This window comes from Castanea sativa, chromosome 1 (genome assembly GCF_040712315.1).
Source record: "Castanea sativa cultivar Marrone di Chiusa Pesio chromosome 1, ASM4071231v1".
In the NCBI taxonomy this organism is placed as follows: Eukaryota; Viridiplantae; Streptophyta; class Magnoliopsida; order Fagales; family Fagaceae; genus Castanea; species Castanea sativa.
This window is the reverse complement of record NC_134013.1, coordinates 3,358,997-3,431,085: the sequence shown is the minus strand read 5'-3', so window position 1 is coordinate 3,431,085 and position 72,089 is coordinate 3,358,997. Positions and strand designations below refer to the sequence as shown.

The window sequence follows — 72,089 nt, the reverse complement described above, 5'->3', positions numbered from 1 at the left end:
GAACCATATCATCCACTGGGTTTGCCTGCCTCATGTTCTCCCTCATGTCCTTCATGGCTTTTCTCATCTGGTCCATCTCTCTTTCCAAGTGTGGCATTCTTCTTGAAGCGGTACCCCTTGTCTGATTTTCAGACTCGACATTTTCTCCTCCACCTTCCTGACTCTAGGCTAGTCCCTCCATGTGCCCATCCTGGCGCTGCCTCCTAAGGTTGATCTCCCTATTCAACTCCTGATTCTGATGGGTCAGTTCTGCTATAGCGGCAGCCATGGATTGTATATGTTGAATAGAAGGCGGTTGCATGACAAGCGCCGACCTACGATCACGAAGGGATTGCTAGATGCATCCCTACTCTCCTGATGGCCTGGGCTGGTAGCCCTTGATTTTGTCCGAACCATTCAGCCTTTTGTCTGGGAAAGGCTGATCCTCAACAAAAGATATAGTCAAATGAAGAGAATAGTGAATAGTGCTTTTCCCACAGACAGCGCCAACTGATGATGCAAGGAAGATTAGTAGGCTGGATGCTCCGGATTTCAAAGGACCACTTGCTCTCTTATTGGCCTGAAAAACAAATGAAAACGATCAAAGGGAACCGGGATCGCCGGTCAAGAACCCTCCGATGGTAAAGTCAGTTTTCTCTCTATATCTTTGGAGTTCCAATTTCTTAGGAAATGCACAACGTACCTTTCATTGGTCTGAACAGGTGTTTATATAGTGTCCCAGGAGCAATTATTGGGATTATAAGCTCTCATGGATTTGAGGAAGCCGAGGGTTCGTGGATAACTCCCACAACCGTTTAGGAGTTATATTCTCTCATATAACGATCGCCTGAAGTTAGGCGTGAACTACGGAGTGGTAAAATGTACTTAGTAATTCTAAGTGTAAAATCCTCGTCCATGAGTCTTTATATGGACGAGTCCTCTCGGGACGGGCTGTGTGCATCCTTTGGACGAGGGATGTAGGTTCGCCATCATCCAAGGACGGCCTTGCGCATTGGCCTCATCTTGATGCTAACCCCTGGACGGCTGTCGATGTGATGACCGTCCAGGGACGGTCTGAGTGTCTTATTGTCCGGGGACAGTCTGAGTGATTTCATCCCTCATCATAATCTATGATCCTTTCCTTCAAGAATTAAAACCTAATAAAATGTTTGTGATTTGTGAATCAACTGTTTTAACAATCTGTGCTTGTGGAGTGTTTGTGTTTTTACTGATGATGAGACTGAGAGTGATGAACTGATTACTGATGTTAGTGATTGCGAATTGAATCTGTGCTGCGGCCTGTGGTTTTTTTTTGTTGGGCTTTTTGGCTTTGTGACTCTTTGTAACTCTGTGTTTGTGACTCTCTTTCTCTCTGTCTCATGTATTATATAGATAAGAGAGATAGAGAGAGAGAGAGTAGAGTTTGTAGAGAATAGAGATAACTCAAATAAGGATTAGAGAATATTTGTTTCATTGTTTGACTGTTTGTTTGTTTGTGGCACAACTATCAGTCAAGAAAGCACAAACTTTGTGCTTTCATATTGAAGTTACAAACTTACATTTACTTCAAGTGTGACTGCTGAGTTGTGGGCTGTTAGAAATGGAATTAGTCTTTGCATTACTTAATTTGCTGGCAGAGGAAATTGAGCTACATGCTAAGATTACTGTTGGTCGTCTTAAAGACCCTGATCTTGCTAACAATTCTAATGCTATTATTGTGGTTGATTACAGGGAAAGTCTTAAGGAAAATTCCTCAAGTTTGGATCTTCCACTACTATAGGAAGGCTAACAAGTGTGTTGGTGCACTTGCTTAGCAGGATGTCCACTAAGCTCAGGATTTTGTTTTGCTTTATGAGTCTCCTTTTGATGACTGATGTGTATTTGTTACTTAGTTTGAACCATGTTGGTATAATGTATGAATGTTGGGTTCCTTTTTAACGAGGGCTAGCTGCACTCCTTAATAATATTATCCTTTCTACCCAAAATAATGAAAAAAATTTACATAACTAAGTAATACTATTTAGGCACTTGTTAGTCTTCAAAATTTAACATATTAGTGAATCTAGACCCTAAAGTTTATTAGCATATATTATTGCCTAGCCCAACGGGCTTAGGCTCAATGTCTTATTACTTGTACTATAGATTACTTGCCTACAACTCTTTTACTTGTGCTACACATATATGCTTTTATAAAAAGGTAGTTTCTTGCACAATTCTTGACACAAAAATATTATTCTCTCTCTCTACTTTATTTTACTAACAAAGTTTAAAATGATTGCATTTAATCCCTAATATGACATAGTCAAATTAAAAGTTGACACATTATCATTCCACAATACAACAAGCAATTACTTAGAATGTGTTAAAGACCAAGATTGACCTTTTAAAATTTTTTAAGGACTAAAAGTGACTACTTTAAGTTTGTTATGGATTAAAAGTGACCACTTTAATTTTTAAGGACTAAAACTGCCTATATAATAAAATTTAGAGATCAACAGTATATTTTAACCAAAATTTTTATCTTATTATTGAAAATTTAATTTAAGGGTGCGTTTAGATACCGCATATGTTGCTGAAAACTGAAAACACTGTAGCAAAATAATTTTTAAATGTGTGAATAATATCGTGTGACCCATTTTTAATGAAAAAGTTATTGAAAAAAGAGGTTTGTGGGTCCCGTGAACATTGCACGAGACCCACTTAATAGTGCAATTTCAGTGGAAATTTTGTTGTCAAAGAGGTAGTGTGTCCCGTGCACAGTGCACGGGACCCACTAACAGACAACATCCACTTGATGGAGCGCTTCTCAATAAAAAAAAGGACGAAAACGCAAATGCACAACCTCCAGCCGCAATCCAAACGCATACTAAGAGAATTAAATCATAGATTTTATTGAATCACGTTGTTGCAGGTACATTAGTTTAAAGGGAAGATGCAAGCTAATGAAAAGGTCATATGAGTTAAAAAAACACACACACACACTTGTTTCACATGAAAGTGCATGCTCAACGCCAGCCCAATGTATTGGACTATAGGAGAGAACGGGTTTGCAACTATGATTGCTTTATGAATGAAATTCGGTAGTCACTTGACATATCATATTTAGTAGGCCATGAGACTACACTCGTCAAATATAACATCACTGATTTTTTCGTAGCGTAAGAGCATCTCTACTACTCGGCGCATGGAAGATCTTTCATCTTTGTCTTCTTCTATGCATTGTAGAGCAACCTGAACCAAAGCTTCCATCGCAAATATGTCATATTTACCAACCAACATTGGATCAATGATTTCTTCAAGTAAGGAAGTGTTTGCAACCGCTTTCTTCATTTTTTCCCTTACCCATGTAACCAGCCTTTTGTGCTCTGCCTCCCCACCATCATCTATTGCATGGACATTCCTTGATGGACCTTTCCCTGTCACCATTTCCAGCACAACAATCCCATATCTATAAACATCCACCTTGGAGGTGATAGGTAGATTGAAAACCCACTCTAAAGCCATATAACCTCGTGTTCCTCTTATCTTTGAGAAGCTTGAATTCTAAAGGACACCTCTATTTTTGTAGTTTTGATAGGCCAAAATCTGTCTCCTTTGGTTGATAAGTTGAGTCCAAAAGTATATTTTGAGGTTTTACATTGCAATGTAAAATCCAGTCCAAGCAATCCTCATGCAAATAAGCTAGGCCCTTTGCAATGCCCATGATAATTTTGAACCTTTTTTCCCAATCAAGTACATTGGCTGAGAGGTTATTTGCTAAAGAACCATGCTCCATGTACTCATACACCAAAATCCTATGCTTTCCCTCTGCGCAATACCCCCACATCTCTATTAAGTTCATGTGGTTAATCCTTCCAATGATGGTTACTTCAGCTAGAAATTCACCTTCTCCTTGGTTGGCTTTATTGAGATGTTTGATTGCGCCAACTTGATTGTTAGACAACACCCCTTTGTAGATAATTCCTCCCGCACCTCTTCCAATCTCCTCACTAAAACTCTTTGTGGCCTTTTTTAGTTCTGTATATGTAAATCTTCTGAACCCAATGGCAGCACGATCATAGGCTTGCTTGTCAACACCTAAACTTTTGTATGTTTTAATGAGAAGAAACCATGCCAGAAAGAAAGAGATGATTTCAAGTCCACCCACTCCACAAGCAAACCAGAGCATGAATTTCTCTGTGCTATTTTTACCGCTTTGTAGTGTACCATCACTTGAGCAATTTAAATTGAATTCTTCTAGAGGATTGGGGTGGGACAAGATTTTGCTTTCAGTAGTTTCAAATAGACGTCTCCATTTAAATCTAGTGAACGATACCCATTTAGCAATCGTGTCTTAGGATAACATTTTGAATAACCGTAATACTCGTTAAAGTTGTATTTGAACGCTTTGCAATCACAAGTTGCTAAACATAGATCCCTACATTGATCAAAGGTGTAATTGAAGAAGTTCCCAAAATCATTCCTGTAAAATGAGTAAAAGTAACTTGGGATAACTGCAGAAACCTCGGCTCATTTGCCTTGCAAGAGAGATCAACTTCGAGTTCACAATCGTCAGCCCAATCACTATGATTTTTCATCTTGTATCCTGGTGGGCGGGAACATTTCTTGCCGGAACCAATGACATAACTGCACAAACCGTTGGCCCCACAAGCACCAGGAATCTCGCAAGGTTTCTGAATGGCTTGCCATGAAACAACCCAACTCTGCTCCTCCTCTTTCCAACTATACAATCGAATGTTACCATCATTATAAAGTGTCAATCTTCTATGAAGTACTGCTCCATAGTCAGCTGACACAAAAGCTAAATCATCAGATGAAATAAATTTCCCCAAGGCATTAAGGACAACAGTTTTGCTATTGTTGTGTGAGATTTTTCCAGCCTCTGAGTTTGCAAGCCATGGGTTAGGCCAATAATGAGTACTGGAAATCTCAGAATAATTATAAAAAAGGAGGAGAATGTTTTGGTTGTCGAAGAAAAACTCAAAGAAACCAATGGAATTATTGCTCTGGCTTCTTGAGGAGACAAGCTTGGTGTTTCTAGTGAGTAGTTGTTGAGGAAGAAGGGTATCTGTACGGAAATCAAAGCTTTGCCACAAAATAACACTGTCCACATTGCATAGAACAAGGTTACCGGTGTTGTGGAGAAATAGTTGGACAAAGGAGAGCGAGACAGTGTTTGTTGTCCAAACATTTAATTTATTGGCATCAGTTAAGATCAGATTGCCATTTTTGAGGAGAGAGAGCTTTAAGTGCCTACCATGAACTGGCTGGTCACGGTTTGCCATCCAAACTACGGTGCGTGTGTTGCTAAACCATATGGTAAAGCAAAAGTCATGATCACCCACAGAATATAAGCTAGCAGAGAAGTCGCCATTTGGTGATATCAGAATATATGGTTTCTCTACTGATATGGACGTGCCTTTACTAATAGCGATTAATACTGAAGATGACAGTGGGAAAGAAAATGCCAAAGAGAGTAGAAGGAAGAAGATTGGCGAACCCATGAGAAGTATTGGGCAAGGCAAGGTAAGACCATAATTACCTACCGACAAAATTTATTCAAGATTTATGATGCAGGGCCAGGGGTAGACTTGTAGCACAAGGAAAAATCATTGTTGCTCTTTTGGTTAATGAGATGTTTCAATTTTTGATCTAAATTCGTGATGAAAATGGCCAAATACCACAATTTTCAAAAATTTGTAACAATTAAGCATTGTTTCGGAACTAAATGGAAATGTACCACTTTTTATGTACTCGAGCTCACTAAACTCGAGTTCTAAACAGTACTCGAGTTTAGTAAACTTGAGTTCCTAGTTTCATTCCACCGTGGCATTGTTGACTTGGAATTTGTGCAATTAAAAAAAATAATATGGTATTCGAGCTTGGTAAACTCGAGTTCCATGCAACACAATACTCGAGCATACCAGGCTCGAGTTTGTAAATAAACATAAACATTTTTTTCTACTGTACTCGAGCTCACCAAGCTCGAGTTCCTTGTAATATGGCACTCGAGCTTGGTAAACTTGAGTTCCTTATATTTTTCTTTTTTGGGATAATCGACAAAACAACATAAACATAAAAATAAGTAGTTTTTATGTTTTTATTTATTTAAATAGAAGCATTGTAAAATATAGAGATTTTAATTTCAAAATATGAATTTTTAGGCCACTCATACCCCTTGTTCATTCATTTTTAAAACACTTATCAATTTCTTACTTCTCGGAAGCGTTATGGTCAAATTGGTTAAAATATTAGGGTTACAATGAGAAATTAGAACAACATGTAAAAGAAAAATCTCACTCCATTTTTAGCCATGGAGTGGCTAAAAATGATGATAAGTATTGCAGAAAGAGTAGACCACTTGGATATAAAGAAGAACTTAAGCTTTACCACATCTAGATATGTAAGTTCTTGACTTGCAGTGTTTCTAAGGGGAATGTGAAACATTTTTTTTTATGTATATCTAAATGTTTCGCTGATGATGTGAAAGTCACTTTGGCAACTTTTTTTTCTTGGCGAGTTGTAGCACTTCATGTTTAGATATGTTCATTGTTTTCTCATAAAACAGCTCTTGAAATTGTGTTCTCTAAATTTAAAAGTCAAATTTGTATGCTTTTTCATGTTTAAATTTTACAATAATCTAATCTGTTTTTCTGCATTGATAAAATTTGTTTCTACATTAATAAAATTTGCTCTCTGCACATCATGTTTACTGTATATTCAAATATGCTTACTGCATTCATAAAATTTGTTTTCTACATTAATAAAATTTGCTCTCTGCACATCATGTTTACTGTATATTCAAATATGCTTACTGCATTCATAAAATTTGTTTTCTACATTAATTAAAATTGTTCATTGTTCTCCCAAAAATTTTTTTTTACTGTTTTTTGCATAAACTATTTCTAGCATTCTGCATAAATTTTTTTTTGTTCAGTATTATTTAAAAAATTGTTCACTCTCTTTTCTGCATAAATAATTCATTGTTCACTGCTCTAAATTTAAAAGCCAAATCTGTATGCTTTTTCATGTTTAAATTTCACAATAATTGAATATGTTTTTCTACATTGATAAAATCTGTTTCTACATTAATAAAATTTGCTCTCTGCACATCATGTATACTGTATATTCAAATATGCTTACTGCATTCATAAAATTTGTTTTCTACATTAATTAAAATTGTTCATTTTTCTCTCATAAAAATTGTTCACTGTTTTCTGCATAAACTATTTCTAGCAATCTGCATAAAATTATTTTCTGTTTAGCATTATTTAAAAAATTGTTCACTCTCTTTTTTGCATAAATTATTCACTGTTCACTGCATAAATTGTTCATTGTTTGCTCATAAAACTCCTAGTGAAATCGTGTTTTCTAAATTTAAAAGTCAAATTTGTATGATTTTTTATATTTAAATTTTACAATAATCGAATCTGTTTTTCTACATTAATAAAATCTGTTTCTACATTAATAAAATTTGCTCTCTGCGCATCATGTTTACTGTATATTCAAATCTACTTACTGCATTCATAAAATTTGTTTTCTACATTAATTAAAATTGTTCATTTTTCTCTCATAAAAATTGTTCACTGTTTTCTGCATAAACTATTTCTAGCAATCTGCATAAAATTATTTTCTGTTTAGCATTATTTAAAAAATTGTTCACTCACTTTTTTGCATAAATTATTTTCTGTTTATTATTTAAAAAATTGTTCACTGTTTTCTCATAAAACACCTCTTGAAATTGTGTTCTCTAAATTTAAAAGCCAAATTTGTATGCTTTTTCATGTTTAAATTTCACAATAATTGAATCTATTTTTCTGCATTGATAAAATCTGTTTCTACATTAATAAAATTTGCTCTCTGCACATCAAGTTTCCTGTATATACAAATCTGCTTACTACATTCATAAAATTTGTTTTCTACATTAATTAAAACTATTCACTGTTTTCTCATAAAAATTGTTTACTATTTTCTACATAAACTGTTTTTAGCATTGGTATGGTTATTGCACTTTAATGGTTTTTTTTGTTTTTTGTTTTTAAATATGTAACCATATGAATAATGGACAAACTACCTAAAAGAACAATGAATGATTCGTATAATTCACCCAATGGTAAATGCCTTGAATAATTCGAATTTGTAAAAAAGTTCGAATTAGTTGAATGTAGAAATTCGGGAAAAATCGATGGAAAATCAATGAACGTACCAAATCGTGAAGGTGTACATAAGATGTACAGATAGTCTAGACTTGTTGAGAAATTTGACTTCATTGAAAGTACAAAATAATGAAATTCAATGGAAAAGTATGTACGTTAGATGTATAGATCATATGAATTTGTTTAAAAATTTGAATTCGTTGAATGTACAAAATCGTGAAAACTCAAGGAAAAATTGTGTACATTAGATGTACAGATAGTATGAATTCGTTGAAAAATTTGAATTTCTTGAGTGTGTAAAATCGTGAACAAAAATGAAAATTGAAGAACATACCGAATTGAGTAAACTCAATGGAAAATTAATTACATTAGATGTACAGATCGTCCAAATTTGTTTCCAAGTTTGTAGTCATCAAATGTACAAAATCATGAAAATTCAATTTAAAACTATGTACTAATGTACTAATCATCCTGATTTGATGAAAATTTTGAAATTGTTGAACGTACAAAATCGTGAAATCTTAATGGAAAATTGAAATTGTTGAATGTACCAAATCGTGAAAATTCAATGGAAAGTTGTGTACATTAGATGTACAAATATTCCAGACTTGTTGAGAAATTTGATTTCGTTGAAAGTACAAAATCGTGAAAATTCAAGAGAAAATTGTGTACGTTAGATGTACAGATCGTTCGAATTTGTAAAAAAAAAAAAAAATATTATTCGTTGCATGAGTAAAATCTTAGGAAGTACAAAATAAAATTGTGTAAATTAGATGTACAGATAGTCTGAATTTGTTAAAAAGTTTGAATTCGTTAAATGTACAAAATCGTGAAAATTAAATGGAAAGCTGTGTGCTAAAAATAGTTTATGCAGAAAACAGTGAACAATTTTAATTAATGCAAAAAAAAGATTTTATGAATGCAGTAAGAAGATTTGAATATACAGTAACACATGATGTGCAGAGAGCAAATTTTATTAATATAGAAACGTATTTTATCAATGCAGAAAAACAGATTTGATTATTGTGAAATTTGAACATGAAAAAGTATATAAATTTGGCTTTTAAATTTAGAGAATGCAATTTTAGGAGGTGTTTTATGAGAAAATAGTGAACAATATCTAAACATGGGGTGCTACAACTCGCCAAGAAAAAAAGTTGCCAACGTGACTTTCAAATCATCAACCTAACATTTAGATATACATAAAAAAATGTCTCACATTCCTCTTAGAAACACTGCAAGTCAAGAACGTACATATCTAGATGTGGTAAAGCTTAAGTTCTTCTTTATATCTGAGTGGTCCACTATTTCTGCAATACTTATCAATCATTTTTAGCCACTCCATGGCTAAAAATGGAGTGAGATTTTTCTTTTTCATGTTATTTTAATTTCTCATTGTAGCCCTAATATTTTAACCAATTTGACCATAATGCTTCAGAGAAGTAGGAAATTGATGAGTGTGTTAAAAATAAATGAACATGGGGTATGAGTGGCCTAAAAATTCATATTTTGAAATTAAAATCTCTATATTTTACAATGCTTCTATTTAAATAAATAAAAACATAAAAAACTACTTATTTTTATGTTTATATTTATTTGTTGATTATCCCAAAAAAAAAAGTTATCAGGAACTCGAGTTTACCAAGCTTGAGTTCCATATTACAAGGAACTTGAGCTTGGTGACTTTGAGTACCGTAGGAAAAAAATGTTTATGTTTATTTGCAAAGAACTCGAGTCTGGTATGCTCGAGTATTGTGTTGCATGGAACTCGAGTTTACCAAGCTCGAGTACCATATTATTTTTTTTAATTGCACAAATTCTAGGTTAGTAGCGCCATGGTGGAATGAAACTAGGAACTCGAGTTTAGTGAGCTTGAGTACATAAAAAGTGGTACATTCCCATTTAGTTCCGAAACCGTGCTTAATTGCTACAAATTTTTGAAAATGGTGGTATTTGGCCGTTTTCACCCTAAATTCATAGTCAGCAGAATTAGAACACGTTTTACAAGAAAGAGCAGTCTCTCACATTGTCTTGTCTATATTAGCTAGGCTAGCTAATCACTCTCTCAAACATGACTCTCTATTTTAAATTCTATTTTATTTTAAATTTTAAATATAAAAAATGCTAAAAATATTAAGAATATGATATGTGGGGAAAATTATCGTGTACTCCCAGAGTATTATAAATGCGTATTTTTCCTTTCATATGAATAGTAGGTCTTGTTAATTAAATTCATGATGGAACTCACCATTCATGTGAGAAGGAGAAGTACATATTTATGGTACTTTGGTAGTACATAATAATTTTTCAATACATGGTTTTTTTTTTCTTCATAATGGTGCACTGCAGAAATAAAAATTCTCCTAATGCAATTAAATGTAGACTAGAGTCAACTTGTCTTGATCTGGTAGTTGAGAGATGCCTCCCAAGATTCAAGGGTGGAAAATATACGATCAAAGATAATATCTTCTTTTTAAATTTTAAATTTAATCATTTCTGCTGAAAGTTCTCAACTATTGCTACTGTGACTTCGCACTGTCATTCAACCAAGAGTACTGCACGTGTTGAAGAAAATTCTACTACTAAGTACTAAAGTAGTTGTTGTTGTTGTTGTTTTTTTTTTTTTTTTTAATCTTTAAAGTTGAGGATTGTTATCATTTCAAAAAAAAAAAAAAAAACTGAGGATCTTATCATCGGTTAAAAACAAGCCTTATTTGGATTGCCATATTTGAATTTCATAATCATTTTTTGTTCTTATAAATTATAAAATTATTTATTTTATATAAATACCTCTTGATGAGAATAATTTTTGATTGATTGACACAGGGTGCCAAACCTCCCTCGTTTGATCATTGACCCTACACCTATATTGTTTCTAAAGGGATGACTGACCCCATGGGCGTTTGGATTAGCTTGATGATCTAACCCCCAGTCTCAACAACCCATCCCCTTAGGGTTTCCCATGGAACTTGCATGGGGTCCACTCATATGTCTTTACATGGAAATTACTTGCACATTACGACCAAAGATTCTACCACACAATTAGATCTCCTATGTATGGAAAGGTGTTTTGTTGACACCCCATTTTGCAACCCATATTGAACCTCACATGGAGGTTAAAAGGGTAATTTCACCTTGGAAATATGCATCTTGATTCTGGTCATTAGATCCTTAATCTCATTTTACCAAAATGATCTTGATGTTGTAACGAACAAATCGACTGGTTATAAGCCCTATTCGGACTATCAGATTGAAAGTTATCATCAAATCATATTTTAATGGCTAAGATGCACTATCACAAATTGAGTCCGACTATATGTAATTATGAACAATTGATTTCAATTAGTTATAATTACAATCAATTTAAGATTAATGACATGTCATAATTTGATTGGCTAGGACTACATTTTATGGTAATGTTGCATACACTTAATTAATTAGATAGTTAAACATTAATTATTCAATGAGTAATTTGTGAAATTATCTTTTAATTAGGGTAATTTTAAACTAATTAAGTCTGAAATAGGAGTAATTAGAGCCTATTAATGTTAATTGGAAACTAATTTGGGACCTATTAATGTTAATTGTGCTGAAATTGTTTTCTAACAAATGACATCTACTCACCATTTCATTGATATCTTTCAGAATATTTTGAATCTGTAAATGAGGTTAATTTTCCCAGAAACTAGACATCCGAGACTTCAATTTGAGTACAAGAATAAGAAAATTCTGACCAAAATTGTGTAAGATATGATTTTTTGAATTTGGCTTTACAAGCTGTTAAAGTAGATACGGAAAAATCGAATTTTGCTTGCTCCTCACTCCCGCCAATCTCTACATTTAATGCACCCGATTTCCCCAAAGGCTAAAATAAGGTCTAGGTTCATGATTCCTTGTCAATCCTCATTAAATGACTTTCCATTCATATTTTTTCCACCACTACTATATAAACCCCCCTCTCCACCATTCCAAAAAACACAACACAAAAAACCCCCTTTCCTCTCATCTTTTGAGTTCTAGTGAAGCTGAGTAATCTTGTCATATCTTGGTCTTCTTGAGATTCATGGTATTAAGTGAGACTCACTCTCCCTCTCCTAACTCTTCTTTTCCTCCACCCTTAGGACCTCTACTAAGAGTCTTTTCCTCCACTGTGTGGATCTTGCATAAAAGTATAATCCCTTTCCCTAACTAGTTTTTTATGTTACCATAATGAGAAATTGAAATTAAAGCATGATATTAATTATTTGAATATGTTTGAATGTTCTTATGTATTCTTCACATGTTCTTGGTTGTTCATCACATGTTCATGCATAACACTTGTTTTGATCTTAAATCCAGATCAAAAAATGAAAAAAGATGTTTGTTTCATAATCTTTCAAATCCTTGAATCTAGGATATCACCATCCACGCACATTCACTAGAATTTATTTTTCAATCCAAATGCAATGCTTAATAAATTGAATTAGGGTTTATCACATACACACACATTAAATTCAACATGCAAATTGATTGATGACATATTTGATGGTGTGATATGAATGTTGCCCACCATAGTCTAGAAGACCAGTTTCATCGGCCAAGGTGGGTGCCTAATACCTTCCCACCTTGTAACATAGCCTTCAAGTTTAGATCAATGATTAGTAGATCAAATGTTTATCTATGTAATTTTCAATTTCTAGAATGTAGCTAGGAAACAAAGCCATGTACTTTATCTTAGATTGTATCTAGGACCAAAGCCATGTAATTTCTTATGATCAAAGTAAATTCAATTGCAAATTAATAAAAATGAGGAATTTTTCAATTATGGTTTTCTAATTTATTCCAATAATTAAATAAGTGGTGACTCTATTGTAAAATCCTTAATCTAAAGAGAAAAATATAATTAGTCGAACTTCCATTTTGAGAGATAATAACACAACTTCACCCATTCACTTGGGTTTGGCCCAACATCCAAAAAAAAAAAAAAGGGGTCAGGGGCGCGGTCTCTCACATGATTCCAAGTATCCTATGATCCTTCTTTTTATAAGGAAATTCCCCCGTATCAAAGGATTAGGGTCAGCTCTCCACTACTATATAAACCACAAACCCTAACCTTCTTAAGGTATGTGAATTCTCCCTAACTCTGGCACTATTGAGTTCTTGAGAATTCTTCTATCATTGACTTAACCTTTGGAAGGTCTTTGACTGGCACTCCACTGGTGCACTCTGATGGGTTCTTCTCTTTTGTTCTTTAGATACACCTATTGGCATGTTTTTGGACGATCAACTCACTGACGATTTTTGTGCATCATCACCTCTAATTAATTTTCTCTTTGTTTCTATTACATGTGTGTAGTGTTTCTATTTGATTAAAAAAAAAAAAACATATGTGTTAGTTAGATGAGTTAGTGGCAGTGTTTTATTTTTAGGTTTAATTACTCTTTAGGTCCTCAATCTTTACCTTATATTTTAAGATGGTTCACAACCTTTCAAATATTTCATTTTAGTCAACCTTTTATTTGTGTGTCAAATAGTTCCTTGTTATTTGTTAATGGATTAGTGCAAAGTGGGTATGATACTATGATTTTGTGTTTTAATTTTTTAATATTAAATTTGATACTATGTCACTCAAAATTTGCCACATCATACTCAAGAGGGAGTTTCACACACATATACGCTTAGATTAGGCTAGAGTAGAAATTATATCTTGTATAAAAAAAAAATGTTATTTAGGCAATGAGGGGACTAATATGAATATTCTTGAGGATTTCTTTGACTATATGAATATTCTTGAGGAAAGAAAGGTTAAAACTTAGTTGGTATGCCTTAGATTGGTGGGAACAAACATAAGTTTAAGAAAAATTTGTTCATGGCCAATGATGAAAAAGATGCTTACGATCAAATATTTCTCTTTGCGTTATGGTGTAATTTCATCATATATAAAGTCAGATTATTAGTCAAAAAGTTTAGACTAAGGAATTATAATAATGAACTCTACCTTCAACCATCACTTGAAGAAAATTTTGAAGTGGTTGAAAAAGATCAAGACTTACAACAAGTTATTGAATTAAAACTTGAAGATAATACTCTTCAAGAAGTTGATGAAGAGATCAAAGAAAAGAAGATTGAGTTGATAGAGGAGAATGGTGGAAATCATGAGATGGAAATTATTACCTGGTTGTTTTGTTAAAGATGACTACACAATTTATTGATTTTCTTGAATTAGAAAATTATGATTTTGTCTTCAATCCTTTGTTAATTGATGTTGCAAATATTTCTACTTTTGTGGGACCCATACTTGACCCATTGCTTGAGCACGTTAGCTGCGTATACATCCCCTTTTCTCCTTTTTTTTTTCTTCATCACTCTCCTGTAATACCCAAACACATGGTTCTCTCTTCCTTTCACCGAGTCCAAACAACGCAATCTCCACCTCACTGAGTATAAACAGCGCAGATCTCTAGCAAAGGAAATCCACCCAGCGCCGATCTCCACCTTACCCAGCACCGATCTCCACCGGCACCTAGCTTGCAAGATCACCTTCAACGGGTAGCAGCGGTTCCAATCTCCTCCACCATGACCCATGAGTTTTTTGCTTCGCCCTCCTTAATTTTGTTATTGTGGCTCTATACATCTCTCCGATTTGTGTTAGGAATTTTGTGGGTGTATCGATGATGGGTTTCCTTTGTATGGGTTTGGTGCTTGTAATTTCCTCTTTAATTCATTTATTTTCCAATCTGGTGGGTTTCAAATTTTGGTCAAAGTATTGGGTGTTTTGAGGCCTTTTCGAATCCTTGACATTAAATTGAGATTACCTATTTTGTATTGTGTATTAAGTTTCACCACACGAGTGGATTTGCATTGATGATTTGAGTTGTGTTTGACAGATTATAATCCTTGAATGTGGGTTGTGTGACAATATAGGATGGAGTGGCAGACCCAGATGAGAGAGAGCAGCTACCAGTGGGTATGGAGAGGTTGGCTTGGGAAGAGAAGAGAAAGAAATTAATGGAAGGAAAGGGGTTTGGTCTGGTATGAAGAGAGCCGTTGGGGGAGCAAAGGCTTGCATTGAAATGACTATACACTATCCGTGGAGCCCATTAGTTGAGTGAAAATACCAAAATGACACCATAACTCTATTTTCATAACTTGAAAACACCTAAAAGTTGTTTCTAGTTTCCATAACTCATTACTCAAAAATCAGATAATTGAGTGATGGAAACAAAACTTGAAAACACAGCCAAACAGACTTCCTTTCTGTAAGACCCACCAGTTTTGAGTTATAAGTGATGAAAACAGAGTGATGGGTGATGAAAACTTGCAAATCCAAATAGTCCCTTATCCTTCTATTGCTACTCTATTCTTCTTTTTTATCCTACAATAATATGTTTAGTTTTTTTCTTCTTCTTTTGTTTGGTTTTGCATTTATGAATTATTTGTACTCCCTTTTTTTTCCCCTCATAGGCTTTATCTATTTATTATTTAAGTATTATAAAATTTTGTATTTCCTCCTACAACAGGGGTTTCATCTTTTTATTTCTATGTTGTATTTAAGTCATGCTTATATGTGCATTATTGGATTATATTAATTTTCTTGAATAGTAAAATTTTTATGTTACTATTTCTCATTTTTATTTTTGTTGTTGGTAATATTATATGTGTGCATTGCAAAAATGTCATTATAAGACAACCGAAAGTTAGAAGAGAATTATGTTTTTTTTTTTGGCAAATGAAATACCTTTGGTTAAGTTTCCATAGGTTCATAATTATTAAATTTAGGATTTTGTTCATATAAATATATTGTGTGATTGCTTGATACTTTTAAGAACAATAATTTATATGCAATTTATATAATCTAGATTTAAGTGATTATTAATTTATTATTTCTCAATAAAATTATATTAAAAGTTTATAATTAAATTGTGTAACACACAGGCATAATACTAGTTCATCAGAAGAATATGTGTTATAGAGTTTGCACAACTTAGGTATAATACTTTAAGTGTTGTTTCTTAAATTTTCCTCATAAGATTCAGCCATGTGGCTTGATGAAATGCAAATTCATTAGTTACAATGGATGCATCCAGATGAAGCCAAACCCTAATCTTTGTGATTATAGGAATGGCAAGGTTGCTTCCTCGGACTGGTCACCGGTGTGGTGCCTGCCACCACGTCTTCGATGCCAAAGTCAGTATATGGAAGCCTTAAAAATAAAGCAATATAGCAGGGCAACAATAGGTATTTCTAGGTGCGTTTTTCGTACCTCATGTTGTTGTTGGGATGGCTGTATATATACATTCTCGTCGCTCCTAGCCATTGTGACTGTTATGGTGATTTAATGCTTCTTTAGGTAACGCCTCATGGTCAATGATGTGAGTATTGATGGGCTTTCAACGGTCCGTACAGATGTCCCTATAACCGTCCAAGACATTTATTTTGACTGCATTGAATGTCTTCTTTTACTTCGTCAGTAATGTGGCTTATATCGTCAGTGGCACCTGTTAGTTCATCTGTCAGTGCTACCTCGTTGGTTTGGATGACTTCGTCCAGATAAGTTGAGTTCGTCAATCCCATCATGATTATTTAACTAAAAAATATACTTCCATTCTATAAGAAAAAATCCACATGTCAAAATTTTAAGAAAGAACCAAAAGAATAACACCTAAGTACTGTACTTAAATCCTGCTCCATGGACTTATACAAGTGATACTCCCCATAATTGATACTTGTGCTTGGCTCGGGTTCAAATTAGCTTGTGTTTATTTGGCTATAAATATGGCCAGAGGAGCTTTAAAAGCCTTTGGGAATTGTAGTTCCACACGGCAACATAGTTGAGAAAGCAAAGGAAGGATTGGGACTTCAGGATATAGACTACGACTAGTCACCATGAAACAATCTTTGCTAATAAATCTTTTCTTTACTAAAATTATTTATTTAAATCCATATTTTAATCTATTGAACTGGTCGTGTACTTTAAAAAAATGTAGATTTATAGGTACTTCTATTTTGTTGGTTAACACTTAACACACAGCTTGTTGATGGGTATTGCCTTAGGCCCTTAGCTTTTATAATTTAACAAAAGGTCCAGAATCTAGACTCTAGAGTCTAGACTAGAATAACCTTTTTGATGGACTGGGCTGCTTGAACAAATCATTCATTGGGCTAGGCATGGTTTGGAAAATCTAAGGTAAAGCCGGCCTCCTCTCGGCTTGCAAAGGAAAGAGATAAATTTAAAAATCTTATACAGGCCTGGGCTGCTTGGACAATTCATATTGTAACAAGCTCACTGCTTATATGGTCACTCTAGTGAGTTCAGATCTAGTGAGTTCAGATGTGAGAAAACCTCTTTCCGCACCTTGATGTACAAAAGGAACATTTTGGAGAACAGATTCAAATTTGATGGACCAAAATAAAAAATCTCAACCTTTTTTTTTGAGAAAAAAAAAATTCTAAACTTTAATGATTGACAGTAAAATTTAGCGTAAAACCCTCTTATTTATGTTTGGTGGAACCAAATAATTTGTTTTTTTATCACATACATACAAACTTTAAAACATTCTTTTATATTGAAGTTACAAACTTACATTTACTTCAAGTGTGGCTGCTGAGATGTGGGCTGTTGGGGATGGAATTAGTCTTTGCATTACTTAATTTGCTGGCAGGGGAAATTGAGCTAGATGCTAAGATTATTGTTGGTCTTCTTAAAGACTATTATAGGAAAGTCCTAAGGAAAATTCCTCAAGTTTAGATTTTCCACTATTATAGGAAGGCTAACAAGTGTGTTGATGCACTTGCTTGACAGGATGTCCACTAAGCTCAGGATTTTGTTTTACTTTATGAGCCTCCTTTTGAGGACTGATGTGTATTTGTTACTTAATTTGAACCATGTTGGAATAGTGTATGAATGTTGAGTTCCTTTTTAATGAGGTCTAGCTGCCCTTCTTAATAATATTATCCTTTTTTACCTAAAATAAAGAAAAAAAATTACATAACTAAGTAATACTATTTAGGATTAAATATATTGTTGGTCTTCAAAGTTTAACATATTAGTGAATCTAGCCCCTGAAGTTTGTTAGCATAGATTACTGTCTAGCCCAACGGGCTTAGGCTCAATGTCTTATTACTTGTACCATAAATTACTTGTGTACACTCCTTTTACTTGTGCTACTCATATATGCTTCTATAAAAAGGTAGTTTCTTGCACAATTCTTGACACAAAAATATTATTCTCTCTCTATACTTTATTTTATTAACAAAGTTTAAAATAATTGCATTTAATCCCTAATATGACGTAGTCAAATTAGAAGTTGACACATTATCATTCCACAATACAACTAGCAATTACTTAGAATTTGTTAGAGACCAAGACTGACCTCTTTAAATTTTTTAAGAACTAAAAGCGACTATTTTAAGTTTGCTAACGATTAAAAGTGATCACTTTAATTTATAAGGACTAAAACTGCCAATATAATAAAATTTAGAGATCAATAGTATATTTTAACCAGAATTTTATTTTATTATTGAAATTTTAATCTAAGAGAATTAAGTCATAGATTTTATTGAATCACGTTGTTGCAGGTACATTAGTTTAAAGGGAAGATGCAAGCTAATGAAAAGGTTAAATAAGTTAAAAAAACACACACACACACTTGTTTCACATGAAAGTGCATGCTCAACGCCAGCCCAATGTATTGGACTATAGGAGAGAAATTTGGCAGTGAATTGACATATCATATTTAGTAGGCCATGAGACTACACTCTTCACTACACTCGTCAAATATAACAACATCATTGACCTTTTCTTGGCGTAAGAGCATCTCTACTACTTGGCTCATGGTAGGTCTTTCATCTTTGTCTTCTTCTACGCATTGTAGAGCAACCTGAACTAAAGCTTCCATCTCAAATATGTCATATTTACCTACCAACATTGGATCAATGATTTCTTCAAGTAAGGAAGTATTTGCTGCCGCTTTCTTCATTTTTTCCCTCACCCATGTAACCAGCCTTTGGTGCTCTGCCTCCCCACCATCATCTATTGCATGGACACTCCTCGATGGACCTTTTCCTGTCGCCATTTCCAGCACAACAATCCCATAACTATAAACATCCACTTTGGAGGTGATAGGTTGATTGAAAACCCACTCCGGAGCCATATAACCTCGTGTTCCTCTTATCTTTGAGAAGCTTGAATTTTTAAGGACACCTCTATTTTGTAGTTTTGATAGGCCAAAATCTGCCACCTTTGGTTGATAAGTTGAGTCCAAAAGTATATTTTGAGGTTTTACATCGCAATGTAAAATCCAGTCCAAGCAATCCTCATGCAAATAGGCTAGGCCTTTTGCAGTACCCACAACAATTTTGAACCTTTTTTCCCAATCAAGTGCCTTGAATGAGAGGTTTTTTGCTAAAGAACCATGCTCCATGTACTCATACACCAAAATCCTATGCTTTCCCTCTGCGCAATACCCCCACATCTCTATTAGGTTCATGTGGTTAATCCTTCCAATGATGCTTACTTCGGCTAGAAATTCATCTTCTCCTTGGTTGGCTTCATGGAGACGTTTGATTGCAGCAACTCGATTGTCAGACAACACCCCTTTGTAGACAATTCCTCCTGCACCTCTTCCAATCTCCTCACTAAAACTCTTTGTGGCCTTTTTTAGTTCTGAATATGTAAATCTTCTGAATCCAATGGCAGCACGATCATAGGCTTCCTTGTCAACACCTAAACTTTTCGGTGCTTTGATGAGAAGAAACCACGCCAGAAAGAAAGAGATGATTTCAAGTCCACCCACTCCACAAGCAAACCAGAGCATGAATTTCACTGTGCTGTTTTTACCGCTTTGTAGTGTACCATCACTTGAGCAATTTAAATTGAATTCTTCTAGAGGATTGGGGTGGGACAAGATTTTGCTTTTCGGTAGTTTCAAATAGACGTCTCCAGTTAAATTTGGTGAACGATACCCATTTAGCAATCGTGTCTTAGGATAACATTTTGAAAAACCATAATACTCGTTAAAGTTGTATTCGAACGCTTTGCAATCACAAGCTGCCAAACATAGATCCCTACATTGATCAAAGGTGTAATTGAGGAAGTTTCCGAAATCATTCCCGTAAAACGAGTAAAAGTCAACTTGGGATAACTGCAGAAACCCCGACTCATTTGCCTTGCAAGAGAGATCAACTTCGAGTTCACAACCATCAGCCCAATCGGTACGATTTTTCATCTTGTATCCTGGAGGGCAGGAACATTTCCTGCCGGAACCAATAACATAACTGCACAAACCGTTGGCCCCACAAGCACCAGGAATCTCGCAAGGTTTCTGAATGGCTTGCCATGAAACAACCCAACTCTGTCCCTCCTCTTCCCAACTGTACAATCGAATGTTACCATCATAATCAAGTGTCAATCTTCTATGAAGTACTGCTCCATAGTCAGCTGACACAAAAGTTAAATCATCGGATGAACTAAAGTTCCCCAAGGAATTAAGGATAGCTGTTTTGCTATTGTTGTATGAGATCCTTCCAGCGTCCGAGATTGAAAGCCATGGGTTAGGCCAATAATAAGTATTGGATATCTTAGAATCATTATAAAAAAGACGGAGAATGTTTTGGTTGTCGAAGAAAAACTCAAAGAAACCAGTGGAATAATTGCTCTGGCTTCTTGAGGAGACAAGCTTGGTGTTTCTAGTGAGTAGTTGTTGAGGAAGAAGGGTATCTGTAGGGAAATCAAAGCTTTGCCACAAAATAACACCGTTCACATTGCATAGAACAAGATTACCGGTGTTGTGGAGAAATAGTTGGACAAAGGAGAGTGACACAGTGTTTGTGGTCCAAACATTTAATTTATTGGCATCAGTTAAGATCAGATTGCCATTTTTGAGGAGAGAGAGCTTTGAGTGCCTACCATGAACTGGCTGCGCACGGTTTGCCATCCAAACTACGGTGCGTGAGTTGCTAAACCAAATGGCAAAGCAATAGGCATGATCACCCACGGAATAAAAGCCAGCAGAGAAGTCGCCATTTGGTGATATCAGAATATCTGGTTTCTCTACTGATATGGATGAGCCTTGACTAATAGCGATTAATGCTGAAGATGATAGTGGGAAGGAAAATGCGAAAGAGAGTAGAAGGAAGAAGACTGGCGAACCCATGAGAGGTATTGGGCAAGGCAAGGCAAGACCATAATTAATTTATATATAATTAAAACTGACAAAGACTATTCCCACCGACAAAATTTCTTCAAAAATTATAGTGGGCAGACTAGTAGCACAAAAGGAAAAAATCATTGTTGCTCTTTTGGTCAGCAGAATTAGAACGCGCATTACAGGAAAAAGCGGTCTTGTCCTATGTGTGCCATTGTCCTATGCTACCAACTTGTGCACAAATGTGGCGGGTTGTGGCCAACCCGTTAGTTTGTGGCACCAGAATTTTTCGTGGTAAAATCCAAACCATGCTAAAGTCCAATATTGCAAAAGCAAAGCCCAAATCGTGAGGCAGCTATCAGGAGATGAAAAAAAAAAAAAAAAAAAAAATCTATTTTGCATATGAAATATTATTTTACTTATTTTGTCAACTTATTTTAGAATTTACCTTATATTTTAGTTTTTATTTTCACATACAATCTAATAAAATAATATAAACCACTTAATAAAATAACATGAAGAACTATTTTCTTTCTTTTTCCCCCACTCACTTTTTCTCTTCACACACAATCATAGGATTAAACTAATATATATATTTTTTACAACCTTACTATTCATAAGTTGCAATTTTTTTAAAGATTACCCATTCATGGAATGGATTTTGAGTGAGTTGGTTGTAAAATAGCAATTAGGGTGTTTACACCCCTAATGCTAGATCCTAGTGCTCTAAGAGCACCTTATTGTAAAAGAATAAAGTTTTTCTCTAAAGAGAAACTCTTCAAACTTCTCATATATCACTTTTTTGGATGTGAATTTTGAAAATCTAACCATTGAATTTCAGTTCCTTACGTTCTTAACATGCATATAAAATTTCATTCAAATCGGTTGTTATTTACTATTTGATCAATAAATTTTTTTTTATACACAATTTTAAATCACAAGAATTTGAAATTTTAATATTTGTTTGATGACATAACAATTGATCTTTGAATTTCTTTAAATTTTGCAAGCATAAAGGATATAATAAGAAATATACAATCTAGCAGTTAGATTTTCAAGATTCATACTAAAAAATATAAAGATATACAAGGAGTTTAATGGGTTTCTCTCTAAACTAGTTTGGAGAGAAACTTTGTTCATTGCAAAAAGTGTTGAAGCGTGTTTCTATCCTACAATTGAAAGTTCAGTGAATTTCCCAAATTGCCCATGGTTCTTTCCAAAGCCATGCTGTTTCTCCTTCAATTAGGTCTAAAGCCAAAGCCATTGTTTCTCCTTCAGCTTCATCTTTGTTTTTGAAATTTCCTTTGCTAGAGGCTTGTTGGGCTCTTGCCAATGCTTGCTTGGTGTGAGGAAGAATCTAAGATAGCTGCAACATGATTCTCCTTAAACTAAAAGATGGAGAGCACGCACTCAAAAAAAAAAAAAAAACAGAAAAAAAGAAAAAAGAAAAAAGAAAAAACTGAAGAAGTCTGGGAAGGAGAAAGAAGGGAGCTGTGCTAATGCTCCACATTTTTAATAACTTTCACTAAACACTTAGCTTTTTAAAAAAGTCTAATTTCATATTGCAATTTTTGAAATCTCCACATTTTCAAAAACACGAATATCTATTTTAAATTCTATTTTATTTAAAATTATATATATAAAATGCTAAAAATATTAAGAATATGATATGTTGGTGTTTTTCTTTTTTCTAAGGGTGGGCTGTAGAATTAAAAATTCTCCTAATGCAATTAAACTGAGACCAGTCAACTTGTCTTGATCTGGGTAGTCGGGAACAAATTAAGTGACTAAGTTCAAATAGACCAGACTCAACCTGTCTTGATCTGGTAGTTGAGAGATGCCTCTCCAGATTCATTACATCTGCTTGATTGAAGGGTGGAAAAGATACGATCAAAGATAATATCTTTCTTTTTAAATTTTGTTTTAATTTTAAATTTAATCAGTTCTGCTGTAAGTTCTAAGCTATTGCTGCTGTGACTTTGCACTGTCATTCAACCAAGAGTACTGAACGTGCTGAAGAATGAGATTAATTTTGAGGTCTCTCTTCATGTAAAAAATTCTACTACGAAATAATAAAGCAGTATTTTTTTCATCATTAAAGTTGAGGATTGTTATCATTTCAAAAAAAAAAAAAAAGCTGAGGATCTTGTCATCTGTTAAAAACAAGCCTCACTTGGATTGCCACATTTAAATTTCATAACCATTTTTTGTTCTTATAAATTATAAAATTATTATTTTATACAAATACCTCTAATTAATTTTCTCTTTGTTTCTATTACATGCGTGTAGTGTTTCTGTTTGATTTAAAAAAAAAAAAAAACCATATATGTTAGTTAGATGAGTTAGTGGCGGTGTTTTATTTTTAGGTTTAATTACTCTTTAGGTTCTCAATCTTTACCTATATTTCATAATGGTCCACAACCTTTCAAATATTTTTATTTTCGGATCCATTTGGGATTCACTTATTTTGTTAAAACTGAAAACGTTTTGCTGAAAGTACTGTGAATAAAAGTAAAAGTTAGCAGAAATAATATAGTTGGACCCATGAATAGACCAAAAGTGCAGTGGGACCCATGAATAGTAGGAAAAATAAATTCATAGTCAGTAGAATTAGAACGCGCTTTACAGGAAAAAGTGGTCTTGTCCTATGTGTGCCATTGTTTCAGCTTTAAGAGCATTCTCACTAAAGGTGCTAAAAATGCTAAATGCTATTTTTTAGCATCAAATGATAAAAATCCACTTCCATCAAACATGCCAAATCTTAAAAGATTTAGCACCAAGCTACAGTGAGCTGTTATCAACAACAGCTCACTGTAGCTGGATTGTAAAAAAAAAAAGGTTTGTTATTCCCCTAACGGTTCTATTTCTCATTTGTCTCTCTTTCATATTTCACTTCTCTCTTCCATCTTCTCTCTTCTCTGTCCCGTGGTTTGACGTTGTCCGATGGTCAGGGTCGTGGTCAGATGGGTTTGGGTCATGGTCAGATGGTTCGATGGTTGTGGGTGGTGGTGGCGATGGTTCGATGGTCGATGATTGTGGTTTGATGGGCATGGGTTGTGGGTCCGACAGTGGAGGTTCGGCGTGGGTTGTGGGTCATCGATCTACTGGGTTTGCGTGTGTGTGATGGGTTTTGGTTTACCGATCGGATAGTTGGATGGGTTTTGCTTCCTGTGGGTTTTGGTTCACCGATCTGCTGGTGGTGGCAATGGAGTTTTTTTTTTTTTCCCTGTGGTTTGTGGTCATGGTTTTGGTTCGACGTGGGTTGTGGGTCACTGATCTATTGGCTTTGTGTGTGTGATGGGTTTTGGTTCATTGATTTGGTTTGATGGGTTTTAATTCGGCGTGATGGGTTTGCTGGTGGGTTCAGATCTGGGTTGCTGGGGTGGTGGGTTTTGGCTGCGGTTTGTGCCATGGTTATTTATTTATTCACATTGGTTTATTTATTTTGGTGGTTGGGGGTTTGGGGGTTGAGGTTGTGGTTGGTGTTGTGGTTGTGGCTGTGGGCGGTGGTGGCAGTGGGTGTTAGAAGTGGCAGTGAGTTTGTTGGTAGTGAAAGAGATGTGAATGAGAATAAAAAATAATAAAAAAATTAATATTTTAATGAAGTGGTAAAAAATATAAAATCTTTGATTTTGGTGTATTGTAAAATAAAGTGTTAAAATTGATAAAGTAGGTTTTTGATATGGTAAATGCTAAATTTTTTGAAATCTTTGATGAGGATGCTCTAACGAGTGCTTTTAGCACTTTTTGCTAAAGTGCTAAAATCCAAACCACGTGCTAAAGTGAAATATTTACTTTCTAAAGTGAAATATTACAAAAGTAAAGCCCAAATCGTGAGGCAACTATAAGGACTCAAGAGATGAAAAAAAAAAAAAAAAATCTATTCTGCATTCTCAAATACTACTTTATTTATTTTGCCATATTTTAGAATTTATTTCATATTTTAGTTTTTATTTTCACATACAACCCCATGAAATAATATTAACCACCTAATAAAATAATATAAAGTATTATTCTCTTTCTTTTTCCTCCCACTTTATCTCTTCACATACAATCACAAGATTAAACTAATATATATTTTTGTTACAACCTTACCATTCATAAGTTGCAAATTTGTTTAAGACTACCCATTCGGATGGAATGGGTTTTGAGTGGGTTGGGTTGTAAAATAGCAATTGGGGTGTTTATACCCCCAATGCTAGATGCTAGCTCTAAGGAGCACCATATTACAAAAGAACAAAGTTTCTCTCCAAACTAGTTTGAAGAGAAACTCTTCAAACTTCTCATATATCTCTTTCTTTTTTGGGTGTGAATTTTAAAAATCTAACCGTTGAATTTCATGTTCCTTACGTTCTTAACATACATATAAAATTTCGTTCAAATCGGATGTTATTTACTATTTGATCAATAAACTTTTTTTTAGGCAAAAATGCAAAACTGACCCTCTAACTTTTACTTTTTTTCATTTCAGTCTTTCAACTTTCAGTTTTGTCAATTCATACCTCTAACTTTCAACTTTTGTCAATGTAGGGCTTCGTTACATTTATGTTAGTGGCTGCTGTTAGACCCACTGAAACAACGTCGTTTTACATTTTTTATTTTATTTTATTTTTTTAATTTGGAATTTAGAAAAACAAGAAAAATTTGAAAAAAAAAAAAAAGTTAAGGGGAACGACTCCCTTGAATCAAAACAAAACAAAGAAAGAGCCAAATCCCTAACCCATCAACGATTCAGAATCCTACACCTATTGTTGCTACCACTCCTCCACACAATCCCAATCCTCTCCTCCTCGCCTCAACAACAACAACAATGTCATTGAAATCCTCTAGCAATGCGGCCTCATCGAATCCCTAACCAACCTTGACCTCCACAACGCCGCCGTCCTCCTCCTCCTCCTCAGCTCTCAAAGTTTACTGCGATTTCGACCCCACCTCTCAATCTCTCCACCTCGGCAACCTCCTCGGCCTCATCGTCCTCTTTTGGTTCCACCGCTTCGGCCACTAGCCTGTCACCCTTATCTACGGCGCCATCGCTAGCGTTGGTGACCCCTTTGGCAAGTTCCTCGAGCATCCCGACCTCGACCTCGACCTCGACTCTCTCCATCGAAACACCCTTGGCATTCATTCCACCATCGCTAGATTCCTCTCCGAGAACTCCGCCATCCTCAACAACTACGATTGGTGGAAGGAGGTCAAGCTGTTGGATTTTTTGAAAGGTGTGGGGAAGTACGCTAGGGTTGGGACTATGATGGCGAAGGAGAGCGTGAAAAAGTGGTTGGAATCGGAGCAAGGAATGAGTTACACCTAGTTCATGTACCAACTATTGCAAGGCTATGATTTTTGAATCGTTGATGGAGTTCTGAATCGATGATGGGTTAGGGATTTGGGTCTTCTTTGTTTTATTTTGATTCCTTAATTTTTTTTTCCAGATTTTTAAAAAAAATTTCGAATAAGAAAAAATGCAAAATGGCGTCGTTTCAGTGGGCCTAACGGCAGCCATTAACAGAAATATAACAGAGCCCTACATTGACAAAAATTGAAAGTTAGAGGACTAAATTGTCAAAACTGAAAGATAGAGGACTGAAATGAAAAAAATGTGAAAGTTAGAGGGCCAGTTTTGCATTTTTGCCTTTTTTTATATACAATTTTAAATCATAAAAACTTGAAATTTTAATATTTGTTTGATGACATAGCAATTGATCTTCGAACTTTTTTAAATTTTGCAAGTATAAAGGATATAATAAGAAACACACAAGTCAGTGGTAATTGAATTTTCAAAATTCACACTCAATATAAAGATACACAAGGAATTTGATGGGTTTCTCTCGAAACTAGTTTGAAGAGAAATTTTGTTCATTGCAAAAAGTTCTGAAGCTCGTTTCTATGTTACCATTGAAAGTTAGGTGAATTCCCCAAATTGCCCATGGTTCTTTCCAAAGCCACGTTGTTTCTCCTTCAATTGGCTCTAAAGCCAAAGCCATTGTTTCTCCTTCAGCTCCATCTTTGTCTTTGAAATTTCCTTTGCTAGAGGGTTGTTGGGCTCTTGCCAATGAATGGTTGCTTGGTGTGAGGAAAAATCTAAGATAGCTGCAACATGATTCTCCTTAAACTAGATGAAGAGCATGCATTAAAAAAAAGAAAAAAAGAAAAAAGAAAAATTGGAGAAGTCTGTGAAGGAGAAAGAAGGGAGCTGTGCTAGTGCCACTTAAAGTGGCACAGCTTGTGCCATAACTCGCCCACGTGGCGAGTTGTGAGTGGTAGAGAGGTGACCCCATATGGACTCACCATCACCTCTTTTACCACTCACAACTCGCCACGTGGGAGAGTTATGGCACAAGCATTATTCGAAGGAAAGACTAAAGGTGAATAGAAATAAAGTAAATACTTGTCAAGTAGTGAAGAGAGAGTAGGACACTTCTAGGAAGCTTCAAGTTAAAAAAAAAAAAAAAATCTTGGATTCTTCTTTATTTACAAAAATGCCACAATTAATAAGTGAAAATAATATTCACTTAGTTTTTTAATCCACTTCACTCTATATATATATTATGTTGTATAAGAATTTTTTTTAGAACCCGAAACATTCTGAAACGGTACACCGAAATAGACCGGTATCGAAATATTCTATTCTATTGAAACGTAGTCCGAAACATAATTAATAACATTGAAAAAAACTAAACACAAACATAATTAAAATAATACCAATAATATATATTATTTATTTATTATTATTATTATCATTATTATTATTATTAAGTAGTTTTTTTTGAGTAAGTATTAATATTAAGTAGTTGATTTACTTATGAAATAAACTCTCTTATACATACATTGTCCTTTTTGATAATTTATAACTCAAATTGCCACTTTTATAAGTACTAGCCAAATACTTGGTTAAAAAAAAAAACATTTTTTAATAGCTTTTACCAAACACTCGATTTAAAAAAGAAGAAGTCTAAGTTCAACTTGTCTCGATTTAAAAAAAAAAAAGTCTCTATTTTAAATTTTAAATATAAAAAATGCTAAAAATATTAAGACTATGATATGTGGGTGTTTTTATTTTTTCTAAGGGTGGGCTGTAGAATTAAAAATTCTCCTATTGCAATTAAACTTAGACCAGAGTCAACTTGTCTTGATCTGGGTAGTGGGGAACAAAATAAGTGACTAAGTCCAAATAGACCAGACTCAACTTGTCTTGATCAGGTAGTTGAGAGATGCCTCTCAAGATTCATAACATCTGCTTGATTGAAGGGTGGAAAAGATATGATCAAAGATAATATCTTTCTTATTCAGCAAAAAAAAAAAAAAAAGATAATATCTTTCTTTTTCTGTTTTTTTTTTAAAATTTTTTAAATTTAATCATTTCTGCTGCAAGTTCTAAGCTATGCTGTTGTGACTTTGCACTGTCATTCAACCGAGAGTACTGAACGTGCTGAAGAATGAGATTTTGAGGTCTCGCTTCATGTAAAAAATTCTACTACTAAGTACTAAAATAGTTTTTTTTTTTCCTTTTTTTATCATTAAAGTTGAGGATTGTTATAATTAAAAAAAAAAAAAAATCTGAGGATCTTATCATCTGTTAAAAACAAGCCTTACTTGGATTGCCACATTTGAATTTCAAAACCATTTTTTGTTCTTATAAATTATAAAATTATTTGATAAGGATAATTTTGTAATTAACCCTTGTTGAAAGAAAAGGTGACAGACACAACCATCTCGTCAGCATTACTCATAAGAGACGACAACAGTGTAAGGTCTATGGCTTTACCCCGAAGCTGACAACCGTACTTAGGACGAGGAAATGGAAAGCTGACGGGGATAAGTTGAAGGGGATATATAAACCTTTAACGGATTCTACGTGGCCTTACTTGGTCTCCACAAATACGTGTATAAGGAGACATCTTGTGCCCCATGCTTATCTCTAATCAAGAAGACTCCTATAAGTAAAGGATTCCGGAAGATACGCGGATTAAAGAAGTTCTTTCTTATAAGGAAAGAACTTCTGGACCAAGGCATGGATTTCGGCCCTATACTACTATAAAAACCCCAAAACCCTCACAAACCAAAGGTACGCATAATTCACCCCAGCTTTGATACTTTAGAGTTGTGAACAAGAGATTCCTCTAACTTGACTGTTGGAGGGTATTCGGCTGGTACAACATCCGTACTTCTCTTAAGGTCTTCAACTTTTGTGTTGTGCAGGTTCTTATCGAGGGCACGTGAGGGCTGTATGGTTTACTGACAATTTTAGGCATCATCAATTGGCGCCATCTGTGGGAAATTTTAGCGACTTGAAAAGCCGTGCTATCGCTTCCCGGATAAAGAGTTGCATGGTACTTACTCGCTCGATGACGACCACCAACAACGCTCAAGGAGACGAACCACGCACGACCGCATTCGAGAGACAGGTCCAAACTCTAGCTGTCATCGTGGAACGTCTCACCAAACAAAACCATGACTTGGAAGAATAGTTGCGCCAAAGGAATGCGAGCGCTAACATTCAGGAGGAAGACCAAGAAGGCACCAGCGCTGAGAGAAGGAACCAGGAGGGGCTAGAAGGTAGCAACGCTCCAAGCAGGCTGGAACGACAGGACACGAGCCGGCCATCTGTCACCGATACCGTCCCACCTCATATAGTCGCTGAGATGCAGATGATGAAGGAGCAGATGGACTTTATGATGAACGCCCTCAAAGAACGAGGGTCTAGCGACCTTGACGACTTGGTCCAGCGAACTGACTTGCCATTCACAACGTCTATCACTTTATTCCCCCTTCCATCGAAGTTTCGTATGCCGCAGGTGGAACGTTATGACGGGTTAAAGGACCCCTTAGATCACTTGGAGTCTTTTAAGACCTTGATGCACCTTCAAAGGTGCCGGACGAGATCATGTATAGAGCCTTCCCTACCACGCTGAAGGGACCTGTAAGGATCTGGTTCAGTAAGCTAATGCCTAACTCCATTGGTAATTTCACGGAGTTGAGCGCCCAATTCGCCTTGCACTTTACCGGGGGGTATAAGTATAAGAAATCCATCGTATGCTTGATGAACATTAAGCAGCGGGAAGATGAGACGCTAAGGTCTTACATAACTTGCTTTAACAAGGAGGTCCCCTCAATTGACGAAGCAGACAATAAGATACTCGTAGCGGCGTTCACCAATGGGCTACGGAAGGGTAAGTTCCTATTTTCTCTATATAAGAATGACCCTAAGACCATGTTAGAGGTGGTTTACAGGGCGACCGAGTACATGAATGTGGAAGATGCGCTACTGGCCTGAGAAGAGAAGCCCAAGAAAAGGGAAAGACAGGAAGACATACAGTCGGATAGGAGGCGGAAGATGGCTAGAACCAGAGAACGGTGGGAGGACAGACGCTACATACCACCTGTGGGGAAGTTCACAAGCTTCACCTCGTTGACTACCCTGATTGACCAAGTGCTGATGCAAATTAAGGATGAAGGAGCCTTGACCTTTCTTGGCAAGCTGAAGGGAGATCTTAACAATAGGTCAATGGACAAATATTGCCACTTCCACCGTGATCACGACTATGACACAGCTAACTGCTACGACTTGAAGCAACAAATAGAAGCTCTTATCAGGCAAGATAAGCTGCAGAGGTTTTTCAGCAAGGATAAAGGACCCACCACGGGAACAGGCTCCCTGACGGGAGAACAAGCGCCTTAGACCACCTATAGGAGATATAAGGATGATCGTAGGAGGCACTGCGACTGCTAGGTCTTCAAAAGAGGCCCCTAAGACTTACCTCAAGATGGTTTAGAACATTAAGCTGACGGGTTCAGTGCCCAAGATGGCGCGGATCGACAACCCCTTCATCGGATTCTTGGAAGAAGATGCACGATGTCTTTACCACCCATATGACGATGCACTTGTTGTAAGCATACTAGCAGGAGACTACAACATGCACTGGGTTCTGGTTGACAACGGCAGCTTGACTGACATCTTCTACTACCCCGCATTCTAGCAGATGGGGATTGGCAGGGAGCGACTGGTTCCGACGAATGCTCCGCTTGTTGGTTTTGGAGGAATGAGGGTTTCGACAACATCATCATAGGACGGCCTACCTCAATTCGTGGAAGGCTATAACCTCAATCTAATATTTAATGATCAAATTCCCTACTGACTATGGAGTAGGGGAGTTGCGTGGAGATCAAGTAGCTGCACGCAAGTGTTATGTAGCTATGATGGAAATGGACGACCATCTCCAAGCCATGAGCATAGAAGAACATCAGACAATGGCGGTGCCCATTGAAAGAATTGAAGAGATACTTCTTGACAATTCCCGACTAGAACGAACAACCAAGATCGGCACCCTTGCAAGCCCGATGGTCCGTCAAGCGCTCACAACTTTCCTCAAAGAAAATCCGAACATATTCGCTTGGAGCAACAAAGACATGCCAGGAATTGACCCGTCAGTCATGGTGCACAGGTTGAATGGGTTGCCTTCCTTTCCACTCGTCCGTCATAAGAAACGGGTGTTTGCCCAAGAAAGAGACTGGGCTATGGCGAAAGAGGTCCGCAAGTTACAAGAGGCAAGTTTCATTAGGGAAGTTTAGTACCTTGACTGGTTGGCAAACGTTGTGATGGTCAAGAAGAGCAATGGAAAATGGAGGATGTACGTAGATTTCACAGACTTGAACAAAGCATGCCCCAAAGATAGCTACCCCCTCCTACGGGTCGACATCCTGGTGGACTCTATGGCTTAACACCAGTTCTGAGCTTCATGGACGCGTTTTCAGGGTATAATCAAATCCAAATAGACGAAGCTAATTAGGAGAAGACTTCATTCATAACTAGCCAGGGCCTTTTTTTGTTACAAGTTCATGCCATTCAGCTTAAAAAATGCGGGCACAACATATCAGAGGCTCATGAACAAGATATTGGGAAATTTAGACCCCGGTTGATAGAATTAACAAGTTTTAAACCCAAGTTGTTAATTAGGTTTATTATGAATAAACTTGTTAAAACAAACAAACATTAATATCATGTCACAAATAATGCAGCAGAAAAATAAATAAGACAAGATATGATGACCCAGGAAAATCAATGAAACCAACTAGTTTTATAGTAAAAAACCTGGGGGGAAACCTTCTTGAAAAGCAATTCACTATAGTAAAGAGAAGTTTCAGATCTAGTACAAAACATTTGTCCTTAGACTCTACAATCCCCGCAGATGAAGTCACAGCAGAAACCTTCTACCACTTCAGAACCTCTGAACTCTTCAATATATGAACGCCACCCTTTGATGCACGGATCCTAGTACGTGTCTAACACCTTTGCACGAATCCTAGTACGTGACTCACTCACCAACTTAAGAAAGAAGAATGTTGGCTGCAAAGTTCTTCACTTTATTAATAATGAAGATCAAGAAGCACTCGGTTACAAAACCCTAAGGCGCAAAGACGCAGTAGCTTCTTTAAGAGAGAGTAAGGCTTCGGTCACCTTTTTCATATGTTCTCCTTGTATTCTTTTATGTGACGGCCTCTAAAATAAGCCTTATATATGCCTAGGGTTGTGAGAAAAGAAACCCTACACAAATACAAAAACATGGGCCAAAAATTAGATTTGAAAATCTGAATTTCTGTAACCTCGATAGATACCTCGATAGATAGCAGGTGTTGAGCCTTATTAAACCTCGATAGATAGTTATCTGTCGAGCAGCTATCGAGCAGGTGTCCGCAGGTGTCTAGCTATCTGTCCAGCTTTAGTGAACACTTTATATTTACTTGTTTCTTGGTCCAATCTTCATGGCTTTAATACTAAACTTGAACAACATGTTCTTTAAAGTATTAAACACATCCTAGATCTACCCAAATACAAGTAAAGTGCGTTTTGTCAAAAGATTAGCCAACTACATAAAATATGTCCTTAACACAAGATGTTTGCATGGAAAATTGGGAGAAATGTTCAAGTCTACGTCGATGACATGCTGGTAAAAAGCTGAAGGGAGGACGATCACTTGGAAGATCTCAGGGAAAATTTCGACACCCTTCACTCTTACAATATGAAGCTCAACCCAAACAAGTGTGCATTCGGAGTGACAGGAGGAAAGTTCCTAGGATTCATGGTGTCTCAGAGGGGTATCGAGGCCAACCTGGACAAGATTCGGGCCATACTAGAGATGACACCCCCGAAGAACGTGGAAGAAGTACAAAGCCTCAATGGTAAAGTAGCCGTGTTGAATAGGTTTGTATTTAGAGCGATAGATAAGTGTCTACCTTTCTTCCGCACATTGAAGAAATCTTTTGAATGGACAATAGAGTGTTAGTAGGAATTCGAAGACCTGAAGGTCTACCTTTCGTCTCCTCCGTCGTTGAGCCCTTCCCAGCCTGGGGAAGAGCTATTCCTTTACTTGGTAGTATCCCCAGTTGCCGTTAGCACGGTCTTAGTCAGGGAGGAAGACAAGGTGCAGAGACCCATGTACTACATAAGCCAGGCACTCAGAGGCCCAGAGGAAAGATACCCACCAATGGAAAAACTCGCCTTTGTTTCGTAGCCTGTAAGCTCAAGCCATACTTCCAAGCTCACACGGTGGTCGTTTTGACCGACAAACCCCTACGGCGTGCGATGAGTATCCTTAAGCCGCCAGATTGATGGAATTGTTGGCGGTAGAGTTAAGTGAATTCGATATACAATACAACCCGTGTACCACCATCAAGGGGTAGGTAATTGCTGATTTTATTGCTTAGTTCATTAACGTAGAAAGCCAGGGGGCAGGAGAGTATCCACAATGGAGTATAGACATTGACGGGTCGTCCAATAGACAAGTTGGTGGAGCAGGCATTGTACTTCATTCTCCAAATGGGGACGAGATCGAATGCATGATTCGTCTCAACTTCCCTACGACTAACAAAGAAGCAATGTATGAGACCCTAATAGTAGGATTAGATCTCGCTAAGGCAGTAGGGGTTGCGAGTATGGTTATCCATTGCGACTCCCAGGTCGTCACAAACCAAGTAAATGGTGATTATGAATGTAAGGGCGAAAGGATGAAGAAGTACTTGGAGCAAGCAAAGAGAAAGGTAAACAAGCTACAGGCCAAGATCGTTCAAATCCCAAGGGGAAAGAACAAGCAAGCTGACCATCTTGCCAAGGCCGCATCAGCAAAATACATGATCACCACCGACAAGGTACTCTCCTTTATTTAGCTCTTGCCATAGATAGATGTCATTGATGTGCAGGAAACAGGTTTTGAAAGCAATTAGACCACCACTTTAGTTTCTTACTTAAAGGACGGCACGCTATCTGACGGGAAGGAAGCCATAAGAAAGTTAAAGGTTCAGGTAGCGCGATTTGTTTTGAAAAAGGAAGTCTTGTATAAGAGGGGTTTCTCCCGACCGTACTTGAGATGTTTAGGCCTCGAAGAAGCGGATTATGTCATGAGAGAAGTACACAAGGGGATTTGCGGCAACCACTTAGGGTTGTGATCGTTGGTGCATAAATTGATTCGGGCTGGATATTACTGGCCGACTATAGAGAAGGATGCCCAGATTTATGTCAAAGCCTGCAACAAATGTCAAAGGTTCAGCAACATCATCAGACAGCCGACAAAAGAGTTGACCCCAATAACAGCTCTGTGGCCATTCGCTCAATGGGGACTGGACATCACGGACCCATTCCCGATAATAGTAAGACAATTGAAGTTCCTAATAGTTGGCATATACTACTTCACTAAATGGGTAGAAGCTGAAGCCCTGGCCACCATCACAGAGAAGAACGTACGAAGCTTTATTTGTAAGAGCATCATTTGTAGGTACGGAATCCCTAGGGACTTGGTCTCAAACAACGGGAAGCAATTTGACAATGACTTCTTCAGAGACTTTTACTCACAGTTAGGGATCAGGAACCACTACTCCTCCCCTGCCTATCCTCAAGCCAATGGACAAGTTGAGGTCACGAACCGATCCTTGCTTCGACTCATCAAGACTCGGCTCGAGGGGGCAAAGGGTGTATGGCCAGAGGAGTTGCCTAGTGTACTATGGGCGTATAGGACGATAGCTAAAACCCCCACAGGAGAAACTCCATTTCGACTGGCATACGGAAGTGAGGCGGTCATCCTAGCTGAGGTCGGGCTTATGAGCTACAGGGTGGACAATTAAGACGAAGGTAGGAACGATGAGGCCATATGTCTACAGCTTGACCTAGTTGACAAGGTTAGGGCAACAGCGGAACTGAGACTCGCACGATACCAGGACCTCATGGCCAAACACTATAACTCCCAAGTCAAACATCGAGACTTCAAAGTTGGAGACCTCGTCTTGAGGAAAGTGATGGGCGCTGCCAGAGACCCCGGGCAAGGAAAGCTCGACCCAAACTGGGAAAGACCCTACAGAATCACGTCATGGCTAAGGAAAGGCACCTACCACTTGGAGACACTTAACAAGTAGAAGCTATGCCATCCATGGAATGCCAAGCATTTCAGGAAGTACTACCAGTAAAAGACAGCATGAAGAATGCTATTTCTCATTTCCAGTTTATTTCTTTTAGTCATTTATCTTAGTTTACTTATCCTATAGTACTTTTTAAGCCCAACGGGCTGAGTTTTATTCTTTTCTGAACAATTTTCTACTTATATGCATCCATCACATTAAGAGGAGTTATTAAGAAATAACCAATGTGTATGTTTGCCTTTACAAAACTACGTTTATAAGTCCACAAAGTGGACGGGCCTATTACCAAGTCTACAAAATAGACGAGTTCAATATAAGTCCATAAACTGGACAAAATTATTACCAAGTCTACAAAGTAGACGAGCCTAAGTCCACAAAGTGGACGGGCCTATTACGAAGTCTACAAAGTAGACAAGTTTGATGTAAGTCCACAAAGTGGACGAACCTACTTCTAAGACCACAAATTGGATGAATATTGTAGGCCCACAAAGTGGACGAGGTTATTAAGTGGATGGGTTTGCGACTAAGTAGACGAGTCCACCCACGAGGATAAGTCAATACCAAGTCCACAAGTGGACAGATCCATAGTTAAGTCCATAAAAGGATGATTTTATTTCATGAGAATGAAAACCCACCAATAAATGAACTAGTAAAATCCACAAGTAGACGGATCCATGATTGATCCAACATGAATTTACTAGGACGAGTGCCAAAAAGATGGTTTGAAACCATTAAAGAAGATAGGTCTAAAGACACCTTAAGTGGATGGATTTGCCCTAATTTACCAAGTACAAACGTATCCTAACATATATACAAGTGCAAAGGATAGACATACACACCAAATAAAAAGCAACACATATATACTAAAAGTGACGGGTGTAAAATACTACAAATAAAGTAAAGTTTTTATAAGCAAAAGCCCAAAAACAAACGGGCATAAAAAATTGTCTGGAAATTAGCTTAAATTTACAACAAAAAAGAAAAAGCTAAGTTCAAGAGGCTAGGGGATCTCGTGGGTCTTTGTCACCCTTGGGAGGAAGGTCCTGGACGCCTTGAGTAGAAGGGTCTTCAGTAGTAGGAGGATGGGCCAACAGGGTCAGTAGGCTAACGAGCTGATCCACGGTGGGTTGAGCGAGGACGACACTGTCATTTTTTGGATTTGCCTCAAACTCGGTGAGGTCGTCACTCTCTTCAAAGACAGTATTGCCCAAGAGTGTCGACAATAGAGGATCATCCATAGTGACCTTGGATAAATCCAAGTTAGGGTAGACGGACTTGACCTGCTTTAGGCAGTCCTCGAACCCGTCACCATAATAGACGGCGCAAGCATCTATAAAAGACTGCGAAGCCTTAAACTCTGCCACCGTGTCAGTCCTGGCGGTTTCCACCTGGCTTAGAAGAGCCGTAAGCTCCTTTTCCATCGTTACTTTGGTTTCTTGTTCTTGTTTCCTCTGACGACCCTCCTCCTCTAGCTGTTCCTTTAGCTCTTTCACCTTCTTATTGAGAGTACAAAGAGCTTCCTTGTATTGCTCTTGCCCATCGGTTAGGTTCTTGATGCGCTTATGCAAACAAGTGATCACTCCCTCTTTAGTGACGCCCTTATCCTACAAAGCCTTCATACAAACCAGAGCCTATACAACAAAAAAAGCCGTCAGCTTGTTAAACACAAGAAGAAATGATAAAAATAACAACCAAAAAAAAAAAATCAAGTACCCGGGCAAGGTCAAAAAGGCCCCTAGCTCTTTAGTCGCTTGCTCAGTACAAGGATCTACATCCTCACTCTTAAGGATAGACTCCATCACCTCAATGGCGTAGTCCTTGTGGATTAGAAGACGACATTCAGATCCCTAAGTGATGGGGCCCGATGTTGTCAATAACCCTTTGCCTGCCCCGTGGTTCAGCTTAAGGGTGACGACTTCTTAGGGTGCTTATCCCCGGGGGTGATGGCCGTCTTCTTGGGATGACGATCGTCCTTCCCGTCAGCCTTCCTTTTAGCAGCTACCTTTCCGACGGCCTTAGGGGCTAATGGGGACGTCCACTACCCCTTTGTTTTCTTCTTTTCTTCCTTCCTTCGGGCGGCAGTTGCCCACACCAGCGCCTTCTGCCTAGCTAACTCAATCTCTACAAAATATAAGAAATGAGAGTTAAGACAAGAAATGGCAAAAAGAAAGTGACGAGATAAATTAACGGATACATACGATGACAAGAATAGGCGTTTAACCTACGAGCTACCGGCGTCGGCTCTGGACCTCTGCTGTAAAGGTGTAAAGTGTCGAGTGTAATTAGGTCTCGACACTTCCGCTCGTCAAACGGGATTGATGTTACCATACGGACAAAGTCTTCTTGTGTAGCTGTAATATGTGGACAAACACTAGCTGAAAAGAAGAATAGATGGTGTTAGAAATTTGAAAGGAATAAAGTAAAGGAAGAAACAAATGGGGTTAACTTGAATCCCTGACAAAAGCCCAAGTGTTGTCAAAGTCATAAGGCATCGTCTCCCACTCTTCCTGACGGCATACCTAGTTCGTCCCTTTGACAAAAAAGTACTTGCCCTTCAAATTCCTATTAGAATCGGGCATATCAAACACCAACTTTAGCTCCTTCTTCCTTACTGCGAAATGGTATATCCTCTAGGACGAGGCGATATGTTGGGGTCGATAGCACCAAAAGAACTCGTCAAGAGTTAACTGGCGGTTCCTGCCACTCAGACGACCCTATAAAATATCAGCCCTAATGAATATCTGCCAAGCATTAGGGGCAATCTGGCTAACGGATAAACCTAAAAAATTAGCCAGCTGATGATGAAGTACCATTAGTGGCAGCCTCAATCTTGCCGCGAACATAGCATTGTACATGCCGACATCTGTGTTCTTCCCTAAATAACATTTCTCGAGCTTCCCAGGGAGATGAATTGGGATGTTGTCTGGAATTTGGTAACGGTCACGTAAGGTTTTGAAAATCTTGTCCGACATCGTCGGCAAGAATTTGTTGACAGACCATTTTTTGGGGAGAATGAAAGGATGGTCATCTCCGGGGCCTCCTGAAGTAATCTCTAAGGCCTCCTCATCTCCGTCATTTTCATCCCCGTCATTCTTTCTCTCTTCCCCTTCATTACTCTCGTCTTCACCCTCACTCACTACTTCTTCCCCATCCTATCCTCTACAACTCTCCACTTCCTCGTCAAGAGATTGGGCTAATGTTCCCCTCTCTGATGACCAGGAGAAGCCCTCCTTGGGCTTATGACCTGATTGGAAGACCTCGTCATAACCCGCTCCCTCGTGGATCAATGATTGTTCACTCGTCACTTCTCTAGACATCTGACTACCTACAAGCGACAGATTCATTCTAAGAACCTAAAATGACAGCCATACTATCGAATTGATTAACTAGAAAAATGAAAATAAGGTGTAGAATAAAAGAAAAGAGGACTTATAGGTAGACAATTCCTTGAAAGAAGAGGATGGTTCGGGAAAGATGACGACAATTGAGGTGGCGAGACCAATAGGCTGACGGAAGTAGGGAGCTCAGGAGGCGACGGGCTCTCTCTCAAGGTCAGTAGGGGTTAGAAAGTAGAAAATAAGGGAGGAGTGGAAATATGTATAGGCAAAGAATGCATGAAAGATGAAGCGACACGCTCGTCTAGAAGTGGAACCAATCAGCTCGTGCCACGCGCTCAAGCATTTAATAAAGGCGGCTCGAGGCATCACACATAAATGACCTTTTGATGATGTTAACTCCATAACCCGTTAGCTAAAGCTAACAAGGCTATGGAGTAGGGGGCAACTGATAAGGATAATTTTGTAATTAAACCATGACGAAAGAAAAAGTGATGGACACAACCATCTCGTTAGCATTACTCATAAGAGACGACAGCAGTGTAAGGTCTACAGCTTTAACCCGAAGCTGACGATCATACTTAGGACGACGAAATGGAAAGCTAACGGGGATAAGCTGAAGGGGATATATAAACCTTTGATGGATCCGACGTGGCCTTACTTGGTCTCCACACATACATATATAAGGAGACATATTGTGCCCCATGCTTACCCCTAATTAAGAAGACTCCTATAAGGAAAGGATTTCGGAAGATATGTGGATTAAAGAAGTTCTCTCCTATAAGGAAAGAACTTCTGGACCAGGGCATGGATTTTGACCCTAAACTACTATAAAAACCCCAAAATCCTCACAAACCAGAGGTACACATAATTCACCCTAGCTCTGGTACTCTAGAGTTGTAAATAAGAGATTCCTCTAACTTGACCGTCGGAGGGTATTCGGTCGGTACCACACCGGTACTCCTTTTAAGGTCTTCAACTTTTGTGTTGTGCAGGTTCTTATCGAGGGCACGTGAGGGCCGTGTGGCTTACTGATGATTTTTGGTATCATCATTATTTATTTTATATAAATACCTCTAATTAATTTTCTCTTTGTTTCTATTACATGCGTGTAGTGTTTCTATTTGATTTAAAAAAAAAAAGAAAACCATATATGTTAGTTAGATGAGTTGGTGGTTTTTTATTTTTAGGTCCTCAATCTTTACATTATATTTCAAAATGGTCCAAAACCTTGGAAATATTTCATTTTAGTCCTTAAAATTTTATTTGTGTGTCAAATAGTTCCTTGTTATTTGTTAATGGGTTAGTGCCAAATGGGTATGATTTTGAGTTTTAATTTTTTAATATTAAATTTGATACTATGTCACTCAAAATTTGCCACATCATACCTTTGAGTTATGTAGGCAATGAGGGTACCAATATGAATATTCTTGAGGATTTCTTTGACTATATGAATATTCTTGAGGAAAGAAAGGTTAAAGCTTATGATAGGCCAAAAATGTATCGATCCCTTGTGATGGATTAATTGATTAATTAGCCAAGTTTAATTAATTAATCAAATTAACATGTAAAATACGTGGAAGCACAAACAAATCACCAACTAAATAAATATGCAGCGGAAAATAAATTGACACGGTGATTTGTTTACGAATGGGGAAAACCTCCGAGGCAAAAACCCCACCTGGTGATTTTAAGGTCACCACTCCCAAGAATTCACTATTACCAAAACAAGCGATTACAAGTAAATGAATCCTAGTACCTTATACCAACCTACAATTGAACCCTTACCCCAATACCCAATTGGACTTGTTTTGTTATGATAATCTCTCCTTGTATTGCACTGCTCCCAGTACGTGACTAACCAAAAGATGCACGGATCCTAGTACGCGACTTGATCACCAACTTGAGAAGGATGTTGGTTGCAAAGTTCTTCTGTTCATCACACAATGAAGATCATGAAGTTTCTTGGTCACAAAACCCTACGGCGTACAAACACAACAGCTTCTTTAAGATGAATTAGGGCAACTAGGTTTCCGGTCACACTTCATTTCACACTTGTGGAATTGTGCTCTTGTGCAACTGTGCTCTCTGTGATGGCCCTTAAAATAATCCTTATATATGTTTAGGGTTGTGAAAAAAGAAAGCCTAAACACATACTCACGGATTGGATGAAAAACAACTTCGAAAAACTGAGTTTCATAAACCTCGATAGATAGCCATCTATCGAGATAGCTATCGAGCCATGGGTTTTAGTAGCTTTTAAACCTTGATAGATACTAGCTGTCGAGATTTATAATCTAGCACTTTCTTACTTGATTCTTGGACAGACTTGCATGGCTTTAACACTTGAACTTGAAACCTTGTTTCTTGAAGTATTAAACACATCCTAGATCTACCCAATTACAAGTAAAGTGCGTTTTGTCAAAGGATTAGCCAACACATAAAATGTTGACGTATGTTCCTAACATGAATCACATATGTCCTAACAGCTTAGTTGATATGCCATAGATTGATGGGAACAAACATAAGGTTAAGAAAAATTTGTTCATGGCCAGTGATGAAAAAGATGTTTACTTATAAGAAATTTTTTTTTACTATCAATAAATATAATAACAAAGTTTTTTTTTTTTTTTTAATTTTTATAAAATGTTATTTTATTAATTTTAATTTATAAATAAATAATATTTTACTACAAATTAAAAGTATTTCTTCTATATAATGAAATAAGGATATAATAGTAAATTTAGACAAACCACATTTTCAATCATCCTGTTAGGGACATATTTGATGTAATTGGCTAATCTTTTGACAAAATGCACTTTACTTGTAATTTGGTAGATCTAGGATGGGTTTAGTATTTCAAGAAACCGTTGGGAAATTTAGAACCTGGTTGATAGAATTAACAAGTTTTAAATCCAAGTTATTAATTAGATTTATTATGAATAAAACTTGTTAAAAAAAAATCAATATCATGTCAATATCATGCACAGCGGAAAATTAAATAAGACAAGATATGATGACCCAAGAAAACCAATGAAACAAACTACTTTTACAATAAAAAACCTGGGTAAAACCTTCCCGAAAAGCAATTCACTATAGTAAAGAGAAGTTTTAGATCTAGTAAAAAACTTTTGTCCATAGACTCTACAATCCCTGTAGATGAACTTACAGCAGAAACCTTCTATTGCTTCAAAACCTTCTATCGCTTCAGAACCTCTGAACTCTTCAATATATGAACGCCACCCTTTTGATGCACGGATTCTAGTACGTGACTCACTCTTTTGTATGAATCCCAGTACGTGACTCACTCACCAACTTGAGGAAGAAGAATATTGGCTGTAAAGTTCTTCACTTCATCAACAATGAAGATCAAGAAGCATTTGGTTACAAAATCCTAAGGCACAAAGACGCAATAGCTTCTTTCAGAGAGAATAAGGCATCGGTCACTTTTTGCATGTATTCTCTTGTATTCTCATATGTGACAACCTTTAAAATAAGCCTTATATATATCTAGGGTTGTGAGAAAAGAAACTCTACATAAATATATAAGCATGGAACGAAAATCAGATCTGAAAAACTAATTTTCGTAATTCTCGATAGATAGAATCTGTCGAGAGCTATCAAGACTTATTAAATCTTGATAGATAGCTATCTGTCGAGAGCTGTCAAGAATTTGTCCAGCTTTAATGAACAACCCTTCTTCACTTGTTTCTTGGTCCAATTTTCATGGCTTTAATACTTGGCTTGAACAACATGTTTCTTGAAGTATTAAACACATCCTAGATCTATCCAATTGCAAGTAAAATGCGTTTTGTCAAAGGATTAGCCAATTACATAAAATATGGTCTTAACAATCTCCCCCCTTGGCAATCCATGACAAAACCACAACAAATAAATGAAGTATGAGAGAAGTCATAAATCACTCAACTCAATCAATTATTGAATACAATAAAATCTATCCTAACACAAACTCTTGAAAACTTTGCAAGAAGAGAGTTCATGGCAAGGAAGACTTTGACAACCTGTATTTCTGAAACACTTTAAACAAAACTCATCACGACATCTTAGTGTGAAACAAAAATAAAATATTGCATACAAGAAATAAACATGTATATAAAGATAGAAAAGAAACAATACATGTAGAGATAGGTGAAGAAGACATACATCATATATATATATATATATATATATATATATATATATATCAAAGATAAGCACAATGCATGTAAACATGGTTACAAGACCGTTGTACAAGAAGAAGAAACTAAAAGAAGCTCCTACAATCAACAAGGAGGTAACTACTCCCCCTAACAAGATGAAAATACATCTCCCCTTTACAAGGGTATGTATTTCTCCCCCTAACTTGTAGAATCTTAAAAAAGAAACTACAAATTCTCCACAATTTCTCCCCCTTTTTGTCATGATTGACAAGGGTATAGGAAGCTATAAAGCCTCACCTGAGAAACATAAAGATGATCAAGGGGTCACAAGCAATCCATATAAATGCATAAATGTAATGAAACAAGATGCAATGGATGACAATATAATAGAAACATGCAAAACATGTGAAAAAATAATGCATGCAAGAGGATCTTGATGGATCGAGAGCTGTCGAGTAGAAGCTAATCTCAATGGATTGAACAGTTATCGAGCTTCTATGGAGCAGACAGAAACTTTCTCGATGGATTGAGAATCTGTCGAGAAACTATTGAGATTGCAATAAAAAGAAGCTGAAGAGTTTGATAGATAGCCTAGCTGTCAAGATTGCGTAAAAACAGTTTTTCAAGAAGAGAAAAACATAGATATGAATGCAATCAAGCATGCTACACAACCAAGGATCCAAACAACATTTTAAGCTCTAAATCATTTCTCAACAAAAAAATGTTAAGCACATAGATCCAAAAACACACACACACAAACACACACACAAAGTATAACCAATTTTATATTTCAAAAATAAGTCAAGACAGTTTAGTGAGCATACATTTACACATGTATTTCTTGTGATGACCAAATCACATTGTACGTACACATGTATCAAAAGTAGCAAAGAATATTGCGTGTTGTGTGTGAAAAACATCACAAGATTGCATAAGTGTCTACATGTTATGACGATTTGAGATATGAGTAAATCAATTTAACTCACACACGATCATAATAGCTTGATGGGAACTATTACCTTCGAGGTACATCCTATAACTCTCACATCTTTTAGAATACATGCTTGCAATCATATTTTAAAGCATTTTGATTCTTTTTGCTTTAATTTTTCTTTGCATATTTTCTTTTAAGCATACCATGCATGGGCATACAAGAGAGAGAAAAGAAATACCCAATAATGTTAAGCTTTTGACATTGACTTTTGCTATGTAGAAGCATACCGATGTCATTTCATGATTGGCGGACAACAGTGGTGAAATGGTTATTTATGCCTTTCTCTCAAGATTTTCTAATCATTCCCGTCAAAAAGAGTGATATGATTGTTAAGTACAAGAAATTACTTAATCTTACTCATCACAAACACGAGCCATAAAGCTCACTTGCTTAGTTGTGCATAGAGATGCTCATTTAAGTTACAAGAGATACAAAATTTAGAAAACTTTGTTTTATTGGCCATTCAAGGTACACAAGTACCAATGTACACAAACACACACTGTTTTTGTATTTTTTTGATTTTTTGATTTATTTTGAAAACAAAACAAAACAAAAACAAAACAACCAAACAAAAACAGACAAACAACATGAAAGTATGAAAGAAAGATGCATATGCATGAAAACATGATTCCAAAAGCAGATAAGAAATCAAGCAAAGAGAGTCCTACTTTAGATAGAAAGAATTAAAGCAGAGGATAGTAGAAAAGACAATTAAGTCTTAGGCTCCTTTCTCACCCACACAGCACTAGTCTTTGGTCATGAGATGAAAAGGCACGCATCCTAGTATGTCTACTAAAGGACATAGAAGAATTAAGATTCTCCTGAAATTGAGTTTAAAAACTCAAGGCTTTTAATAACTCTCCAAACAAAGGTGTAGGTTCTTGAGAGGAAACCTATGACCATTTGGACACTTGCTTTTGAGGATACAACTTAAAGCAATTAGGATGAGTGTGTCCAAAATACTATAATGGTGACAAATATGAGCAGTTTTAGAGCTACTTGGCTTCCTAGAAGGAGGTCTAATTTTAGAGGTTGACAAAGACTTCAAATTAGGAAAATTTGGCATAATATGACCAACAATATGACAATGATGACAAGTGGGGACAAATTCAGAATTTTTATTCAACTTAGGAGGAGTTTTAGACATAGGTTTAGAAACTTCAGTGTTAACATCAGATTGTTTACCTTTGTCTATTATAGAAATATTAGCTTTCAACTCTTCATTATTCCTTTTAAATGGAGGAACACAAAAATCTTTATCTTTTGAGTTAGGCTTAATAACAAGTTTGACACTAGTTAATTTTTCAACTTCAGTTTTAAATTCAACTAGTTGCTCTTCCAAACTTTTAATTTTGTCCACTTGAGGTGAAATTTGATTTTTAAAATTCTCATTCAAATTATTAGCTTCATCCAATTTTTCAATCAAACCATCTCTTTCAAGTTTGATCTTTTTAAAATTAGCTTTTAATTTTGTAGAACATTCAAGAGATTTCATAAAAATATTATAAAGCTTGCAATAGGCATCTTGAATATCATCATCATCATTCAACACAAAATCATTCAAATCAAAGTAATCAAGAGTTTCCATGACAACAAGGGTTAAGGATCACACTCAGGAAATTAATCCAATTAGAGTGTACCCACTCTGATACCATTTATTGGGAAATATATACCCCGGTTGATAAAATTAACAAGTTTTAAACCCAAGTTGTTAATTAGATTTATTATGAATAAAACTCGTTAAAACAAACAAACATCAATATCATGTATAACGTAAAATTAAGTAAGACAAAGATATGATGACCTAGGAAAATCAATGAAACAAACTACTTTCACAGTAAAAAACTTGGGGGGAAACCTTCCCGAAAATCAATTCACTATAGTAAAGAGAAGTATCAGATCTAGTACAAAATCTTTGTCCCTCGACTCTACAATCCCCGTAGATGAACTTACAGTAGAAACCTTCTACCGCTTCAGAACCTTTGAACTCTTCAGTATATGAATGTCACTCTTTTGATGCACGGATCCCAGTACGTGACTCCTTTGGACAAATCCCAGTACATGACTCACTTCTTTGTACGAATCCCAAGACGTGCCTCATTCACTAACTTAAGGAAGAAGAATGTTGGCTGTAAAGTTTTTCACTTCATCAATAATGAAGATTAAGAAGCATTGGGTTACAAAACTCTAAGGCGCAAAGATGCAATAACTTCTTTCAGAGAGAACAAGGCATCTGTTACTTTTTGCATGTGTTCTCCTTTTATTCTCATATGTGACGACCTTTAAAATAAGCCTTATATATGTTTAGAGTTATGAGAAAAGAAACCCTACACAGATACATAAGCATGGGCCGAAAATCAGATTTGAAAAACTAATTTTTGTAATTTTCGATAGATAGAATTTGTCGAGATCTCGATAGATAGAATTTGTCGAGATCTGTTGAGATTCATTAAACCTTGATAGATAGCTATTTGTCGAGAGTTGTTGCGAATCTGTCTAGCTTTAATGAACAACCATTCTTCACTTGTTTCTTGGTCCAATCTTCATGGCTTTAATACGTGGCTTGAACAATATGTTTCTTGAAGTATTAAACACATCCTAGATCTACCCAATTACAAGTAAAATGCGTTTTGTCAAAGGATTAGCCAATTACATAAAATATGTCCTTAACAAAAACAAATGTTCAAGTTTAGTATTAAAGCCATGAAAGTCTGACCGAGAAACAAGTGAAGAAGTGCTATTCATTAAAGCTCGACAGATGTCTCGACAGAATCATTTCTATCGAGGATTAATGTTGAAGCTTGACACAAGCTGTATCTGTCGAGAATTACGAAATCAGAATTTTCAGAACTGATTATACGCATATCCTTGAGTATTTGTGTAGGGTATATAAGGATTATTTTAAGGGCCGTCTCAAGGTTATTACACTTGTTGTTGCACTTGTTGTTACACGTACATTGTGACCGGAGACAGAAATTTTTATAGTTCGTCTTTCTCTCTGTAAAAGCTACTGCGTCTTTACGCCAAGAGTTTTGTGATCAAGGAGCTTCTTGATCTTCATGTTGATGAATTGAAGAACTTTTCATCCAACATTATATTCAAGTTGGTGTGTTAGTCACGTACTGAGATCCGTGCATCCTTGGTTAGTCACGTACTAGGATCCGTGCATTGAACGAAGAGATTGCCACTACAATACAAGTCTAATTGGGTATTGGGGTAAGGGTTCAACTATAGGTTGGTATTAGGTACTATGATTCCTTTTACTTGTAACCTCTTGTGATTGATAATGGTGGATTCTTGAGAGTGGTGATCTTAAATTCATCCGGTGGGTTTCGTCTCGGAAGTTTTTTCCATTCGTAAACAAATCACTATGTTAAATTTATTTTCCGTTGCATATAGTTTAATTGGTGATTTGTTTGTGCTACCATGCTATTGCGTGTTAAATTGACTTAATTAATTAAGTTGGATAATTAATTAATTAGCCAAAGGGTCAATACATTTTTTGGCCTATCACATCCTGTTTTTCTTCTCAACCAAACAAATAAGTTTTTTCATCCCTCAAATATTCCATCTCAATCAAACACAAATGAGGGAAACTTTTATTTACTAAAAATTCTTTATTTAAATCCATATTACAATCTATCGAATTGGTAGTGTACTTTAGAAACTGTAGATTTATAGGTACTTTCTATTTTGTTGGTTAACACTTAACACATAGCTTGTAAATTGGTATGGCTTTAGCTTGTAAGTGAGCTATAGCTGCGTTTTATAAACATGGCTATAACTCCTAAAAAGTGGCTATAGGTCCATTTTATCTATAGCCGCATTTTTAGACGTGGCCTATACACCATGACTATAGGTCTGACAGGTCTATAGGCACGGTTTTAAAAACGCGGCTATAAGAGTTATTTTAGCTACGTTTAAAAAATTCCTATAGAGCCTCAACCTACAGCCTCATTTTAAAAATGTAGCTATAGGGTTTTTATATTTTATATATATATATACTTTTTAATTTGGCTATAAACACGGCTATAGGTTTTTTTTTCCTGGGCAAATCACAAATTCCTGTCTACAATATTCAACCTGTTTACATTCAAACCAACATATCAAAATAATATATTATATATATCCATTCACATTAACATAGCAATTTTCCTGTCTACAATATTTTTATATTCATTCATGATCGGTCAAAAAAGAATACAAAAGGAATTGATCAATATCCATGGATTGTCCTCATCAATCATAAAAATCATCATTATCATACTTAGGTGCTATTCCTTAGGTTTCTAACTTAAGATTCAATTATGTGGCTTTTTTGTCATGGGATGGAAGTGTATTTTTAATTAAATACTGCTATATGGCTGAATCTTTAGAGGGGAATCTAAGGAATATCATCTAAGTACTGTACCTAAGTTTTGCCTTTAACAAAAAGTCGAGAGTCTAGACTCTAGACTATAATAATCATTTTAATTGATTGGGCTGCTTGAACAAATCATTCATTTGAAAATCTAGGCTAAAGCCTACCTCCTTTGGGCTTGCAATAGAAAGAGAGAAATTTAAAATCTTGTATAGGCTTGGGCTGCTTAGACAATTCATATTGTAACAGTGCGAATTCGCGTAAAAACTCTCTTATTTATGTTTGGTGGTATTGGTACCAAATAATTTATTTTCTATCACATACATACAAACTTGAAAATATTCTTTCATATTAAAGTTACAAACTCGAACTCTCCCTAGAACTAGGCTTAGACAAAGCAATTCTTGAGGGAGACTCGTTGATCGTCATGAATGCTTTAAGGGACTTCTCTCCTTCTGTAGCTTCATATGGTCTTTTAATTCGTGATGCTCATTTGTTGGCAGGCTTGTTTACTAGTATTAGTTTTCAACATGTTGGTAGGGATGGAAACTATGTTGCTCACAACTTAGCTAGACATGCACGTCATGTCACTGGTTTTTCAATTTGGATGGAGGATGTTCCAATCCAAATTTTTGCAGCTTACTAGGCAGATTTGCCTGTTACTTAATAAAATTCAGGTACTTGTTTCTCAAAAAGAAAAAAAGAAGAAGAAGAAGTTACAAACTTACATTTACTTCAAGTTTGGCTGCTGAGTTGGAGGCTATGAAGGATATATAGAATTAGTCTTCGCATTTTCCTTAATTTGGAGGTAGTGAAAATTGAGCTAGATGCTTAGATTATTGTTGATCTTCTTAAAGACCCTGATGGGCTAGATCTTGCTAACAATGGGAAAGTTATAAGGAAAATTCCTCAAGTTAGGATCTCTCACTACTATAGGAAGTTTAACAAGTGTGTTGATGCACATGCTCAAGATTTTGTTTTGTTTTATAAGACTCCTTTTGAAGACTAATATGTATTTTGTTACTTAATTTGGACTGTGTTGGTACATTGTATGAATGTTGGTTTCCTTATTGATGGGAGCTAGCTACCCTCCTTAATAATATTATCTTTTTTACCCAAAAAAAGGAAAAAAAAAATTACATAATTAAGTAAATACTATTTACGCTTCAATATATTGTTGGCCTTCACAATTTAACATATTAGTCAATTTAGTCCCTAAAGTTTGTTAGTATATATTACTGTCTAGCCCAATGGGCTTAGGCTCAATAATTTATTACTTGTAGTATAAATTACTTGCCCTACACTCTGTTTACTTGTGCTACACATATATCATAAATACTTACATAAAAAGGTAGTTTCACTGCACAATTCTTGACACAAAAAATATTAATAGATTATTCTCTCTCTCTCTCTCTCTCTCTCTCTACATTAATTTATTAATAAAGTTTAATTTGATCATATTTAATCCCTTATATGACATGGTCAAATTAGAGGTTGACGCATTATCATTCCACAAAACAACAAGCAATCACTTAGAGTTTGTTAGGGTCCAAGATTGACCTTTTTAAATTTTTTAGGCATTAAAAGCGACTATTTTAAGTTTGTTAAGGATTAAAAGTGACCAATTTAAATTGTAGTGACTAAAACTGCCAATATTTAAGCTCTAGAGACAAACAATATATTTTAACCTAAATTTTTATCATATTATTGTAGTTTTATTCTAAGAGAATTCATTCAGAGATTTTACTAAATCACGTTGTTGCAGGTACATGACTAGTTTAAAGGGATGCAAGCTAATGAAAATGTTAAATAAATTATACAAAAAAAAAAAAAACACAAACGCTTATTTCACATGGAAGTGCATGCTAAATGCCAGCCCAATATGTTGAACTATAGGAGAGAACAAGGTTCACAACTATGCTTGCTTCTTTATTATTATTATTATTATTATTATTTTGATAATACAACTATGCTTGCGTTATGAAATAAATTTGGTAGTCACTTGACATTACATTTAGTAGGCCATGAGATTGCACTCGTTGTATGTAACACCATCACTAAGTTTTTCTTGGCGTAAGAGCATCTCAACTACTTGGCTCATGGTAGGTCTTACATCTTTATCTTCTTCTACGCATTGTAGAGCAACTTGAACCAAAGCTTTCATCTCAAATATGTCATATTTACCTTCCAACATTGGATCAATGATCTCTTCTAGTGAAGAAGTATTTGCAACCGCTCTATTCATTATTTCCCTCACCCACGTAACCAGCGTTTTGTGCTCTGCCACCCCACCATCATCTATAGCATGGACACTCTTTGACGGATCTCTTCCGGTCACAATTTCTAGCACAACGATTCCATAGCTATAAACATCCACTTTCGAGGTAATGGGCAAATTGAAAACCCAGTCTAGAGCCATGTATCCTCGAGTTCCTCTTATCCTTGAGAAGCTTGAATTCGTAAGAACGCTTCTATTTTGTATCTTTGATAAGCCAAAATCTGCCACTTTTGGTTGATAATTCAAGTCTAAAAGTATATTCTGAGGCTTTACATCACAATGCAAAATCCAGTCCAAGCAATCATCATGCAAATAGGCTAGGCCCTTCGCAGTGCCCATGATAATTTTGAACCTTTTTTCCCAATCAAGTACATTGACTGAGAGGTTATTTGCGAGAGAACCATGCTCCATGTACTCATACACCAAAAGCTTGTGCTTTCCCTCTGCACAATACCCCCACATCTCTATTAAGTTCATGTGGTTAATCCTTCCAATGATGGTTACTTCAGCTAGAAATTCACCTTCTCCTTGGCTGGCTTCATTGAGATGTTTGATTGCGGCAACTCGATTGTCAGACAATACCCCTTTGTAGACAATTCCTCCCGCACCTCTTCCAATCTCCTCAGTAAAACTCTTTGTGGCCTTTTTTAGTTCTGTATATGTAAATTTTCTGAATCCAATGGCAGCACGATCATAGGCTTTCTTATCAACACCTAAAATTTTCTGTGTTTTGATGAGAAGAAACCACGCCAGAAAGAAAGATATGATTTCAAGTCCACCCACTCCACAAGCAAACCAGAGCATGAATTTCTCTGTGCTGTTTGTACCGCTTTGTAGTGTACCATCACCTGGGCAATTTAAATTGAATTCTTCTAGAGGATTGTGGTGGGACAAGATATAGCTTTTTGGTAGTTTCAGATAGACGTCTCCATTTATTTCTGGCGAGCGATACCCATTTAGCAATCGTGTCTTAGGATAACATTTTGAATAACCAGCCTCCTTGTTAAAGTTGTATTCGAACGCTATGCAATCACATGCTGCCAAACATAGATCCCTACATTGATCAAATGTGTAATTGAGGAAGTTCCCAAAATCATTCCCGTAATACGAGTAAAAGTCAACATGGGATAACATCAGAAACTCCGACTCATTTTCCTTGCAAGAGAGTTCAACTTCGAGTTCACAACCATCAGCCCAATCGCTACGATTTTTCATCTTGTATCCTGGTGGGCAGGAACATTTCCTGCCATAACCAATAACGTAACTGCAAAAACTGTTAGCCCCACAAGCACCGGCAATGATGCAAGGACTCTGAATGGCTTGCCATGAAACAACCCAAGTCTGCTCCTCCTCTTCCCAACCGTACAATCGAAGATTACCGTCGTAATCAAGTGTCAACCTTCTATGAAGCATTGCTCCATAGTCGGCTGAAATAATAGTAAAATCATCGGATGAACTTAAATTCCCTAAGGAATCAAAGACAAGTGTGCTAATATTGTAATCTTCAAGCCCTGTATAATAGAAATAACTATTGGAAACATCAAGACTATTATAAACAAAGCGAAGATAGCTATCGTTGTCAAAGGAAAGCTCATAGAAACCAGAGGAAATGTTGGTCTGGCTTCTTGAGGAGACAAGCTTTGTGTTTCTAGTGAATAGTTGTTCAGCAAGAAGTGTGTCTGTAGGGAAGTCAAAGCTTTGCCACAAAACAACACGTTTGTCGTTTCGTAGAATAAGATTACCAGTGTTGTTGAGAAATAATAGGACTGGGGAGTGTGAGACAGTGTTTGTAGCCCAAACGGTGACATTTGAGTTACAAGCATCAGTTAGTATGAGATTGCCAGTTTTGAGGATGGAGAGCTTTGAGCGCTTCCCATTTACTGGCTGGTCACGATTTGCCGTCCAAACTACTGTGCGTGAGTTGCTAAGCCATTTGGCAAAGCAAAAGGCGTTATAACCAACGGAATAAAAGCCAGCAGAGAAGTCGCCATTTGGTGATATTAGAATATCTGGGTTCTCTACAGATAGGGATGTACCTGTACTGAATCTACTGATAACGACTATTGGTGAAGGTGAAAGTGGGAAAGAAAATGCAAAAGAGAGTAGAAGGAAGAAGAGTGGCGAACCCATGAGAGGTATTGGGCAAGGCAAAGCAAGACCATAATAAATTTCTATTTAAAACTGACAAAGAATATTCCTACCGACAAAATTTCTTCAAAAATTATGATGCAGAGGGTAGACTTGGAGCACAATGGATGGTGCAACATTATTGGACTTTAAACCATTATTGCTTTTTTTGGGTCAATGAGATGTACTGTTTCAATTTTGAATCTAAATTCATAGTCAGCAGAATTAGAACGCGTTTTAGAGGCAAGGGCACTCACATTGTCTTGTCTTTGTTAGGTTAGCTAATCACTCTATACAATATGATTATCTATTTTATTTAAATATGAAAAATGCTAAAAAACCATTACAAATTTTAGGGGATGTGTAAGAAATGTGATGTGTGGGTGTGTTTTTTTATTTTTATTTTTTTTAAGGGTGGGCTACTAAATTAGAAATTCTCCTAATTGAATTAAACTTAGATCTGGAAAATGACTTACGCACTAAGTTCAAATAGACCCGAGTCAACTTGTCTTGATATGGTAGTGGGGAACAAAATTAGTTGAGAGATGCCTCCCAAGATTCATTGCATCTGCTTGATTGAAGGGTGGAAAAGATACGATCAAAGATAAGATCTTTTATTTTTCTTCTAATTTAATCATTTCTGTTCAAAGTTTTAAGTTATTGCTGCTGTGACTTTGAACTGTTATTTTTTTGCTGCTTTGACTTTGCACTGTTATTCAACCAAGAGTACTGAGCGTATTTTACGTTTCAAAGTCCTAATGAGGATTATTTGACAGGTAAATTAGACATAAAGATGGTTATGGATATTGAAGAGTGAGATTTTTTGAGCTCTCTCTCTCATTTAGGTAATGTTTGGATACTGGCGGTGCCTTGGTGTCCGCATTTTCAGTTTTTTTTTTTTTTTTAAACTGAGAATTGATGTCCTGTCCGTCAGTTTTTTTACTGTTCATGTACTGTTTATAGGACCCACTACCACTTTATTTAAAAATAAAAATAAAAATACGTTCTACAGTATTATTCACACATTTAAAAATTATTTTGCGATAGTATTTTCAGTTTTCAGTTTTCAGCTGTATTCAAATGGACCCTTAGTCTCTCTCCCCATCTCCAATCTCTTTTTAATGTAAAAATTCTTCTACTAAAGTAGTTTTTTTTTTTATAATTATTAAAGTTGAGGATTGTTATCATTTCAAAAAAAATAAAAAATAAAAAGTTGAGTATTGTTTTTTTTTAAATACAAAATAGAAATTTAATTTTATTCTAGCCTAATTTAAGTATAAATATATGTGAAACTTTGTCTTAAAGACTTGAATTCTAGCCCTCACCTCTCACTCTATAAGAACTTTGTATTTGTAAAGTGATCATCATGCTAAGGATGTGCAGTGGTGATTGTTTAATTTTTATCATTAACTAGTCGCATACCTGCATATTGTACGTGATAATTATTTTAGGATGATCTTATTAGATATTTTATTAATACTATAATTTTAGTTATTAACCATTAGTTTTTCATTAGTTTTTAAGTTAATATAAACCTTAAATATTCATTTTTTCTTACCTTTATACACACACACACGTGCGTGCACGTGTGCGCAAGCTCACTCACTCACACACACACACACACATATATAATGTGAATTTTTACACATACTTTTAAGAAAACTCGAAAAATGGGCTTTTGCCCCCCCCCCCCCTTTTTTTTTTTTTTTTAACTTTCTAGCAACATGCCCAATCTGAAACTAATTAGGGAAATACCCCTATTTTGGACAATCAAGTTATAGTGAACTGAAAAATTTTAATTTATTTTTTTTGGAACTTGAGTTTATGGAACTTGAGTTCCTTGAAAAAATTCAAGTGGAACTCGAGTACTTCACATGGAACCCGAGTTCATGGAACTTGAGTTCCAAAAAAAAAAAAAAAAATTTAAGTCCACGTTCGCTATAACTCGATATTTCAAAAATTGAGTTTTACATTTGAAAACAAGGACATTTCCCTAATTAGTTTTAGACATGTGGCATTTTGTTGGAAAGTTTGTGAGAAAGGGGTAAAAACCCATTTTGGCCAAGAAAACTCTATATATTCCATTTCTTTGGATGCATAAAATTACAGACCACTACTCTATAATGATAGTGGCTAATTAATTTTATATATATTTTTTAGTGATCTCATTTGCAACGCTTCTTACTATTATTGTATATTCATTAACTGATGATTTGCATAACAAAGATATTAAATGAGAGGTAGCATTGTTCATTATATTGTCAAAAGTAATAGTGTAAGAAAATTATATATATATATATATATATATATTATAAGTTACGTTAAATGAAAGGTCAAAATTTTTGTTTTTTTAAATTTTCAAACTTTATTTCTTATGTTATTTATACTACTATAAGAGAACATCTTTTTTTTTTTTTGGTTATAATTAATATGGTTTCCTTAGTTAGAGTTTGATTAGTTAAATTTAAATTTAGTACTATGATTGTATTTAATTATTGATTTAATTTTTTAAGTGAATTTAACGGTTTATTTTACTACATTGTAAAGTTTTTAATGTTCTCCGCACGATAATCTCTATTTTATTTTTTACTTATCCTTACAACCTCTTTGTTTTCCAATCAACGGTTACTAATTGACGCTTGTTTTTTTTTCTTTATCATCTCTCTCTCTCTCCATTGGCAACCTATTGTTATCCAAAATTTGATGATGATTCTTTGACATTAAATAAGCATTATTAGTTTTTTTATTTGTTTAATTTAGTGTTTCTAACTTGATTTATTTTGTATTTCATTTTTCCTTTGATGCATTGGGTGTGAGAATGAGTGTTTCCCTAGCATTACTTCACTTAATAAGGACAATTTTATTTATTTAATTTAGGAAAAATATTATATTTAAAATTTTTTAAAATTAAAAAGGAGAGGAAATATAAATAATTTAATGATATATATGGGGGATGTGGCTGAATTTAAATGTTGAATAAAATTATATGAGAAAAAAAAGTAAAAATAAAATATATAACAGTAAACACTAACTTATCCAAATCATTCTATGTAATATATTAATAGTATATTCTTATATACTATCTTTAATTCTTTATAATGCAATATGATAACATTTAACAATCAAAGTGATGAATAAAATAAAACTTTTAACACAAAACTAAATTTCATCTAAAATAGAATTCTAAAAAGTACAACACTTTATCAAGCTAAAATAGAGATGCAAGAAAAATAAAAGTAAAATCCACCAAAAAATTGAGGGAGAAAGAGTGTGGGAAATAACCCATTTTTTGTATGAGAAAATTATGTAAAGAATAGAAGAGTGAATGACAAATTTATACTAAGAGAATGAAAATAAAAAGAAAAAAAATAAAGAAAGATAAAAGGAAAGAGGAAGATTGATATCAAGGTAGAATGTTCAGGGCGATGAAAAGGTAAAGGAAATGAGAAAGTTTAGAGAAAGTGTAAAAGTTAAAAAAATTAGCACAATTTGATGAGCAAAATTTTCTTTTATTTGAATTTAAGTAAAATATTACATTTTTTATTTTTTAAAACAAAAAGAGAGAAAATATCAATAATTTAATGATAAGGAGGATGTGGTTGAATTTGAATATTGAATAAAATAAGATGAGACGAAAAAAAAAATTTAAATATATAACAATAAACATTAAATTATCCAAATTATGCTATGTAATGGAGTACTATCATTTTTTTTATCTACTATCTTTAATTTTTTATAATGTAATTGGATAAAATTTAACAATCAAAGAGAAAAAATAATAATAATAATAACTTAAAACACAAAACTAAATCGTATCAACCTAAATTAAAGTTCTAAAAAATACAAATTTATCAACTTAAAGCAGAGATGCAATAAAAATAAAAATCCACCAAAACATTGTGAGAGAGAGAGAGAGAGAGAGAGAGAGAGAGAGATAACCTTTTTTTTTGTGGTAAGAGATAACTATGCAAAGAATGGAAGAGAGAATGACAAATTTATAGTAAGAGAGAATGAATAAGAAGAGACCAATAAATGAAGATGAAGGGAAAGATGAATAGTGATATTAAAGTAGAGGGTAGAGGAAAGATGAAAATTTAAGGTAAGAAAGTGTAAATATTTTTTTTTAAAAGTGAATATAAAAAAAAATTATAGGAAAATTGGAAATAAAAAGGAAATATATATATAGATGTTAGAATCAGCAAAGATGAATATGTAAAGTTGATAATTTATTTATATATTTTTTTGTAAAAAAAAAAAAATACTAAAAGAATAATAATTATGTGACAAATGATGTGACAATGAGGTGATGCAACATGAGCTCAGCAGTAATAAAAAAAAGAATAATAATGATGTGGCAAATGATGTGGCAATAAGGTGATGCAACAGAAACTCAGCAATAATAAATGTTATACTACAATAGAAGTTCAGTAATTTACCTTGTCGATGTTTAGCTTTCATACTTTAACAAAAGAAGGTCCAGAGAATACAGTCTAGAGTCTAGACTGGAATAACCTTATTAATGGACTGGGCTGCTTGAACAAATGATTCATCTGGCTAGACATGGTGAGAAAATCTAAGGTAAAGCCTGCCTCCTCTGGGCTTGCAAAGGAGAGAGAAAAATTTTAAATCTTAAAAAATTCATATTCACTCCAGTGAGTTCAGATGATGATAAATAAACCTCCCTTCGGCACCTTGATGGACAAAAGGAGCATTTTGCCATTTTTGGAGAACGGATTCATATTTTGATGGACCAAGATGAAAAAAAAAAAAAAAATCTAGTTTGGCTGCTGAGTTGTGGGCTGTTAGGTATGGAATTGGTCTTTCCATTTCCCTTAATTTGCAGGCAGTAGAAATTGAGCTGGATGCTAATATTATTGTTAATCTTCTTAAAGACCATAATCTTGCTAATAATTCTAATGCTACTATTGGAATTAGTCTTTCCATTTCCCTTAATTTGCATGCAGTAGAAATTGAGCTAGATGTTAAGATTATTGTTGATTTTCTTAAAGACCCTAAACTTGCTGACAATTCAAATGCTATTATTGTGGTTGATTGCAGGGAGATTCTAACGAGAAGTCCTCAAGTTAGGATATCCCACTACTATACAAAGGCTAACAAGTGTGTTGATCCACTTGCTTAGTGGATTGTCCACTGGGCTCAGAATTATGTTTTGTTTTATGAGCCTCATTCTAATGTGTATTTTTTTTTTTTTTTTTTTGGTAAACGAAGAAAGGGGTGTTTATGGTTTTATTAAACCCCAGGGCAGGGAGCCGTGTCGGAGCCATTTTACCCCTTTTTATGCGCACGTGCCGAAGCCAAGTATACCCACCAACGAAGACTAGCGGGCAGCGGGATTCGAACCTAAGTGTGGTTGCACGAAGCGTTCGAACCTTACCCACTCAGCCAAGCCCTCGTTGGCCATTCTAATGTGTATTTGTTACTTTAAATTTGAACCATGTTGGTACGGTGTATGAACGATTGGTTCCTATTGATAGGGGTTAGTTGTCCTCTTTAATAATATTATCCTTTAAAAAAAATTACATAATTAATTAATATCATTTAGGCTTATATATTTTTTTTAGTCCTCAAAATTTAACATATTAGCAAATTTAGTCCCTAAAGTTTGTTAGTATATATTATGGTCTAGGCCAATGGACTTAGGCCCACTGTTTTATTACTTGTGCTATAAATTACTTGCCCTATGCTCCTTTTACTTGAGCTACACACATATATGCTTATATAAAAAGGTAGTCCCCTACACAATTCTTGACACAAAAATATTAAAAAATTACTCTCTCTCTCTCTCTCTCTCTCTCTCTCTCTCTTAATTAACAAAGTCTAAAGTGATTGCACAAGCTATTACTTAGAGTTTGTTAGGGACTAAGATTGATCACTTTAAATTATTTAGGGACTAAAAGCAATTATTTTAAATTTGTTAAGAATTAAAAGTGATAACTTTAAATTTCAAGAACTAAAATTGCTAAACTTTAGAGATCAACAATATGTTTTAACCAAAATTTTTATCAAATTATTGAAGTTTTAATCTATGGAAAAGGATGGAGAAGAATTATCTAACAAACGAGGAATTCTATTTTTATTTTTTGAGAATTAAGTCACATATTTTATTGACTCATGTTGTTGTAGGTACATGACTAGTTTAAAGGGAAGATGCAAGCTAATGAAAAGGTTAAATAAATTTAAAAACACACACACACACACACTCACCTATTTCACATCAAAGTGGATGCTAAATGCCAACCGAACGTATAGGACTATAGGAGAGACTCCAATTTATTGGGTAACGGGTTCACAACTATGCTTGCTTTAGGAATGAAATTTGGTAGTCACTAGACATATCATATTAAGTAGGACATGCGACTGAGTCTTTTTCTCGGTATGATAGCATTTCAACTACTTGGCTCATGGTAGGTCTTATCTTCTTCTACGCATTCTAGAGATACTTGAACCAAAGCTTCCATCTCGCCCATATCATATTTACCTTCCAACATTGGATCAATGATGTTTTCAAGTGAGGAAATATTTGCAGCCGCTTTCTTCATATTTTCTCTCACCCACGTAACCAGCCTTTTGTGCTCTGCCTCCCCACCATCATCTAAAGCATGGACGCTCCTTGACGGTTCCTTTCTGGTCACCATTTCTAGCATAACAATCCCATAACTATAAACATCCACTTTGGAGGTGATAGGTAGATTGAAAACCCACTCTGGAGCCATATAACCACAGGTTCCTCTTATCTTTGAGAAGCTTGAATTCTTAAGAACACCTCTATTTTGTAGCTTTGACTGGCCAAAATCTGCCACCTTTGGTTGATAAGTCGAGTCCAAAAGTATATTACGAGGCTTTACATCGCAATGTAAAATCCATTCTAAGCAATCCTCATGCATATAGGCTAGGCCTTTTGCAGTGCCCATGGCAATTTTGAACATTTTCTCCTAATTAAGTGTCTTAGCTGAGAGGTTTTTTGCTAAAGAACCATGCTCCATGTGCTCATACACTAAAAGCCTGTGCTTTCTCTCTGCGCAATAACCCCACATCTCTATTAAGTTCATGTGGTTAATCCTCCCAATGATGCTTACTTCTGCTAGAAATTCACCTTCTACTTGGTTGGCTTCATTGAGATGCTTGATTGCTGCAACTCGACTGTCAGACAACACCCCTTTGTAGACAATTCCACCTGCACCTCTTCCAATCTCTTCAGTAAAACCCTTTGTGGCCTTTTTTAGCTCAGCATAGGTAAAATATCTAAATCCAGTGGTAGCAAGAACATAACCTTCCTTGTCTGCACTTGAATTTTTTCGAGTTTTGATCAAGAGAAACCACACCACAAAGATACAGATGATTTCAAGTCCTCCTACTCCACAGGCAAACCAAAGCATGAATTTCACTGTCCCGTTTTCATTGTATTTACTACTTTCTAGTGTACTTTTACTCGAGCAATTTAAACTGAATTCTTCTAGAGGATTGTCGTTGGACAAGAGTTTGTTTTTTGGTAATTTCAAATAGATGTTTCCATTTAAATTTGGATAACGAGATCCATTCAGCAATAGTACCTTAGGATAACAAATTGTATAACCATGGCGAAGGGTGTATTGGAATGCTTTGCAATGACATGATTTCAAGCATATATCCTTACAATGGTCGAGGGTGTAATTGAGGAAGACCCCAAAATCATTCCCATAAAAGTCAGCATGGGACAAAAGCTGAAATTTCGACTCATTTTTGTTGCAAGAGAGATGAAATTGGGGTTCACAACCATAAGCCCAATCACTACGATTTTTCATCTTGTATCCTGGAAGGCAGGAACATTTCCGACCAGAACCAATAACATAACTGCACAAACTGTTGGCCCCACAAGCACCAGGAATGTTACAAGGTGTTTGAATGGCTTGCCATGAAACAACCCAAGTCTTTCCCTCCTCTTCCCAACTATACAATCGAATATTACCATCATAATCAAGTGTCAATCTTCTATGAAGCACTGCTCCATAGTCGAATGACATAAAAGTAAAGCCATCGGATGAACTAAAGTTCCCTAAGGAATTAAGGACAGCAATTCTACTAATGTTATACACAGGCCATGTAGAAGAACAGTAAATACTGGAAACATCAGGACTATTATAAACAATGTAAAGAAGGTAATCGTTTCCAAATAAAAACTCATAGAAACCGGAGGAAAAGTTGGTCTGGCTTCTTGAAGAGACAAGCTTTGTGTTTCCAATGAGTAGTTGTTGAGGGAGAAGGGTATCTGTAGGGAAGTGAAGCTTTCCCACAAAATAAGACCTTCATTGTTACATAGAACAAGGTTACCGGTGTTGTGGAGATATAATTGGACAAAGGAGAGTGAGACAGTGTTTGTGGTCCAAACGTACATTTAATTTATTGGCATCAGTTAAGATCAGATTGCCATTTTTGAGAAGAGTGAGCTTTGAGTGATTACCATTAATTGGCTGGTCACGGTTTGCCATCCAAACTACGGTGCGTGAGTTCCTAAACCATATGGCAAAGCAATAGGCATTATCACCCACAGAATAAAAGCCAGCAGAGAAGTCGCCATTTGGCGATGTTAGAATATCCGGTTTCTCTACTGATAAGGATGTGCCTTTACTGATAACGACCAATGCTGAAGATGAAAGTGGGAAAGAAAATGCCAAAGAGAGTAGAAGGAACAAGACTGGCTAACCAATGATTGAAAGCTCAAACTAGTGATTGACTTGGGCAAGGCAAGACCATAATTATTTATAAAAATAAGTTGACCGTGCAATTCACGGATAACATTATAATATTTTTATGTAAGATGGTTTTAAAGAATATTGTATATATATTAAAGTATAATTGTTATTGAATTTTGTTAGTAACGAGTTAATCATAAAAAGAAATAATTATAAATTGCACATACATGTCCAATATAATTATTCAGTTCAAGTAATGAGAAATATAAAAACAACTTTGGAAAAATATTGTAGAATAAAAGTTTTTGATAAGCATATTGTAGAATAAAAATTAATATAAAATGTATCTCTCTCTTTGTCATTAATTCTAAAACAAAATACGCATCTCAAGCACCCACAATCAGTCACATCTTTTACGAAAACCACAAATTTACAAAGTTTGATTTTGAAATCAAAATTACCGCAGTCACTCAATATAAAATGCATGCCTCCTTCATTGGTTGTAGCCAACTCATACAGGTTAGAATTAGACAAGATCCAACAATGTTTGAGCTAGATAGGTGTCGTTGAAATATTAAAAATAAATGAAATCATTTTTGGTATGTTGTATTTGACATGGGATGCCATGAAGGGTTATAAGTAGGTATATATAAAGGAGAGAAAATGCAAGAGGTGAAAATGGTGAATTGAAATGCAAAGAATTTTGTGTATACGTGTGAAGGAGGAAAAGTCTTGATACATTGCACCAAAAGATACAAAAAATATTTACTTTTTTACTTTTTAATTAGTAAAGTCTTGAAACATTGAATCAAATAATTTTTTTTTTAAACTTAACAATGATTAATTGGACCAATTAGGAAAACAATATGTTGTTGATAATCTATTAAGGTTATTTTCTTTGCGAAAATTGTAATTTCGTCCACCCAAAACATATTATCAAATAAAGAATTATTAGCAAAATCAAAGAATTAAATTTCTATATATGCATTGTAAGTGCACAATTGCACCTGGACCCAAAAACACACGTGGGCTCCGGTCCAATGAGCCTTAGACAATTAAATTTGTAGAGTGTGGGTTCGCAACCTAGTTTAGTGGTGCTTGAAGCTTGATGAACAGGCTAGAATGTTACAGTACTTGCAAACAATGGATAAATATGGCAAAATGAACCTCCTCGGACGTAGGCCGAGGACAATTTGTATATTATTTCTCTTTTTCCTTTTAAAAGTTACAATCCTTAGTCTTTCTCTAGTTCTTTTTTCTTTACAAAAAGGCCTCTTCTTTCTCTTCTACCCCTTTCTCTCCTTAAATACTTCCTTTCCTTCTCCTTATATCCACGTGTCACCCAAAATACCCTTCCACCACTTTCTTGAAATCTTTAAATACTAGCTAGAAGGCTGAATTCTATTGTTTAGGGGCCACTTCCCCATTAATGCGGCCAGGGAGGTAGGTGCAGGGTCTTTAATGTGGAGGCAGCAGCTTTTTTCTGAGATATTTCTCTTACACCGCCATGTCTAGAGGGTATTTGGATCCCCTCTTTAACCTACAGTCTTTCCAAAACTCTGCCTTGATCTTTTTAGTGAACCTCCAAGTAATCACGGGTCTGTCCGAGGAGAGACTCTTCCTCGGATGAATCCTCGGGCCCTCGGCTTGTAAGCCCACTCGCAGCCCTAAAAGCCTTTAGTCAAGAACGAACTAGGGCCCATTGATAAAGCCCAAGGCCCAAATACCCACTTAGGTTCTTTCACTCCCCACAATAGTCCCTCAAAACTTTATTTTTCCCTATCCGAGGAGAAAAATGGAGTTTCGATCCGACCAAAACTTCCCCCACATGTTTCGTACCTCACCACGTGTGTGGAAATCGTTTCGTTTCCCAGAAAATGCCATCTGGCGCTTCGAATTTTAAAATGCGCGCATTTATGACCGCAAGTTACACCTTGTTTCCCACGTTCAACGGTGAGATGAACATCCAACGGTTCGTATTGCCCCTTGAAAATTTGGCGGGATGAATCCAATTTCGAGGCCGCTTCTCGCACGTCATAACGCTTTGGAAATATGCGCCATCATTTATTTCTTCAGAATTTAATCATATCAAAACATCAATCATTGCCTTTTCTCTCAAGAAATCTTGGAAACTCGCATAACTACGAACTCGTAAGTTCCTACTTTTTCTTTTACTCCTTTCTCCTCGGATTCTATCCTCGGCTCCCTTCTTAACCACTTTCCTTCGTAAAACTTGCCCTTTCCTTTCTCATAGATGGGTAGGTTTAAGTGTTTAGTTGACACCGCCGCTAGGATGGAAGGTTTTAGGGCCAAATATCAGATTCCCAGCGACGTAGGCTTGAAATACTGTCCGGCGGAAGCCGTAGGTGGTTCTAGGAAGACGGGAGAGGTCATCATCCCTATGATTGCCTTTATAGAAGGTGGGATGGCCTTCCCTATGAGAAGCGTAACTAGGGAATATCTTTACAACCACCGGTTGTGCCCTGACCAGTGCGCACCCAATGTATTTAGGGTCTTAGGAAGTGTCGACGCCCTAAATGAGCAGATTTGCTTGAACCTCACTTGGCATGACGTTGTCTTCATGTACGAATGCCACAAACTTAGGAACGTAGGCTATTACATTAAATCTCGGTCTAGTGTAGTTAGGTTAATTTCTTGTTTGCCCAAGTCCAATAAAGGCATGAAGGACGACTACCTCATCGCCTCAGGCAACTGGCACGACGGCTCACACTGCCCAGTCGTATGGGGAGATCTAGGTGTGACTCCTTAAGATCTAATTTCCCAACCCCGTAATTCCATCTAAAAATCCTTAAATGCTTATTTACTTTCACAAACTGTCTAACTCGGATTTGTTATATGCGTTACTAATCTAACCACATTTGCCTTTTTGGGTGTCTTTTTCCACAGACAAACAACTCGTGTGCCCATGCCTGAGCCATTGCAATGTTGCTGACCTGAACTGCGTGCTGCGCTCAGAAGTTTTCGTGAGTGAAGACTTGCAGCTTAGAGCGGCTCACCTAATACTAGGGTATAACCCAATATCCTCGGACTTCCAGGAGATAGAGAACGCGATTATCGCGGGAGATAGGAGGCGCAAGAGAATAAACGTAGCAAGACCGAACTTTCTTGCTGACTACGACATCCCTGACGACCTCAACACCATTCTGTACACGCGTCCCATTGCGGCGATCCCTTTCTTGACGCACTCTCAAGCAACTGCTGTCCCGGAGGAGCAAGTGTCCTCTTTGCACACGTTGGACGACGAGATAGACAAGTTTCAGCTCGAGGACGTCGAAAGACCCCGAAGAAACCAGTTCGTTGTGCTTTCTGACAAGGAAGAAGAGCCCGCCGAGGCCTCCGGAGTTGTAGGGCTAGTAGTTGCCTATCCTGAAGACGATTCCGAGGAGGAAGAAATGGACGCACTTCAAGGCCTTATGACTAAGAGAGGTGAGAGAGTCGCCCAGAGAAGAGCGGGAGGGTCCCAAGTTCCTCCGTCTTTGCCACCACCCCCTCCTCTAGCCGATCCTAAACCCCTAGTCATGGAGCCCTAGAAGAAAAGGAAGGGGGAGGCCGAGGAGGCTGGTGGCGAGAAGTAGAAAAAGCCAAGACGGCAACCACAACAAGCTCAGTAGCAGAAACTGGACAAGGGCAAGGGACGTGCTCGTTCAGTTGAAAGTGGGGAGATTAGGGATATGGCCGAAGTGCGCCGAGCACCGGCTACCTGGTCTCCTGACTTGAGATTGGACGGCGCACCAATCTCTTGCCAGTCCTGCATTAGGGCATTCCAACAAGGCCACACCCACCACCTGGCCGAGGCGTTGGAACGTCCCCTTCTGCTGCCTAAGGATATGGATGCCTTGGAAAAAATGAGCCAGCCTCAGCTATTCCTTTATTTGAAAAGGGAATTGGCCCTGGTAAGTTTCACCTATGAATATTTTATTTTCATAATATCAGATTATTAGTAAGTATTTTTATGCATCTAACTCTCTGATACTTTGTCACAGGCCATTCAATAGGTCTTTGCTGCCGAGAAATTTGTGGAAGATACTTCGGAAGAAGGCCGGAATAGAACAGGAGATTTGGTAGGAGATTGAGAAGTCCCTAGGCCAGGCCCTAGCAGAAAACGAGAGACTCTTCTCTCAGTTGGCCAATTTAAAAAGAGAAAGAGATGGCGCTGAGGCCAATCTGAGAACAATGAGGACTCAAGTGGAAGGGCAGCGCAAGCTTCTTCATCAGAAGGATGATGAGCTCTCCCAAGCCCATAAGGAATGCTCAGACTTGGAGAAGGAGCTTGCGCGAATGAAGGAGGAAGCTCGCACCTTTAAGCATTCTCTGGAGGACGCAAAGCAGGCAAGTTACAAGGAAGGGGTAGTTGCAACGGAAGAACAGCTGACAGAGGCTTTCGCGGCCTTGTGCAGGGAATACTGTCAGCAGGTCTGGGGGGAAGCCCTAAATGTGGCAGGGGTTCCTTCAGCTTCCAAGCTGAGGAAGTCCGAGAATATTTGGCTTCCCCTAGACATATAGGAGATAGAAGAGGCTCCTACTGTTGCTACTTCCCCTGAGGCTACTCCTCCTGCTCTTCCTCCTGTGATCCTAGAGCTCATTCCAGATCCTACAAAACCTTCAAATCTAATAAAGAGAAGGAAGGGAGCGGGGGTGCCGAGAAGGGCCTAAGCCAAAGTGCGGAGCCTACCGTTCCTCCAACCACTACAACAGACAAAGGAAAAAAAGTCCTATCTGCCTTTGAATTGGAATTAAAAAGCACCGAGGCTTGCAGTACTTCTCAGCAAGACCGCCCTCCAAAAGCTTAGGGCCGAGCTTAGGGCTTCTTTTTCTCTGTACTTGAAATTTTCCATGTAATGATGTATATTGACAAAATTAATGAAAGACAATTTTATTTGATTTTCATCTGAGTTGTGTTTATTTCATCTTTTCATCTTTATGCTTACCATAAAAGTTCTCATTAGCACACAGCGAAAAGAAAGAATGAGATAAATAAGTCCACTTTCAGCAGTTTGAACAATTAAAATTTTAAACAACAATACACATACTTGCCTTGTGAAGTAAAGTGTGGGGTCCGAGGACCCTACCTTATCAAATTTCTGCCTGATACTTAAAGATATATAACTTAAGACTCAATTTGACCACGGGTTTGTTCGACAAAAAATCAAATATCAATCTTAACAAGGTATGTGGTCCGAGGACCTTACAAAACCAAGTTTCTATTTGACACTTAGTATTATATATCAATTTCCACAAGGTATGTGGTCCGAGGACCACGCAATACCAAGTTTCTGTTTGATACTTCAGAATAGTAACTTAAGATGTTAATTTCTCCAAAGTAGAAGGTCTGAGGACCCGGCATAACTAAGGTTCTGTTTAACAAATAATAAGATATCAATTTTCATTAGGTATGTAGTCCGAGGACCGTGCATAACCAAGTTTCTGTTTGATACTTAGTAATAGTAACTTAAGATGTTAATTTCCCCAAAGTAGAAGGTCCGAGGACCCGGCATAACTAATGTTCTATTTAACAAATAATAAGATATCAATTTCCACTAAGTATGTAGTCCGAGGACCATGCATAACCAAGTTTCTATTTGATACTTAGTAATAGTAACTTAAGATGCTAATTTCCCCAAAGTAGAAGGTCTGAGGACCCGGCATAACTAAGGTTCTGTTTAACAAATAATAAGATATCAATTTCCACTAGGTATGTAGTCCGAGGACCACGCAATACCAAGTTTCTGTTTGATATTACAAGAGTTGTAATTGATAAGTCCATATACATTTATAAGTTAAACCACAGATGACAAAAATGCCTTTTATTAATAATAATACCTTCGAAGGTTGTTTACATTCCATGGACATTGTACAACTTTTTCATCTAAATCAGCTAGTCGATATGACCCTATGCTTGCTACAGAAATAATCCGATATGGTCCTTCCTAGTTCGGTCCTAATTTTTCCCAAGCTGGGTTTCTTGCAGTACCCACGACTTTTCTCAGAACCAGATCCCTAGGCGCTAGTGGCCTGAGCTTCACATGGACATCATACCCTCGTTTAAGCTTCTGCTGATAATAAGCCATTTGGACCATAGTTATCTCTCGCCGTTCCTCCACTAGATCTAGGCTCTTCTCTAGGAGGCCGTTGTTATTTTCTGGGCGAAAAGTACTCGTCCTTAGTGTGGGGAAACCAGACTCTAAAGGGATCACTGCCTCGGCCCCATAAGTTATAGAGAATGGTGTTTCTCTTGTGGATCTACGCGGCGTAGTTCGATATGTCCATAGGACATGCAGTAGTTCTTCCACCCATCTGCCTTTCGCATCGTCCAGCCTTTTCCTGAGTCCACTAACTATAACCTTGTTTACGGCATCGGCTTGCCCATTTCCCTGAGGATAAGCTAGAGTGGAGTATCTATTTATGATGCCCATGTCACTACAATATTTCCTAAAAGCTCTACTGTCAAATTGAACCCCATTGTACGAAATGAGTGTATGTGGTACCCCAAATCTAGTGACGATGTTTTTCCAGATGAATTTCTTGGAATCGACGTCCCTAATATTTGCCAAGGGCTCAGCCTCTACCCATTTGGTGAAGTAGTCGGTCCCCACAAGCAACCACCTTTTGTTTCCTACAGCTCTCGGAAATGGTCCTACTATGTCCAATCCCCATTGAGCGAAAGGCCACGGACTGGAGAGAGGGTTAAGGGCTCCTCCAGGCTGATGGATGTTAGGAGCGAACCTCTGGCATTGATCACACTTTCTTGCATAATCCTGAGCTTCCCTCTGCATATTGGGCCACCAATACCCTTGACTCAGGGCCCTATGGGCTAGGGACCTTCCTCCAGTGTGGCTTCCACAAATCCCCTCATACAGTTCTTCCAAAAGTGCCTCCGTTGACTCGGGGTGCACGCATAACAAATATGGTCCGGAGAATGATCATTTATACAGCTTCTGATCCTCGGACAACCAAAAACGCGTTGCCTTTCGACGGATCTTGTCTGCTTCAGACTTGTCGTCGGGTAGAATGTCATTTTTTAGGAAAGATACCATAGGGTCAATCCAACTAGGTCCAGGCCTTATTAAGTGGATCCGAGCTGTAGAAACAGAAGTAAGAGCTGGCTCTAGCAAATCTTCAACAAGGATAGTCCTAGGAAAACTCTGAACCGAGGATGTCGCTAAGGTAGCCAAGGAGTCTGCATGTGTATTTCTACTTCTAGAAACGTGAGATAGGATAAAGGAATCGAAACTAGATTGTAAACGTTTGACCTGGGCCAAGTATTCTTGCATTCTTGGGTCCCTAGCCTCCATGGTCCCCGTTACCTGGCCGACCACTAATTGAGAATCCGAGCGCATATGAACTCCCTTTCCGCCCATCTTATATACCATGTTCATACCGACCAGGACTGCTTCGTACTCGGCCTCATTATTGGTAGCCGAGAACGCCAATCTCAAAGATTTTTCAAAGATAATTCCCTCGGGGGATACCAAGACAAGTCCGATACCAGACCCTTTCTGGTTAATGGCCCCATCAACATACACCTCCCAAGTCGGGGGTCCTATGCCCGTGATCACGCCCACCGATTTTTCATCCATGTGTGATTCCGTTACAGCTTCTTTCAACAATGGTTCCGCGAACTCCGCCATCAAATCCGCAAGAACCTGGCCCTTTATTGAGGTGTGCGGCATGTATTTGATGTCAAAAGCTCCTAAAATAGTTCCCCATTTAGCCACCCTTCTAGAGTAGTCAGCACTACGCAAAACTGACTTGAGAGGCAGTTGGGTCAGAACTACAACGATGTGGGATTGGAGATAATGAGGAAGCCTCCGCGTGGCATGAACTATGGCTAAGAGTGCTTTCTCCAATAGTAAGTAACACACCTCGGCGTCATTCAGAGTTTTACTGACGTAGTAGACCGGTCTTTGCACCCCACCGTCGTCCCTTATGAGGACCAGGATGACCGCATGGACGGCCACTGCCAGATACGCAAACAGGACCTCATCCACTTCAGGCTGAGACATAATGGGTGGTTAGGAAAGATATTCCTTAAGTTGTTGGAAGCCTACAACGCACTCCTCGGACCATTGGAACCCCCTCCACTTATTCAAAAGTTGGAAGAAAGGCTTGCATTGATCAGCTGACCGAGAGATGAACCTGCTAAGAGCAGCGATCATTCCGGTCAATTTTTGAACTTCTTTCGGATCCCGAGGTGGCTGTAGGGTTTGAATAGCTCTGACTTGCGCTGGATTCACTTCTATCCCTCTATGAGTAACCATATAACCCAAGAACTTCCCGGAACTCACACCAAATGAACACTTTGAGGCATTAAAACGCAACTTGTACTTTCTAAGTACCTGAAAAGTGTTGTCCAAATCTTTCACGTGTGCAGATATCGTCCTACTCTTCACTACCATGTCATCCACGTATATCTCAATGGTCTTTCCAAGCTGCAACTCAAACATTCTAGTCATCATCCTCTGGTAAGTAGCCCCAGCATTCTTCAATTCGAACGACATCACTTTATAGTGATAATTCCCTGTCAGAGTAATAAAGGCAGTTTTCTCCTGATCTTCTACCGCCAGTGGAATTTGGTGATAACCCTGGAAGGCGTCCAAAAAACTCATTCGAGGATGTCCGACGGTGGCGTCCACTAGTTGGTTGATGCGTGGCATCGGGAATGAGTCCTTTGGGCAGGCTTTGTTTAAATCTGTGAAGTCCACACATACCCACCATTTTCCATTTTTCTTTTTGACCACAATCGTGTGCGCCAGCCACTCCGGATTGAAAACTTCGTTGATAGCCCCAGCCCTCTTGAGCTTGAGCACCTCTTCCTTAACGGCTTCGGAATGCTCCATGGAAGAACGCCGAGGGGGCTGCCTTCTAGGAGGAATAGCGGGATTGACGTTCAAATGATGACAAATAAAGCTTGGGTCCACCCCCGGAGCCTCATAGGGGTCCCAGGCAAAAACATCGACGTTGTTCTTTAGAAACTCTACCAATTCCATCTTCTCTTGGTGTGGCAAACATACCCCAACCTGAAAGAACCTTTCAGGATCATCCGATATTAGAAACTTCTCCAGGTCTTCGCATATGGCTTCCTCTGCTGCCACCACATCGGGCGCATCCAGAGTCATTAATTGCTATGAGTCTTTCACAGCTGAGAGCGAGGATTGTGCTTCGGTCTGATGCAGCACTGCGGCCGATATGCATTGCCTGTCCACCAGTTGGTTGCCGAGAATCTCTTCAATGTACTCCCCTAAAGGGAATTTAACCTTGACATGCAAGGTGGAGGAAACAGCCCCCAAAGCGTGCAGCCAGGGCCGGGCAAGGATGGCTGTGTATGGGGAATATGCATCAACCACAATAAAATCTACCTCGACCGACTTCGAGCCAGATTGCACAGGTAACCAGATCTGTCCCTTTGGTATAACAGCCTTCCCCTCAAAACTTATCAACGGCGAGTCGTAAGTGGTGAGGTCCTCCAACTTCAACTTCAGCCCTTTAAATAAGTTAAGGTACATGATATCCGCGCCGCTGCCTTGATCAATCATTACCCTTCTTACATCATAATTCCCTATCCTAAGAGTAACTACTAGGGTGTCGTCATGGGGTTGGATGGTCCCAACCTTATCTTCCTCTGAAAATCCCAAGACGGGCACATTCAGCTTCAATCTCTTTGGCTTGGAGCCCCCCTCCTCGGCTTGGGAGTGCGAAACTGCCATCACCCTAGTGGGACATGAGCCAGTTCTGCCAGGCGCAACGAAGATAACGTTGATCGTTCCCAAAGGAGGGTGAGATGAGTTATTCCTCTAATTATTCGAGCCAGACTGACTGCCCTGCCTGCTAGGTTGGTACAGGTGCTGCTTTAACTTTCCTTCGCTGACCAGCTGCTCCAAGTGGTTCTAGAGGGTCCGACAATTCTCGATAGTATGACCCACGTCTTGATGGTACTGACAAAAGAGATTCTGATTCATCTTGGCAGAATCCTCCGCCATCTTACTGGGCCATCTGAAGTAGGGTTCCTTACGGACTTTCTCCAGTAGCTGGTGCACTGGTTCTCGGAATACAGTATTAACAGTCTGAGTTGCCACCGAGCTAGACTGCTCGGAGTAATCTCTTTTCGGCCTGTTGTTATGATATCTGTCCGACTTGAAATCCCTTCTCTCCTGCGGGATAACCTTCACCTTACCCTTCCCCTACTGTTGGTCTTCCTCAACCTTCTTGTATTCGTCGATACGATTCATGAGGCGCCGTACACTCCGTACGGGTTTTTTTTGGTCAAGGACTTCCTTAAGTCATGATCAGTGGGAAGGCCCACTTTAAAAGTATTGATCGCCACCTTATCAAAATCACCATCTATCTCGTTAAACATCTCCCAATACTTGTCGGAGTATGCTTTCAACGTCTCGCCCTCTTTCATAGCCATAGACAATAGTGAGTCCAATGGTTGAGAAACTCTGCTGCACGTAATGAACCGTGACGC

General features: G+C 37.0%; 2 protein-coding genes and 2 pseudogenes across 2 annotated transcripts; all 4 read right to left on the bottom strand.

The window, feature by feature from the left end:
- Window positions 1–3,081: 3,081 nt before the first annotated feature.
- LOC142629709 (putative receptor protein kinase ZmPK1) lies at window positions 3,082–5,483 on the bottom strand (annotated as a pseudogene).
- A 13,183-nt stretch (window positions 5,484–18,666) lies between these two features.
- LOC142622062 (putative receptor protein kinase ZmPK1) lies at window positions 18,667–21,271 on the bottom strand. Its single transcript, XM_075795476.1, has one exon. The coding sequence runs from the start codon at window positions 21,266–21,268 to the stop codon at window positions 18,851–18,853; it is 2,418 nt and encodes an 805-aa protein (XP_075651591.1). The 5' UTR covers window positions 21,269–21,271; the 3' UTR covers window positions 18,667–18,850.
- Window positions 21,272–50,367: 29,096 nt separating this feature from the next.
- LOC142622167 (putative receptor protein kinase ZmPK1) lies at window positions 50,368–52,919 on the bottom strand. Its single transcript, XM_075795600.1, has one exon. The coding sequence runs from the start codon at window positions 52,914–52,916 to the stop codon at window positions 50,523–50,525; it is 2,394 nt and encodes a 797-aa protein (XP_075651715.1). The 5' UTR covers window positions 52,917–52,919; the 3' UTR covers window positions 50,368–50,522.
- A 6,355-nt stretch (window positions 52,920–59,274) lies between these two features.
- Window positions 59,275–70,740, bottom strand: LOC142621914 (putative receptor protein kinase ZmPK1; annotated as a pseudogene).
- Window positions 70,741–72,089: the final 1,349 nt, after the last annotated feature.

Excerpts from the sequence above, each read along its gene's own strand:
- LOC142622062 (XM_075795476.1), bottom strand. The coding sequence starts at position 21,268 with ATGGGTTCGCCAGTCTTCTTCCTTCTACTCTCTTTCGCATTTTCCTTC.
- LOC142622167 (XM_075795600.1), bottom strand. The coding sequence starts at position 52,916 with ATGGGTTCGCCACTCTTCTTCCTTCTACTCTCTTTTGCATTTTCTTTC.